Source organism: Leucopleurus acutus, assembly GCF_964270905.1.
Source record: "Leucopleurus acutus genome assembly, chromosome: 21".
NCBI classification, from domain to species: Eukaryota; Metazoa; Chordata; class Mammalia; order Artiodactyla; family Delphinidae; genus Leucopleurus; species Leucopleurus acutus.
In genome coordinates, this window is record NC_139163.1 from 4,710,939 (window position 1) to 4,783,027 (window position 72,089).

At 39.7% G+C, this 72,089-nt stretch overlaps 1 protein-coding gene across 1 annotated transcript; it reads right to left on the bottom strand.

Annotated features, from left to right (window-relative positions):
- Window positions 1–4,192: 4,192 nt before the first annotated feature.
- On the bottom strand, window positions 4,193–45,621 carry NEIL3 (nei like DNA glycosylase 3; the record flags this gene model as incomplete). The annotated part of the gene is made up of 10 exons (XM_082863759.1): window positions 4,193–4,375; window positions 5,766–5,940; window positions 12,067–12,484; window positions 13,924–14,093; window positions 23,863–24,029; window positions 25,610–25,684; window positions 28,441–28,654; window positions 28,962–29,096; window positions 36,383–36,510; window positions 45,466–45,621. 10 exons carry the CDS (start codon window positions 45,619–45,621, stop codon window positions 4,193–4,195), a joined length of 1,821 nt encoding a protein of 606 aa, XP_082719885.1.
- Between the last annotated feature and the right edge of the window lie 26,468 nt (window positions 45,622–72,089).

The window sequence follows — 72,089 nt, forward strand, 5'->3', positions numbered from 1 at the left end:
AAAAAAGTACTCAAAGAAATAGTGGTTGAAAACTTCCCAAGTCTGGTAATAGATATCACATATAGACACTTAACTTTTTACAATTAGAGTTAATATAGAACCACTTCACACAAAATGTAGAAAACTTGCAATTGTATAGCTCCTTTGACCTCTTTATGCTACAGTTCTCACATCTACATGCATTATAAATCTCACAAGACTATGTTATAACTTTTTTTTGCTTTGTACAGTCCCATGTATTATAATGAAACTAAGAGGCAAAAATAATATTTTATATTTATTTAGATATTTGCCATTTAAGAGTTTCTGTATTGCTTCTTGAAGATTTGAACTTCCATTTGGTATCATCTCCATTTAGCATTTACTTCCGTGAGCATGGTTATAACGGCTGCTTTAAGATCCTGGGTAGATTCCAACATCGTGGTCATCTTGGAGCTGGTCTTGGGTGTTAGTCTTTTCTCTGAATCTGGGTCACATTACTCGGGATCTTCTTATGTTGCATAATTCCCGAGGGAACCCTGAACATGTGAGTATGATATGGTGGAGACTCTGGATTTGGTATATTCCTCTGGACAGGAATATGATCCTGTCTAGAGGAACGTTGATCCTTTTGTCTAGGGCAAGTGGGTTCAAAGTGCAAATTCTCTTGGTTCAGTTCTTTTATCTATCCAGTTCTTTTAGCTGCTCTGTGTTGTCTGCCCAACGCCAGTGTGTGTGGTCCAGGGGTCATTCAAGGTCATGGGCAGTTTAGACGCAGAACTTGGGCCCCCATCTTGGAATCTCTTCTGAGATTTCCCTCTTCCTGGTGGCTGTGGTTGGCCAGACTGTCTGCTGGCTCTTCAGCCCAGAAAGACTCTGGGTTGAAACCGACTTTGTGCTGCCCTCAGGATAAAAAACCTGGGAAATTGCCTCCAGGTAATTCTTCCACATTTTACACACCTCCAGAATCTGCCTGCTTTTGTTCACTCTCCATTATTGTTTTTTTGTCCAGAATCTGAAGCTGGGTTCAGTTGGAGCTTACTCCACGATGGAAGCAGAAACCTCCTTAAGATTTTGATGGGAAGTTTCCTTAAAACTCAAAATTATGTTTGGAAGAATGACATTTTTTAAACATTCATTCTTTCCAGTCAAGATCCTGCTTTGTCTATCCATCTGATTCTTTGATGTTTGTCAGTAAAATTTTCTTTGTTTCTTAGTAGATAAGTCTCTAAACTTATATTGAAATCTATTGTGTTTCACTTGCCTATATTTCTTTGTAATTAATTTGCTAATTTTTGGAGACTGGAATTTATGGAAGCTTGATTTGCAGTAGGCCTTTTCCCTTGTTGTACAATTAATTTGTAGTTGTCTTCTGAATACACACTATGTGTACTTCACATCATGTCACTAAGACCATCAATGGTCCAGTCTCATTCCCGGTTTGCTCTGTAGTTATTACCCTGTTGAGCAATTTAGGTGAAGATCACTGATCTTAGGTTGGTTCTAATTGTGTCTCTTCAGTGTAGAGTTCAAACACAGGACGATGAAATATGCTCTGTCCCTGCTGGTAATTTCGTATGCTGTTAACTTCTAGAGCTCTGCATGAGTCATTTAGTTTTAGAAGGGGGAAGGGTTCCAGCCATCTTCCATGCTGTCCTTTTTTTTTTTTTTTTAAATAGATTGAACCAGCTCTGAGTGGAATTTTCCACCAACATGCAGAAATGCATTGATTAATGTTTTTCTTTTCTTTGGGGAAATAATAATACTTGAACTAAATTTTTTTAAAAAGGAGAGGAGTTAAAACTAGAAATAAAAAAATAATATCACATTAAGCTTTTGAAATGAACTTACTTTTAAAAATTAATTAATAGGTATTAAAATCAAGATCAAAAACGTTTAAACCAACTTCTCTTTCAAAGATATAGAGATGACTTCTTTTCTTAAATGTTACTTTTATATTCTGAATTCCCACAGCTTTTCACAAAAATGCATTTGAAGTTATACAAGTGTTTGGCATACCTCTAGCATCTAGAGGAACTTGATGTTTTTATTTATCTGTTTGTTTATTTAATTTATTATTTTTGGCTGCGTTGGGTCTTTGTTGCTGCGCGTGGGCTTTCTCTAGTTGCGGCGAGCGGGGGCTATTCTTCATTGCGGTGCGCGGGCTTCTCATTGCGGTGGCTTCTCTTGTTGCGGAGCACAGGCTCTAGGTGTGCAGGCTTCGGTAGTTGTGGTGCGTGAGCTCAGTAGTTGTGGCTCGTGGGCTCTAGAGAGCAGGCTCAGTAGTTGTGGCACACGGGCTTAGTTGCTCTGTGGCATGTGAGATCTTCCTGGACCAGGGCTCGAACCTGTGTCCCCTGCATTGGCAGGCAGATTCTTAACCACTGTGCCACCAGGGAAGCCCGAGAGGAACTTGATGTTTGTTGAATAGAAAAAAAGAAGAAAATATGATTTTCTATAACGAAGATCCCATTTCTTACATTTCATTTAAGAAAACAAGAAGTTCCTTTAATCATATGTTATGAATAGTGGTGATACCTGAGAAATTATTCAGTTCAGACAGAATACCTTATTATTTTATTGTACTGCATACTCTACTCCTAAAAAAAAATCACTGCTTCCCCAAAGAAGATACAAGAGACTAAGAGCATACTAAGAATACTTTATTGTCATAACTAAATGCATTAAATATACATTCTAAATGGAATATATTGTATATTTGATAAAACACATATAGCATTCATCAAGGCAAAAACAAACACTGAATGAAAAGATGGCACACACATAAAAGGAAGAGTTCTCAAATACTGCAATAACTTCAGCATCCTGGAATAATGTTTATTCCTGGCCCATTTTCTGCCCATTGGAAAAAACTGCACTGTTTTTCCTTCCCCTTTCCTTCCTTCCTCTCTTCAGTGTAGAGTTCAAACACAGGACGATGAAATATGCTCTGTCCCTGCTGGTAATTTCGTATGCTGTTAACTTCTAGAGCTCTGCATGAGTCATTTAGTTTTAGAAGGGGGAAGGGTTCCAGCCATCTTCCATGCTGTCCTTTTTTTTTTTTTTTTAAATAGATTGAACCAGCTCTGAGTGGAATTTTCCACCAACATGCAGAAATGCATTGATTAATGTTTTTCTTTTCTTTGGGGAAATAATAATACTTGAACTAAATTTTTTTAAAAAGGAGAGGAGTTAAAACTAGAAATAAAAAAATAGTATCACATTAAGCTTTTGAAATGAACTTACTTTTAAAAATTAATTAATAGGTATTAAAATCAAGATCAAAAACGTTTAAACCAACTTCTCTTTCAAAGATATAGAGATGACTTCTTTTCTTAAATGTTACTTTTATATTCTGAATTCCCACAGCTTTTCACAAAAATGCATTTGAAGTTATACAAGTGTTTGGCATACCTCTAGCATCTAGAGGAACTTGATGTTTTTATTTATCTGTTTGTTTATTTAATTTATTATTTTTGGCTGCGTTGGGTCTTTGTTGCTGCGCGTGGGCTTTCTCTAGTTGCGGCGAGCGGGGGCTATTCTTCATTGCGGTGCGCGGGCTTCTCATTGCGGTGGCTTCTCTTGTTGCGGAGCACAGGCTCTAGGTGTGCAGGCTTCGGTAGTTGTGGTGCGTGAGCTCAGTAGTTGTGGCTCGTGGGCTCTAGAGAGCAGGCTCAGTAGTTGTGGCACACGGGCTTAGTTGCTCTGTGGCATGTGAGATCTTCCTGGACCAGGGCTCGAACCTGTGTCCCCTGCATTGGCAGGCAGATTCTTAACCACTGTGCCACCAGGGAAGCCCGAGAGGAACTTGATGTTTGTTGAATAGAAAAAAAGAAGAAAATATGATTTTCTATAACGAAGATCCCATTTCTTACATTTCATTTAAGAAAACAAGAAGTTCCTTTAATCATATGTTATGAATAGTGGTGATACCTGAGAAATTATTCAGTTCAGACAGAATACCTTATTATTTTATTGTACTGCATACTCTACTCCTAAAAAAAAATCACTGCTTCCCCAAAGAAGATACAAGAGACTAAGAGCATACTAAGAATACTTTATTGTCATAACTAAATGCATTAAATATACATTCTAAATGGAATATATTGTATATTTGATAAAACACATATAGCATTCATCAAGGCAAAAACAAACACTGAATGAAAAGATGGCACACACATAAAAGGAAGAGTTCTCAAATACTGCAATAACTTCAGCATCCTGGAATAATGTTTATTCCTGGCCCATTTTCTGCCCATTGGAAAAAACTGCACTGTTTTTCCTTCCCAAGAGGGCACACAAAAAAATTCTTTCCATTATTAGGTCCAATCTTCAACACTGTTCTCATGATGGAGCGTTTGCCATGGTTGCAGAATGGGAAGGACAAATCTGCCCACTGTGGGGGGAAAAACAGATTGTGAAGTTTAGATGGAAGGTAGAATGACAGACAGGCTCAGCCTCGACGCATTTGATTAGTACTGTACTGTCTTCACTGCTGTTCCTATTAATTTGACATTGTAAGATACACGTAAGTCATTAGTCGTTGCCCCTAAAAAACCTTATATCCTATAAGAAACATCTCTAACAAATTCGCTTGAATCACACAGAAAATTGTCATAATTCTGAGTTTCCCTCTGTCCAAAGGCATATTTACAGAAGTTCCTTCACTTTATTGAAAATCTCTCTGTAAAGCAAATCACCAGTGTTCCTGATATAGCTGTTTAAGCTATTAAGGTCAAAGATTTGTTATGATTTTAATATTAACCTTCCTTAGTCTCCTAGGAAAAGAAAGCATCCAATACAGAATTACCAGGACTAATTCACGCAAATTCCATTGTATTATTCTTATCCTTATTAATTTTGGCCTCAAGAGAGCTACCCAGAAGGTTATGATATTGTTAATATTGCTAATAATATTTTCTCCATTACATCTATACAAGCTTTGAGGGGAGGAGATCAGGAAGTTGAGTAGGACGGAGCCACATCTTGGGCAGGGGTTATGCTCTAAGATCATGATCAAATTTTCCCTGGGGAATTCCTTAGGAAGGTATCACACTGAAGACAGATCATTTCTCTCTCAGCAAGCCCAATCAGAAAACTTTGCTCCAGTGCCGAAACAGATCCATACTTTCTTTTTCTAGTTAGGCACCAGATGAAGCAGCTGGGAAAAATATGTATCTTTAAACCTTAGGATCACAGTCAGAAGTGAGAGGCTCTCGTTCTGTGGAAGGCAGAAAGACTGACCAAAAGCGCCCAGATTCCTGTCTTGTATCTCACACTCATTTGCAGTGACAAACTCATAGATCAAAAGGTTGGGGAATCACCTACGTCTAAACTGTTATTGTGCCATCACTTGTTTTGGTTAAGCCTGTGTGGTAGGATTTGCTACGTTTACTGTAAATCCAGGGCATGTAAATTATTTCCCTGGGTTCTTCTATCCAGTGCATAAAACAAAGGTTTGGATGTCACACTGAAGTCAGGAAGAGCAAATATCTATCTTGGATTATCAGTCACCTAGTGACTCAATACCTCTCTCTTTGTAAGCCAAGGGGGTTACAAGTATGATATACTCTAATAATGGAATAGCTGTCATTTGATTAATTTTTCTTTTGGGGATGAACCTCTTTGAATTTTCAGTTATTCAACATTCAGGTTTTAGACTAAATGTCAGTCAGCAGGGCTTTTAAATTTAAAGGTAAAACCAGAAACGGACTGCTATTTGTTACATTTTAATAACTGAAGTATTCAAGGACACTATCATTAAGCTTGATAGGTCGTACACGTACTTCGAAAAATCCACATTGTGCTTCTCTCGGTAGAGGACAAGCATAAAAGTGCCTGCCCTTGTTTTCTCCATCCTTCCTCACCACTTGGAGAACGCAGGGGCGGTCATGTTTACTGCAGCGGGGACTGCAGGCATTTAATGAACGAGGACCACCTGGCGTGTTACTCTGAAGCTCCCTGTAATGACAAGTTGTTACACAATAACTGCAGCATGATCGTGCTAAAAGGGGTCATTCACACCACCTCACCCCGCATCGGAATCCTGCCTGTACAAAGAGACAGTACCAGAAAGCGACCACCGTCAACTTCCCGCAATTACTGGGTTGGCCAAAAAGTTCGTTTGCTTTTAAGTAAAAATAAAAGACATCTTTCATTTTCACCGAGAATTTTATTGAACAATGTATTCACTAACTGAACGATCTTTTTGGCCAACCCAATACATACACTCCTACATCTTTTTTTTTTAATAGTTTTTTTAAAATTAATTAATTTATTTTTGGCTGTGTTGGGTCTTTGTTTCTGTGCGAGGGCTTTCTCTAGTTACGGCAAGCGGGGGCCACTCTTCATCGCGGTGCGCAGGCCTCTCACTATCACGGCCTCTCTTGTTGTGTAGCACAGGCTCCAGATGCGCAGGCTCAGTAGTTGTGGCTCACGGGCCCAGTTGCTCCGCGGCATGTGGGATCTTCCCAGACCAGGGCTCGAACCCGTGTCCCCTGCATTGGCAGGCAGATTCTCAACCACTGCACCATCAGGGAAGCCCCTACATCTTTTTAATTCTTGGTTTTCCCAGGTAATTTCCTTCCAAAGCTACCTATTTATGTAAATTAAATTTAAATTAGGCATATCATTTAAACTTCTCAAGAATAGAAACAGCTGAATTGCACATCCAATCTTCTTAGTTTTCATTTGTGACATCTGGTTCTTTTCTTACCCAACATGACAGGGTGGCTACTTTTATTTCCCTTAAAATATTCTCAAGTCCAGCTGTCCCCCGACTCACAAAGGAACTAGAGTCACAATCTTCTCCAATTATTTTCTCATCAGTAGCAAACTCTCATCAATGGTTCTGACAAGGCCAAAGAGATCTGCTGTCCAATTTAAAGACAATTTTCTATGCTCTTCTTTGACCAAGTCTACCTTAATAGTTGCAATCATATTTCACCAAGTAACAGGCTGCCTGGCAGAGCAGAAATGTGTATTTTGTAAAGCTAGCGAGGAAGCTTTAGTCTCCCCCCATGATTAGATCAAGAGTGTCTGGAGGTTACCCCTGAATACAGTGTATAAAGGCCAGAAGCCAGGCTTCCACTGTAGCTGTCTAGGTAGAATTTTTTCTTTGAAAAGGAGCTTCATGATTATTTTTAATTTTTTTATATTTTGCATATTTTAATAATGCTTTTATAAAAGTCTTCTTAATAAACCAACTGAAGAGAAAAAGAGCTCTTATTAAAACCAGAAGTCCTTCCCCTTAATAGCCCCATTTTTAACTTTTTAATGATAAAGTTCTTCCTTTCTTTTTTTGTTAACTTCTAAAGAACAAAATACCATTCTTAAATGATTTTTTAAAAATACTTATAAATCAGAGGTTGGTTCCCTTTTCCTTGCTTCCTAAACCACATTCTTCCCATACTTGTTCCTATAATGATGCCTTGAGGCGTCATATCTAATCAAAATGTTCAGAGTGTGAGATATTTTTTCCAGTTTTATTGACATAGAATTGACATACAAGGGATCTTTTATTTGTGGTGAAATTGGTTTACACTAGTTTATAAAATAGATGCTTAAATATATTTCTTTAAAGGGATGGACTCAAACATCCTGAAGTTCCTGAAGCTGCTTGGGCAGCAGGCGTGTGCAAGATGAAAGCAGCTGTGGGCACTGCTAAGGACACTGTTATCATTAAATATTTCTCCAGCAGCTATTTTGTTGGTAGCATTTTCAGGGTAGGGAATAGTGGCTTATATTTTAGCGTCATGGGGGATGCTAACCAGAAATAGGGAGGGTGAGGGGCAACAGACTTCTCTTTTCCAAACCCCCTTCACTTCAACAGCCCCTCTCCCCAAAAGGGGCAATATTAAAATGTTAACTTCAAGAGAAGCTGAACATCTGGGTGGTTGTAGAGAAGTTGAGTGATTTCAAAATTGAAGCAAGTGGGTCATAAACAGTGCTTAAAAAAAACTTAGAGGAGGAACACAGAAGGTTAAGAATCTTAAAGGAAAGAAAGAAACTGGTGCTTTCGTAAAAAAAAAAAAAAAGTACACACATGCGAACAGTTTTATATATTGGAAGGCTGTCTGAGGTAACAATTAGTTAAACATTTTCAAACCCACTTGCTTCAACCTAGAAATCTCCAGAGTTTCGCAAATCCAGGGAGATGTTTAGATTTTCCTACTAGTAAAGCTTTCCTGGAGAGGAGCACGGTGGAAGTCAGGATTAAGGTAGAAAGGAAAGATCCCAGTGTTTCCTATAGCTTCCTCATTTCTGTCTTCAATTCTGTTTCTTCCTTGGTATAAAGTTAAAGGAGAAAATAGCCACATGCTATCTTATCCCGGCCCTTAGAGTGGGGTCCATCTGACCAGAAGCATCAGCATCACCTGGCAGCTCCTTACAAGTACAGAATTATCCTCCCCTACTCCAGATCGCTGGCAGAATCAGAATCTGCATGTTAACAGGACTCCCAGGTGATTCATACACACATTAAGTACTGAAGCACTGAGTTAATGTAACCAAGACACTGATGCCATCTGTGAACACATCAGCTCTAAAGATGTACAGGGAATCTTAATTTTATGATAGCAAACATTACCCAGGGTAATTAAATGTTCTGATTAATTGAGGACATCTTGGTTCCTCTTTGTTTCAATCATTACTTTAAAAACTTTTGAAAATGTAGCAGAGCATTTTCTTGAGTAAACTTAGCATATGGGATAGCTTAACTTATTTTGATAACTAGGACCATCATTTTGAATACTAATACTGGATTATAAACGGTCAATATAATAGATCAGGGTTGGAAAATCTTTTGCAGAAGGGACATACGTTTAGGCTTGTGGGCCTTATGGTCTCTGTTGCAAAATACTCAAATCTGCTGTTTTAGCATGAAAAGCAGCCAGAGGGAATATGTAAACCAATGGGAATGGGATGTGTCCCAATAAAACTTTATTTATAAAAACAGGGGGTGGGCTGACTTTGGCCCTTCTGGCTGTAGTTTGCTGAGGTAGAGGTCGTCATTAGAACCAAGAGTAGTGCTTAATGTATAATAGGTTCTTAATAAATACTTATTAATAAATAAACACTGAACATGTTCAATAAGCATTGTTCAAGTAACACTGAACAGAGATCAGATAAAAACTATTATCAAGAAGGAAGACATTACCAAGCACAGGTTTGTAATTTTTAAAATGGGTATTTTTTCAGTGATCAATTTATCATGGTTTAACTTATTTTACAGATAGGGTGATTCATTATAATAAAAACACTGAACTGGTCAGGCTCACTGAATGTAGATTTTGTAGCTCAGCAGTATTTCAAGGATTGTAACAAACAAACAGAGGTTAAATGACTCGTCCTGGATGGTCCCAGGTGGTTCTGACATCCTTGGGGACTGAAAACACCAAAAGGTGAACCAGAAGCATGAACGAGAGGTGAATGCTTCACTGGTGATTAGAGGTAGAATCTGGCAACCCTGATGGCGGCAGACCCGAGAAAACGTTAGTGATTTTCATTTCACTCATTTCACTCATCTACGTGAGCCTTTGCATCAGCTCAGGAAAAGCTTCAACCCAAAACACGTTATGCTTCTTTGAAGTGGTTATCACTGTGTTTTGTTCTGCGTTTACAATAGTTGGATCAAAGACTTAAAAACTGTCTAACAGTCATTCTTAACTGCTTAAAAATTGGTTCAACGATCTAATTTATAATCCAGTAGCTGGATAAAATTCAAGTCTATCTAAAGACCAATCTGAAAATATGCCCCATCAACATGGCATGTATCATGTGGTGATGAGAGCAGTAATTAAGAGAACAAAAGGCAAATTAATTACCATACAATTATTAAAGAAACAATGAACTGGCTATAAATTCTCTGAGTGGACCACCTGCTTTAATCCTATTATGTTGTGAGCTTCTGCTCGGCATCTTGTCCACAAGATGAACACTGTAGCTGCCAGACAAGGAGAAAAATGAAATAAATGACAGTAATTTGCAATTTATTCCTTGTAAAGTAGCTGGGTGCAGAAGGGCTGCTGGGTGAATGTATTTCATCACTTGACATTTATTCTGCTAGTTGATGTTGATTGATTTTGGAGTCTCGTTCCTGGGGTTCTTATATTCAACACATACGCACGCTGCAGTGTTTCTAAGTAAAGCTGTGTGCTGTGATTAATCATATGACCCTATTACTAATGGCTTATGAAGAAATCTTTAAAACTTAAGGTTACATTAATGTTTTTTTAAATCCATAATTCATTAGTTAAATTGTCTGAGATTTTCTACAAAGCACTAAGGAAATAAAAATATGCCAAGATACTTCATTTGAGTACAACAAAAGCCACAATATTTTTAAATGATCACATCTGCTTCTTTCCACTTAAGCTACACAACAGAAAAGGCTGTTCAAAAATGATTTTCCTACAGCATAGCCTCCCAACTCAGACACTCTTAACTAGCTCCTTCATGAACTTCCGTCATGACACATTAATTAGTGTTCAGTGAAAAGGTGGTGTACTGATCAAGTCAGTTAAAAGTTTGCCCGCCATAGCCTAACTCAAATGTCTATATTTTTTGAGTATTATGGACGAAAGTCAAACCAGTTATTATACATGATTATGAACAACAACAACAACAAAAAATCAGCCAAGGATAAACGATCAAGATTAACTGATGGTAAAATTAGAGTCAGTACAAGAAACTCGAGATTAAAGCACCTATTGACCAAAAAACATCTCAGAATTCTGTTATTAAAGTATTCCCAGAGGTTGGTCTAGGTTTGTGCAATGGTGGTCCTTCATCTCACTGCCCAAAGAATCTTTCCATCAGGAAAGACATAGCTCATCAGATGAAAAGCTGGAGATCAGAACGCCCCTGAGATCATTTTAGATCCCGTCCACAGCAACTCTTCCTCTCCTCATCCCCCACTGGCAAGAAAAGGCACAGGGGAAGAAAACTCACCTTCACTCTGTTTAAAATACTCTTCCCTGGGCTTCCCTGATGGCGCAGTGGTTGAGAGTCCGCCTGCCGATGCAGGGGACACGGGTTCGTGCCCCGGTCTGGGAAGATACCACATGCCTCGGAGCGGCTGGGCCCGTGAGCCGTGGCCTCTGAGCCTGCGCGTCCGGAGCCTGTGGTCCGCAACGGGAGAGGCCACAACAGTGAGAGGCCCGCGAACCGCAAAAAAAAAAAAAAAAAAAATACTCTTCCCTTCATTTAAAGGTGCTGGATATACAGTGTCCGCTTTCTGAAGGAAAAGAAAATTGTGGAGAGATCTCTCTCCCTGAGGAGGCATAATATCAGGTGTGAGAGGAGCCCCAGATAAAGAAATTAAACAAGGTTGGGGAAGAACATTTCCAGGATCTGCCAATAATCATTAAGGCACAAGGATGACATTGTTTATTAAAATGTCTCTGTCTCTGGTGACAGCAACTGGGGGGTCTTCTCCTGAACATGGAGCTGGTAGTCTCATAAAACATATCTGATCTGGTAGGGTTCATTAACTGGAATTACAACTTTTTAATTTCAGGTTCAAAAGTAGTACTCACGCTCTTTGAGCCTTTTTGGTTGAAACAAATACCACACTCCCTGCCCCCTGGCTGTTTGAAATACAGTCACTTTCTTTGGCAGAAATGTCACTAAAAATATCTCAGATCCCTCGCTTTAGAACAGAAGACATTTACTAAGTGTTATGAATGATAGTTTCCCTTCTAGAAGAACTATCTTTCATCGGAAGAAAAGCTTAAACAAAACTGCTAACAGTGGAGACTGCTAACCGGTAAGATTATGGGGGATTTAATCATTATTCTTTATACTTTCCAATATTTTCCAAACACTCTGTATTAAGCATGTATATGGTTACAGCCAGAAAAAAGCAAAACACAATTTTCTACAGATGGAGGAAATTCTGTTTTTCATTCCCTTCCCTTCTCTAATATTATAAGCTAGAGGAGGCAAGGGAGGCAAATTACTGTAATAGTCTTTCAGGTTTTGACTGACATTTCCAAGATCAATTCAGCTTCCTCAGCAATGGATGATCTTTCTGCATTCTTAAAACTTACGCAAATACCTTAAAGAGCAAGGTTAGAAGCATCATACCTGTTAGAAAATCCAGGGTTGCCACTTTTGAGATCCCGTGATGAGCAGTGGGTTGTTTTTAATCTTTTATATGCTGGACTAAATAATTTAGAGGGAGAGCAGACCATAGATGATATGTTTACTTTGTTAGATAGTTGAGTTCTATAGTTTGTTCTCTCCTTGGAGGGGTGCACTGTATCACTAAAGCAAACGTTAGTAGGAGGGTTTGGAAATTCCCCATCTAGTATCTGGTTTTGGCTTTCTTCTCTTTCCAAAGCACTGGATTTATTGCTGAAATCCGTCAAAACAAGGGTTGTAGTTCCAAATGCAGTTTTCCTGTTGATCTTCACTTCCGTCCTTGGTTTTCCAAAGCTATTACAAGGGTATTTCACTAAACTGTTAAAGGCGATAGGATTCTCTTCATTCTTGGGTACCGAATCTGGAAGGAGAGACCAGTAATTCTGCATTATTCCTATAAATACACTGACTGTTTGAAACATCTTTTCATTTGATTAAAACATTTAGTTCATTTATTACAGTGACCTCATGTATAGAACTAATAATACAAAGTTAGCTTGAGCAATTCAGAGTTAACCACCTTTAGATTAGGAAATAAAGTACCATATGAAGTGCAAAATTTCCAGGGACTCAGAGATGGGTTTAATAAAGATTTCTACTTGTTATGCTTTATGTTATGTTTAAGCATTTAAAGGTTACTGAGCTATCAATTTTGTTGCTATTAGACCAAATATTAAAGCAGTGTAAATAAGAGGTGACACCCCACAAAGCTTTCGATCAGCAGTTAGAGCCTATATCTAGATTATCAGGAATGTTTCTGTGAATGACAAGACCAAGTGAAAGGCCTATTAAAATTAAGTAAAGATGAATTACAAAGACTTACATTTATTAAATATGTTTCAAAAAAGCATCCTAGGATCTTGGAATCTGTAATTTATTCTAAAGTGCAGTTATCTGCCTTTCATACTCAGAAAAAAATAACAAGAAAATAATTAAGATGTGTAAAGGCATTTCAGAATGTCAGAATAAATGTGGAAACCTAAGACTGGGGTTTTCTGAGGGCTCTCTGTTGAACGATACTGCAGAGGGAGGGACAGAAATAGGAGACACAGTCCCTTCTGCTACTAGCAAAGGTGTATATGGGGTGATGCCTGCATTTCTGGCCCAGCGAACACAACACAACATGACAGCTCACACGATGGGGGGTCCAGAAGAATGAACTTTCTCCCCTAATTGAAGAAAGAAAGAACACTTTGAGAACACAGAAGAAGCTGCATCAGGGAGATGGCTCTTAATCACAGGTTTCCTCTGAGCTTCTACATCCTCTGCACGCACGAAATTGTGAGCTACGATGAGTTATTCTGAAGGATTTCAATGAAATCAGTACAATTGTCTGAGTAAAGATTTTAATAACAAGGGGTAGGAGGCTAAAGAAGAGAAAAAACTCAGCATTTTCCTATTCCACCTGCAATGATATTCTTACAGAAATCCTCCCTTTCAATTTATGAAACACTTGGACTGAATAACAAACTCAAAAGTTGCTGAAATCTGCATAATACAAAGCTTTATTGAATAATTCATTAGAAACAGTAGAGAACAGATGTGATCATCTCAGTTTTTTGAGATACAACGGCACATACTCTTTTAGCACAAGCGTGTTTCCCCCCCGTTAAAAAAAAAAGTGCTCAACAGAATGTCAGCATCGTTTACATGCAAAGGCTGGCAATTCCTTTAAACCTTTCAGAAAGAGAGCATTTTACTTCGTTATGAAATATCAAGACGGAACAAGACATGTACCTGACTTTGTATAATTAACCCTCTTTGAAATGGAAGGCACTCAGAATCAAAATTCAGTCTTACCCGTAGGCCTTGAAGTCAGGCAAGCATCACATGCTTCAGAAGACGGCTTATTTATTAGCGTACAGACCTCACATGTCCACTGCTCTTCAGACTTCCGGGCCACAGAGTCCATAAGATGACCCCCTCTGCTGGATGGCCAACTGACTGTAGTATTTCTAGCTGGCAGCCTGCTACAAGAGAACTTCTAAAGTTAATCATTAACACTTTCGTTATTGTCTTGTTCTTATACATTCTGGATATCTTAGAAACAATTACAGAACCATTAATACCCAAATGCTACATGTTTACTATTGCTTAGAAGTTCTCTTTCTCTCGGAATAAAATGCTTTTACTTGGGCCCTGCTGATTGCTTTTAAAGACAGAAATAACAAGTTTTAGAGTCAAAGAGTTGTGTGTGTGTGTGTGTGTGTGTTTTAAACTAACTAAAAATATTTGACATAACCACTAGGGAGCATTTCTCAACTAGTTTTTTGTTTTTGTTTTTTTTGCGGTACGCAGGCCTCTCACTGTTGTGGCCTCTCCCGTTGCAGAGCACAGGCTCCGGACGCGCAGGCTCAGCAGCCATGGCTCACGGGCCCAGCCGCTCCGTGGCATGTGGGATCTTCCCGGACCGGGGCGCGAACCCGTGTCCCCTGCATTGACAGGCGGACTCTCAACCACTGCACCACCAGGGAAGCCCTCAACTAGTTTTTTAAGTAAGTGGGACTCTTCCCAAAGCAAAACTAAAATATCTTTATTCAAATTAGGGAGGAAATGAGTCATGTAGAAATTAGAGCACCGAATGTAAGGTGAGAAAAGTTTTACATTTACTTCGTGTGCCACTGGAATTTCTCAATATCTGCTGGGCACTAAATCAACTGATCTATAATCTGTAACGATGGAATTCCTAAATGACTCCGTACTGTTACAGGAAATGCCTTTCTAAAGCTCTGATACAGTCCTGCTCTTTAGAACATGGCTCTGGGGCTACAGAGCACATCACGCGGTTTAGCAGCCAATGCAGTGTCATGGATTCCTTTCATGATTCCAAACATTAATACTGAAAAAAAGTTCTTTCAGTAAAGGCTTTGTACCTTACGTTTCAGAACATGAGTTCTTTGACTTTCAAAGGTAGCCTTGTCTTCTGTAACATTTTGCTCCTACGCATAATTATAACAGGTTTAAAATTCAGACTTGTCTGGTAAAATCATAAATAGCATAAGAAAATCTGAAAGTAAGACACATCTCATTATGGTTATTTTTATCTTTACTTACCTTGACTTTTAATGCCATTCAATATTTATCCCTGTAGATCAACTATACTTTAATAAAATAAATTTTTAAAAATATTTCTTATTCCTATGGAACACCAGACCTTCTATAGAATTTACTTCACCTAATCCCTGCCCTCTACTAACTTACTCTGAGGCAGCATCATACATTTATTCATAATTAAGTAAACACAATTTAAATAACCTTCAGATTTTCAATGTGCTCCAACTTTTAACCATTTTCATCTTCTATCCTATAAATTCCATTAACCATGAGGGGATATTTATTGTTACATAAAAAAGCTCTGGAAGCATTCTCTCCTTACTGCTCCGTTTCTTAATCGCCTACTAATAAATTCTTTCCAATCTCCAGTTGGACGTGTAACAGGAATTCCAACCTTAACCTGTCTGTAGTGGGCTGAATGATGGCTTCCTAAAGACAGCAGGTCACAAAAGCAGGAACCTGTAACTGTTACTTTATGAAGAGGATCTTTGCAGATGTAATTAAGGATCTTGACATGGCGAGATGATTCTGGATTATCAGGGTGATCTCTGAATGCAAACACAAGTATCCTTATGAGAGAGAGGCAGAGGGAGATATGATACACACAGAAGGGGAGAAGGTAACGTGACCACACAGGCAGAGACGTGAGGAGTTGTGTAGCCACAAATGAACACTGCCAGCCACCGGAAGCTTGAAAAGGCACGGAATGGATTCTCCCCTAGAGCCTCCAGGAGCACAGACCGGCCCACAGCTTGACTTTGGCCCGATGAAACCGATGCTGGGCTTCTGGCATCCAGAACCGTGAGAGAAGAAATTTCTGTTGCTTTAAGCTGTCAGGTTAGTGGCAACTTGTTATGGCAGCCATGGGAAACTAGTACAAATAAGTCAGGACCTCCTGCCCCCATCCGCAACTCTGCTAGTTTGTCACATCTCAGCAAATGGCATCACCATCACTCAGTTGATCAGGCCAGAAACCTGTGAGCCGTCCTTAACCCTTCTTACCCTCACAACTGGTCCACCAGCAAGTCCTGCAGGCTCTGCTGCAGAGGCAAATCTACTAGAAGCTCACGAAGCCTCCACGGCTTGCTGTGCTGTCCTCTGTGGATCAGTGGCAGGGTGCAGAGTGGGGGCAGTCACTCCAGCTGCACGGATGTTGAGGACACTGTCGCTGGTGTCAGTCCTGGGGCTCTCTCTGGGCAAGGCCCACGTGCTGCCAGCACCAGCTCATACCTGCTCGGTGCCCGGGGACGGTGTGCCGGCCTGGCACAGGGAGCAGGTGCACTGTCTAAACTTCCAGGACAAGCGATTCTGCTCCATTCCTCTTAGGGGATGTTATGACCTGGGCTGCGAGTGCACTCAACACATGCGCCACCCACCACTGACCCACAGACAGCCTGGTAGAGGCGCAGGGCAGAGACAGCTGAGGGAGAGAGACCCAAAGGCTGGTGGTTCTCAGAGAAAGGTCCTTGGGCTCACAGCGCCAGCACCACGTGGGAACTCAGTAGTCATAGAGTCCAGGCCTCTCCCCAGACCTGTGAATCGCACACTCAGGGTAAAGCCCAGCAATCTGTCCAAATTCTACTTCAGCTGAGTCAATTGCCACAGTCTACTCTGATCCCTTAGTCAGGGAGCCACAGTACTTCCTGGAAGCCCCCCAGAATGTGTTTCTCCTGCTGAAACCAGAGAGAATCTGCTATCATGAGACTTGAAATGAGGGTGAAGCAGGAAGCAGCTTAGACCTGCCTGTATTCTTTCCACTTGTTCCATCTGTGGGCAGCCCAGGCAAGGTCACCTTTGGGAGTTCCAGTCCCTGAGACGTGGGTTTTTATAGTTTTTCCACTGATGCTATGAAATTACCCCAACATGTATTTTGGCTCCATGACCCATAAACTCCCATTTTAATTTATGATAATTTGCATTGGGTATCTTTCACTGTAGTCAAAATTTGAGTCCTTTGTAAACTATGTTTTTAAACATGACAACTATGTAGTCAAACTCTCTTCCCCAAACAGGGCTATCCTGTCAAGATTAACCCACCACAGATTTTCTTCACGTCTCCCAAATGCCCTATAATTGCTCTATCCCCCTGAAAAATCTCTGCCAGGTCAGCTCGGCCTTAAGAACTGGTTTGCAAACAACACTAAATTCTCATTAACTAGCAACCAACTCTCAACACATTTCCAAACTAGATGGCTTCTAGAGACGTAAATACGTCTTCGTATAGGAACAAAACACCCTCCTCTCCTGCAGCTCCCTGAGTGCACAGGGCGTTTCCCCATGCACCTTGTCAGGGGCTGTTTTCTCTCTCAGGAAATCCCTTTCCTGCCTCTTGTCTGTGATGAGTTCCTATTTCTTCCCACGCTAAGCTCAAACTTCACCTCCTCAGAGAGATTTCTTTGCTCTTCCCAGGTGGATTTCAAGGTTTCCTCATCCATACTATAGCTCCGCTGCCGTTAGCACAAATGTGCCCTTTTGCAGCATTTCCATCACGGGCTTCTAATGATCTATTGACTCCCCGCGTTAGACCCTGAGCACTTCGAGTGACTGTATTCTATGTTCTCTTTGTTTTCCCAGTACCTGGCATATAGCAGACCCTAAGAAAGAAAGTAAACAGTACAGAAATGAAAAGGTGAAACAGAAATTATAAAGACTCCAGTAAAAAACAAAGAAAAATGCAGTTTCCCCTTAAGGAAACAATACTCACACATGTAAATTATGCTAGCTAGTAATATAAAGGAGAGCCAACAATAACTGGTATAGGTATTCAAAGTATGGTGTGATCAACGAAAACTGGAAAATCTGGGGAGGGCTTCGGGAAGGGGTGAAGTAAACTTTTAGTGACTGAAGGAACACAAGAATTTAGATCATTACTACTGGGCTTCTCATATTTCAATTTTATTTGAAATGACTTTAAAGTGAAACAATTTAGTCAATATAAAAAGTGCTCAAATGCTTATCCAGAAAATGAATTGAATATACTTAATTACAGAAATCTCTAAGACTGGGGTCAATATTACTGGTTTTCAAATGTCTTATTTTGTATACACTTATTTTGCAATGAGTCTTGAGCTGGATGCCTAGACAGAACAGAACTAGGTCAGGAGGGAGGAGGGAATGCAGGGCCCAGGACATTTCCAGTACAGCATGGCCTCCCTAACTCGTAGTAACTCCCAAGTCTCTTTCAGGGAACCCTTGAGGCTCTGAATCCTAGTTTCAAAAACCCTTTGGAATTGACAGTGATCTTATTTTTATGATAAATAACATGTTTACTTGATAATCTGGAAGAATTTTTTAAAAATTCAAAAGCTATCAATTCACAGAAAACAAATACATATGGAACATTAATCACTTATTCAGTAGACAAATATATATTGAACGCACTCTATCTTCCAGATCCAGTGTTATACACTTTTGATCAAATAAATGTACACCTATAACATTAAAAATAAGAAACCCATAAATCTGTGTAATATAACATTATTTAAACATATTTCGGATCTCTATGATAGTAAAATGGGATGAGGAAGCTGAGAAAAAGGGGATATGGTGTGGTTTAGAGTAAAGTAATCAATAACGAAAGGTGATGAACAAAATGAAACACAGGAACAAGGAGAAAAAAAGAAAGATAGCTGCAAATATATTTATGAAGACATAATGGGGGTCTGGACCATGTCATCTCCGTCCCAGGGCCCTGAGCTCTCCACAGACAAGATGGCGCCTCCCTCCTCCTTTGCTCTTTGCTATATACTTTTTCAGTGAACTGATCTTGCTTTAATACTTCAACTAAGAACACGGGTAGTAACACTCAAGCCATCATCTCCCACCCACTTCCCACCCTATGTGGACTATCTAGTCCACACATCCAAAACTTAATTTATCTCTTCCATTCTACCCGTCTTTCCCACGTCTATAAAGTGAAAATTTTCTGGTTTGGGGCCTGGAACTCTTTGCTTTATCCTCCATAGCAAACCTCTCACAACACTTGCTGGCATTAAAATTTTTTTAAAGTACCTATTTTTCTCTCCATTTCCAGTGTCTTGACCTCAGGACTGGAAACCGTCTCTCGCCCATTACACTACACAAGTTTCACGTCTGTTTCTTCAGTTCCCATCCTAATTATGCTATAATCAATTAAAAAGTCCTTCATCTACTGATTCAGGTAAGACATTAGCCATCTCCAGAACTACTACTGATTCCTACTAGTTGATCCCATCCTACCTGTAAAACTAACTTTTGCTATTTAACAAGCTTGGAGACTTCGTTTGGCTCTGCCACTGTTATCATCAATGATTCAAGGTTTGTGGCAATGCTCCTTCTTTCCAAGTAAATAATGTCTATTTGCTCATTTATTTAGCCAAAATTCTTTTTTTTTAAACATCTTTATTGGACTATAATTGCTTTACAAACTTGTGTTAGTTTCTGCTGTATAACAAAGTGAATCAGCTATACGCATACATATATCCCCATACCCCCTCCCTCTGGCATCTCCCTCCCACCCTCCCTATCCCACCCTTCTAGGTGGTCACAAAGCACCGAGCTGATCTCTCCGTGCTATGCGGCTGCTTCCGACTAGCCATCCATTTTACATTTGGTGCTGTATATATGTCAATGTTACTCTCTCACTTAGTCCCAGCTTACCCTTCCCCATCCCCATGTCAAGTCCATTCTCTACGTCTGCATCTTTATTCCTGTCCTGACCCTAGGTTCATCAGAAGCATTTTTTTTTTTTTTAGATTCCATATATATGTGTTAGCATACAGTATTTGTCTTTCTCTTTCTGACTTACTTCACCCTGTATGACAGACTCTAGGTCCATCCACCTCACTACAAATAACTCCATTTCGTTTCTTTTTATGGCCAAGTAATATTCCATTGTATATATGTGCCACATCTTCTTTATCCATTCATCTGTTGATGGACATTTAGGTTACTTCCATGTCCTGGCTATTGTAAATAGAGCTGCAATGAACTTCGTGGTACATGACTCTTTTTTTTTTTTTTTTTGTGGTATGCGGGCCTCTCACTGTTGTGGCGTCTCCCGTCGCAGAGCACAGGCTCCGGACGCACAGGCTCAGCAGCCATGGCTCATGGGCCCAGCCGCTCCGCGGCATGTGGGATCTTCCCGGACTGGGGCATGAACCCGTGTCCCCTGCATCGGCAGGCAGACTCAACCACTGCGCCTCCAGGGAAGCCCATGACTCTTTTTGATTATGATTTTCTCAGGGTATATGCCCAGTAGTGGGATTGCTGGGTCATATGGTAGTTCTACTTTTAGTTAAGGAACCTCCATACTGTTCTCCATAGTGGCTGTGTGAATTTACATTCCCACCAACAGTGCAAGAGGGCTTCCTTTTCTCCACACCGTCTCCAGCATTTATGGTTTGTAGATGTTTTGATGATGGCCATTCTGACTGGTGTGAGGTGACACCTCACTGTAGTTTTGATTTGCATCTAATGATTAGCGATGTTGAGCATCTTTTCATGTATTTGTTGGCAATCTGTATGCCTTCTTTGGAGAAATGTCTATGTAGGTCTTCTGCCCATTTTTGGATTGGGTTCTTTGTTTTTCTGATATGGAGCTGCATGAGCTGCTTGTATATTTTGGAGATTAATCCTTTGTCTGCTACTTCGTTTGCACATATTTTCTCTCATTCTGAGGGTTGCCTTTTCATCTTGTTTATGATTTCCTTTGCTGTGCAAAAGCTTTTAAGTTTCATTGGGTCCCATTTGTTTATTTTTATTTCCATTTCTCTAGGAGGTGGGTCAAAAAGGATCTTGCTGTGATGTCATAGACTGTTCTACCTATGTTTTCCTCTAAGAGTTTTATAGTGTCTGGCCTTACATTTAGGTCTTTAATCCATTTTGAGTTTATTTTTGTGTATGGTGTTAGGGAGTGTTCTAATTTCATTCTTTTACATGTAGCTGTCCAGTTTTCCCAGCACCACTTATTGAAAAGGCTGTCTTTTCTCCATTGTATATTCTTGCCTCCTTTATCAAACATAAGGTGACCATATGTGCGTGGGTTTACCTCTGGGCTTTCTATCCTGTTCCATTGATCTATATTTCTGTTTTTGTGCAAGTACCATACTGTCTTGATTACTGTAGCTTTGTAGTATAGTCTGAAGTCAGGAAGCCTGATTCCTCCATCTCTGTTTTTCTTTCTCAAGATTGCTTTGGCTATTTGGGGTCTTTCGTGTTTCCATGCAAATTGTGAAATTTTTTGTTCTAGTTCTGTGAAAAATGCCACTGGTAGTTTGACAGGGGGTGCATTGAATCAGTAGATTGCTTTGGGTAGTATAGTCATTTTCACAATGCTGATTCTTCCAATCCAAGAACATGGTATATCTCTCCATCTATTTGTATCATCTTTAATTTCTTTCGTCAGTGTCTTATAGATTTCTGCATACAGGTCTTTTGTCTCCTTAGGTACGTTTATTCCTAGGTATTTTATTCTTTTTGTTGCAGTGGTAAATGGGAGTGTTTCCTTAATTTCTCTTTCAGATTTTTCATCATTAGTGTATAGGAATGCAAGAGATTTCTGTGCATTAATTTTGTATCCTGCTACTCTACCAAATTCATTGATTAGCTCTAATAGTTTGTATGTTATTTGCTGCTTTTCCCTTGCTGCTTTCAATATTTTTTCTTCGTATTTAATTTTTGATAGTTTCATTAATATGTGTCTTGGTGTGTTTCTCTTTGCGTTTATCCTGTATGGTACTCTCTGTGTTTCCTGGACTTGATTGACTATTTCCTTTCCCATGTTAGGGAAGTTTTCGACTGTAATCTCTTCAAATATTTTCTCAGCCCCCTTTTTTTCTCTTCTTCTTCTGGGACCGCTATAATTTGAACATTGGTGTGTTTAGTGTTGTCCCAGAGGTCTCTGAGACTGTCCTGAATTCTTTTCATTATGTTTTCTTTTCTGCTTTCTGGAAGTTATTTCCACCGTTTTATCTTCCAGCTCATTTATCTGTTCTTCTGCCTCAGTTATTCTGCTATTGGTTCCTTCTAGAGTATTTTTGATTTCAGTAAGTGCGTTGTTCATCACTGTTTGTTTGCTCTTTATTTCTTCTAGACCCTCGGTAACTGTTTCTTGTAATTTCTCCAATTTGTTTCCCAGATTTCGGATCATCTTTACTAGCATTACTCTGAACTCTTTTTCAGATAGGTTGCCTATTTCGTCTTCACTTATTTGGTCTTGTAGGTTTTTACCTTGCTCCTTCATCTGTAACATATTTTTCCATGGTTTCATCTTTTTTTTTGGTTTGTTTCCTCTTTTTGATAGGTGGTGCTGTATTCCTGTCTTACTGGTTGTTTGGCCTGAGACGTCCAGCATTGGAGTTTGCAGGTAGTTGGACAGATCCAGGTCTTGGTGCTGAGATGAGGACCTCCGGGAGGCCGTACTCCGATTAATATTCCCTGGGGTCTGAGGTTCTCTGTTAGTCCAGTGGTTTGGACTCAGAACTTCCACCACAGCAGCTTGGTCCTGACCTCTGGCCTGAGAACCAACATCTCGCAAGCTTCATGGTGTGGTTAAAAAAAAAAAAAAAAGAAAGAAAGAAGAAAAGGAGCAGTACAATATCAAAGAATAAAAAACAAAATAAAATTAGAATGATAAAAAAATACATTAAGAGAAATAAAAGTATCATTGAAACAACCGGTTGCTGGGGATTCCTCCCATCCCCTTAGGTGTCTGTGGTCTCCCACCAGTGCCTGGTAGGTGCCCTAGCTGTGAGGAGACAGAAATTCCGCATCCTCATAGTACGCCGTCTTGACCCCATCCCCCTATCTCTTTAAAATAAACTTCAAATTACACTTTTTCCATGAGATTTTCCCAACCTTTTGTATACCTATAAACTTCTAACATCCCCCAAACTTTTGTAGCACTTTATGTGCTTCATGTCTGTACTGATTATTTTGGCTTGTAATCACATATAGTTCAGCTCCTTTATACTGTTAATATTTCAGCCAGCCTTCCCCAAAGGGACCTATGGCCTCTTACCAGGGTAAGTACACTGTGGAAAAGGAAACTGTCAAAGCTTTGAGGACTTCTGGACACTAGTTCTGAACTGACACTAATTCCAGGAGACCCAAAAGCGCCACTGTGCTCTGCCAGTCAGAGTAGGGGCTTGTGGAGGTCAGGTGATCAATGGGATTTTAGTTCAAGTTCATCCCACAGTGGGTCCCTGAGCCCATCCTGTGGTTACTTTCCCAGCTCTGGAATGCAGAATGGGAACAGACTTACTCAGCCACTGGCTGAATCACCACACGTGCTTAGTAAGTAGTCGGTTATTTCACCGAGAAGACTGCAATTTTGTAAAGAGAGCTTGCTAATGTTTTATAATATTATTTCAAAAGCAAGAACTTAGGAAAATACTTGCATTTTTCCAATTATTGACAAAACTACACCTCCTGGTAATCACTTTACAAATGAGATGAAAGTCAAAGCCTGGATGTTAACATCAAAGTTAGAGATTTTCTACTGAATTCAGAAGAGGCTCGTAAGTCATCTTCAGCTCATTCTGGGTTTTGGATGATATTATTTACTATTTCCTTCCAAGTGTTCAAATACTTGTGAGTTATGTTCTGTTCTTAATAGCCTGATAGCTATTCAACTATGTTCTCTTACTAATAGCGTTTTTATTAGAGAATTAGGGCAAACAGTAAACTTTAAATTAGATTTCTCACCATATGTCGACATGTTGAGCATTTTCCTTCTGACAGTAAGGACAGAAATATGTCATTCTCTTATTCTCCCCTAAGCGACACACAGTTATTTTGCAGCAGCACTGACCACAATTAGGACGCTTGTAAACCTTATAGTGGTTAGAGACAGCAGATCCTGCTTTGTGGCACTAAAAACAAACAAACAAACATTACAATGTTATCTACAAAATAGTATTGAAAGATATATTCTTGAAAGTCATTTCTAAAAATAATTTGTTAAAAATGTACATATGTTTATACATATGTCCTCATAATCTTTTCTTTCATTTGAGAAAAAGGTATTGACAAAATTCAGCAACATTTGTCAAATAAGATTTGTGTGAAATAATTAAGTCATTATTGTATAACTTATTAGTATTCAAAATTGTTCTTTGCATGGCTTTACCCTCCTATCTAAATGGAATATAAAAGTTCTATAATTTAAAATGTCTTTCATGCCTTTAAGGTTTTTATAATTAAACATAATTATGTGGTTATAAGAAAAAGACTAGATTAGCTTTAAATCTGATTATTTTTAGAACACCGAAGCTGCTCACTTTGTTTCAACAGTCAAAAAATTTATTCCTAGGGAGAAACACTTAACAAGATCATCTTCTTTGTTGACCTGAAAAGGGACAGTTTTTTTGTTTTTAATCTTACAGACTCACTGAAAAAGAAAAATTTAAATGCCATCTTAGCAGCGAACATGTTCTGTTTTGGCATAAGTTCTATTTCAAAAGACACTGATACTCTCTGTCACAGTTTTATTCTACTCACATACAGTTAAAGCTCCTACAAAGAGAATGTTAGGGATTTACATCAGCAGTGTGAAAATTTAAAAGCCCAGAAATATGGTGGATCATATTAGAAGCTGAAAATTACAGGAACAACTCATATTAATTTAAGCAAAGTACTGAAATGCCCATCTTAATCTGAGCAGAAAATGGGTAGGTATCTGTAATCATCATTCCCTAGAAGAATAAGTGAGCATATGTAATATTAAAATAGCCATCGATACTCAGGACAGGTATGTAAAGCAAGAGGCTCATTAACACTTTAGGCCAATTAATGAAGAAGCCTACAATACCTGACTTTCTAACAGTAGTAAAAACAAACATTTTGAATACAGGAAATGGACTGTAGAGAAAAAAAGACATATTTATGATACTTCGTTTAAAGGCAAAATGTGTTTACTTAACTCTATATATGCATATATATGTATATATACAACTTTCAAAATTCACAGTTTAGTGAGGACTTATTCTCAAAACAGTCTCTGTAGTAGATAGAGAAGTATTATTATCCCGTTTTACAGATAAAGAAACTAAATCTAAATTAAGTTACCTAAATAACATTAACCACACTGATAGGTAAGTGGCAAAATCTGACTGAACTGAAGTCTGTATTTATCTCAAAGTATTGAATCTCTCTCTAGGCTACCCATATGTTACTTTTATACATCCAAAATTAGAACAAGAGTCTAAGTAAGTAAAATGCTAACATAGCTGTCCCCCAACTTAGTGTAAAGATAATTTAATATAATTAGAGTTAGACAAGTTTGGACCGACCTGTGACCTAATTTCAAGGTGTTAATTATGCCCATAACATGTCACTCTCCCCTATTGCACCTCTATGCTCTTACCACTAGATGGCTACATACAGCCTTGACATTTCTGGTGCAAAGGGAAATAACTGACATTTTACATAGTTGAAAATTTTTTGCTCTTACCCTGTAAAAAAGAAGGCTGAAATCACGTATCATTTTCACAAGGTGATGTGTCTGTTCATCTGTTAACTGACAAACCTTAAAATAGAAAAACAACTCAGGAGAGTTTCATAATTTGTTCATTATTGTAGAAAAACAATACCACTTGCCAGTTCTACCTAAGAGAACTTGAAATAGATTTGAAATATATGCATCTCTTCTAAAACTCATATATCTATTCAGTGTTATTAACAGTGTATATTTTTAAGTGATGGTACTACAGATAAAAAATACCATCCATTCTCGAACTTATTTACAAAACAGAAATAGACCCACAGACATAGAAAACAACTTATGGTTACCAAAGGGGCTAGCCAGGGGTGGGGTGGGGTGGGAGATAAATTAGGACTTTGGGATTAATGGATACACACGACTATATAGAAAATAGATAAACAACAAGGACCTAACTGTATAGCATGGGGAACTATACTCAGTATCTTTATTTTTTTTTAAGATTTATATTTTTTTGTTGTGGACCATTTTTATAGTCTTCATTGAATTTTTTACAATATTGCTTCTGTTTGATGTTTTGGTTTTTTGGCCACGAGGCATGTGGGATCTTAGCTCCCTGACCAGGGATCGAACCCGCACCCCCTGCATTGGAAGGCAAAGTCTTAACCACTGGACCGCCAGGGAAGTCCCCTCAGTATCTTTTAATAACCTATAATGGAAAAGATTCGGAAAAAGAATACATATATGTATATAACTGAATCACTCTGCTGTACTGTTGAAACTAACACAACATTGCCAATTAACTATACCTCAATTTTAGAAAAATTCAAAAAAGAAAAATACCATCTTACAAACTTTAATTCTAAATTCAAATATTTATTGAATACCTATTCTGTACTGGACATCTTCAAAGTCCCAGCATTGCCTATCAGCCACCTTGAAAAGTCTTGCAGGAGAAAAAAGGAAGGAAAAAAAAAAAAAGACCAGAAAGAAGGGACAAACAGGTACAGGAGTAGATGTTCTCCAAGGTCACTATCAAGCTTTAAAAAGATATGAATTTATAGACATGCTTTAATATTAAAGTACATGTTAACACATGGAAGATCTCAGAAACAGACCTTGCTGAAGAATTTTTTTGTGACACAGCCTAGCATAAACCTCAGGGTCACCCTTTGCAGAATTCGTTATCATTTGGCACATGTAGTTTCAATAGTAATTCCAGAAGAAATTCTAAAGACTCACCTTTGTTGTGTGTATATGAATACATATGTATATCTTTATATAACAGAAACAAATTTATCAGTGCCTATAAAATCTAAAATCATCTAATCAACATAATCCTTCTAAAAGTATTTTTTCATTTATTTAAAGTTTAAAACATATGTACTTCTCAAATTCATTTATTTCTTACCACATCTTACGTACTACGTTCAGTCACATCTTAAAAGGCTAGATTATATTTTTTCAATCATTGTGCGTGTGCTTTTAGGGGGCTAATAGCTAAGCTTCAGAAAGATTAATTTTTAACCCCCTCACGCTTTACGGCCGGCTGGACGTACTGATAAAAAGTAAATTGTCAGTTTATCAAAGATAACAACAATGTTCTGGTTAACAACATTCTGGGTACTTTTTTCAAAAACATTTTCCATAGAGTTCTAGATGATTTTAAAAAGCTCATAAGCTCATTAGTGTTAAAATTCTGTCTCATTATTCCCATATTACAGAAATTTGACAAGCAGGTTCCAAGTGTCAAAAAACAGAACCAAATCTACAACAATTATTAACTGGTTTCTTTGAAAACTTATTTCCTACTGATCTGAATTGTACAAAAACTCTCTGGGAAGCAATTACACAAAATAAACAGGTACCTTTGGAATCACGTAAAAGATGGTTTAGTTAATAGAGACTATTTGGGTCTGGATAAAAGCCCTAATGTAGCTTTCTTCCCTGGAAACTAAAATATATGTATCCTTCCACCTGGTTTTGAGTTCTAACTGCTCTGACCTTCTTACAACTTGGTCCTATTAATCACCGTTCCTTTTTTTTTTTACAATTTTAACCTCTCCCTCTCGGCCAGTTTGTTTTTTCTCCCCAACATATAAATAAGTTCATGTCACTCCAGTTGAAGAACAAGAAAAAAAAAAACCCTAAAAATCCAGTTCTTGTCCCAACTTCTCCATCTAGCAGTCTAATATTTTCCCTTTGTTCCAATCTAAGCTATTTTAACAATCACTCTAAGTTTTGTTTCCATTTCCTCACCAATCACTTATTCCTTATTCTCTGCTACCTGACTTCCATTCTTACCATTCCACCAAAACAGCATTTTCTAATGTCATGAACAGGTACAAACAGGAATATATGAGTGTGTGTAGAGTGTGAATTTAATATGCCAGATAGTAAAAGAAAGTTGTGAGCTTCGCTCTTTCATACATTCAACAAATATTTCTTTAATGCCTTCCAAATGCCAGACACTGTATTCTAGATACTTGGATACATCAACGAACTAAACAGACACCTTCCTCCTAAGGGACTGTGTTCTAGCAGAAGTCAGATCCTAAACAATGTATATAACAAGTAAGTATCAGGTGATCAGTGGTGTGGAGAAAAATAAAAAGCAAGCAAGTTATGGAAACCTGGGAGGAAGAAGCGGGTGGCAGGGATGCACACAGCAATTTTTAAAAGAGAGGCCAGGGTTGGCCTCACGGAGAAGCTGGCGTGAGCGAAGACCCCGGAAGTCTGTCTGGGGAGAATGTGTTACTGCCATGCCGATTTAAGTAATCCACGTTGGTCCCTTTACAGTATTTAAAAAGACAGAAATCATTTAAAAACTACTTAACACCTACTTTAACAGCGGGATGGAGACCACTGTCAAAGAGAGCTTCATTTTTGATGATGTTTCCCACGCCGGGTAACACCTTCTGATCCATTAACACGTCACATAGCATCCGTCCTCTCTGCTTTTTCACTTCACTTTCTGCTCTTGAGAAACTAAAGTTAGGTGAACATACATCTAATTCTTCCATCATTCTTATTCTCTGTTGGCTTTCTGCTGAGTTTCTATAGAAAGGAATAGAAAACACATTAATCATGTGCCTGGTTACAATTCACAAAGTGTCATTTAAAATGATCTTTGATATAAACATAAACACTTTATGTTAACCAGCTTATAAGAGTTACATAGCCAAACAATGACGACCCTAACAAAACATGTTATTTGAAGAATCTTTTAAAATGACGTTTTATCAGTTATAAACTACTTTTAAAATTTTTGTTTATTTATTTTCACATGTGACATTCCCAAACCCAACTGCAGAGCCAACTTTGCAGTTTTGCAGCTGAAGCAATTTTTAATTCAATCTTTTACCTGATTTCTACTGATGAGTCAAAGAAACAAATCAGATCTTTGGTGAGCTGTACTTCAAAAACAGGAGAAAGTCCATTTTTATTTTTAGACTTAACTGGATTAATCACGAGGAAGCCTTTCATTCCAAAATGAATCCTAGAACAAAAGCAAACCCATCTTTGAGCGGCAGTAAGTATATCATGCATGAAATTTTTGTTCCTTCACTTTTTGGAATATAAGCAAACAAATGTTAGTCACAATAGACACTTCAAGGGCACAAAGTGATAGCTAATGTCGTATTTTTGTTAATGGCTTTGTATCCTTATAAAACTAGATATGGCAATCATTTTTTCAACTCACAAAGAAAATAAGTTCCTAGAGAAATAATAAGGCCCTGACAGTAAGCCCAAGAAAACACACCCCTGTTCTCTTTTCTTGTCAGATGAGGTACCTTTTATTCACACCACAGTCTACTGTCTCTCAGCTTTTTCTCTGATTCAAAGGCTTGGGGTGAGATAAGGCTAAATTTAAATTGCCTATAGTTGGTGTTTTTATGAATTCTACAAAGCCACCAACATTCACATTCCTTACTTCTAGCTACAGTATATTGGAAATGTTTACCTATTCCAAAATGAGATCTATAGTTTAAGACACTTACTCTTTTCTACCCCCCTGCTTTGGGATAACACAGTGAAACAGATTTTTGCAAAATCTTTCATATTAAAAGAAAAGAGAACAAGTCAAAATGCTATTGTCTTCAATTCTTTTAGTTTCCTTCTACCTTTGTATGTATTGGGAAGAGGGAATTTGTAAATATTTACGGTTACCTTGAAAGCCACAGTGCAGTGATGAAAAATTCATAGCCTTTCAGTTTTTACAGGATTGATTAGTATGTCCAGTTTTAAAAAAAGAAAAAAAGAAAGTGGTTTTACGAGACTTCTGATGATGAAGATCAGAAATGACTCTCAAGATGAAATAGTTTTCTGCCTTTCAAACCCTTCTCCTTATAGCTTTGTTGAGTTAATAAATATGGCTCTTTGGGCAGCAAACGTTACTGCTCTGTGCTTCTAATTCCAAAGCACCATGTTACAGTACTGTACAAGGTTAACCAGTCTAACTTTAAAGATGTGGGTTTTAAACGCTGTGCGCCCTACTGTCAATCATAAGTGCATTTTACATGCCCCACAGTTCTTGACAGGAAACATGTGTGCCTGTAAGTACTCCATAACTTGGCCTACGGAGGTTCAACGCCAGTGAAAGGTGTACAACTGTCATGCCCAGAAGCCATCATACCTAAAATCTTTTCAGCTGCATGGCTCCTAAAGTGGATTCTCAATCACTTTCTGTAATGAAACTGCATCTACATATAAAATCTCAAAGGTTAAGACCCAGTTCAAATGCAGGAGTAGCCCCAGTAAGAACCCCAAATCAAAGAAGTATGCCTTTTTTGGTCTTATAAATCTATTCGGGGGAAATGTGCATAAAAATAAATTTTATTTTTATGAATTTTTATGAAATAGAAAAATGTTATGATGACTGAGCCCCAATAAACCAATGAATTTTGTGTTTATTATTAAGTACCCTTTATCTTAAACTAAGAAAAACATATCAGTACCATGAAAATTTTCAAGGCACAGTAAATACCTGTACTGTTATATTTCTATCTCTTGATCCTCTCAAGCTCCACCCACTCCCAACCCAACTGGCTACCTGAGACCATTCACTCTGCATAACATGACGGCCTACCCACCACGGGCTTTAGGCCCAGCCGGGAGTGGCCTCTGTCCTTTCCTCTGATCCCATGCCTTTTACACAGCTGATTCAGGAATGGAAACCTGGATCAAGCTGGATTCATCAGCATTTTCCTGAGGAATTTATCTGGGACACAGAGAGATCAGCTTCTTGTTAGGATTGGGAGATCTATCATAGGAGCTGTCTAGGGTAATGTGTCCTGACATGGGCACCAGAAAAGCCAAGAGAGGCCTGTCTGCAGAGACACAGACGACAGGAGATTTCAGCGGGGAACAGAATCAGGAAATGCAGAGAGTCCTCATAGCGTTTAGTCTTCGCTTCCAGTTCTACCTGAAGCCTGACTGCATTATCTTCCGGTATCAAAAGACACCCATATTCTTATAATAAATAATTACTAAGCTTGTTTAAGTTGGGCTTCTGTCGCTTGCAACCAAAATTCTAATATAAAAATTATGTTCAAACTAAAAATTGAAGTGATAGTAAGAAAATTCCTCTAGTTAGAAATAACTGTCTAAAACAAATCAATAAATAAGACCCAATACTATTTTAACCACCAGCCACATTCTTCCTGTTATCACTAGCAGAATAATCTGAACCTCCTTAACCAAACATAAATAGCATCAACGACAGTACTGTCACAGGTTCAGATTAATGACAACTACACATGCAGATGAGGCAACTGCTTATGAAGATTATCAAGTGGTCAAAATCGTCATATGGATACTAGCGTGTAAAACAGTTGAATATAAAGATTGTAAAACTTATGCTGGGAATTCAAAGAAAGAGGTTATAAAAAGAAAGATATGGTCTTAACCATGTTGAAAAGGAAGAAGGGAGTTCTGCTTCTACTTAGGATATAGAAGCTAAAAGTGAATATGGATCCTACCCTAATAAGGAGAGAAAAATCACAGTATTTACGAAATCCTAAATTTTCTTGAGCAGGCAGCCAGGTGAAATAAATTCCAAAGAGTGACAAGCCCCTCTGTGGAAAGACAGACACACAAGTTATTCCATCTGGGAAAGAGTACGGGAGAAAGAAACAGCTACTGTAGAAATGGATAAGAAGAAAACAGGTAATATTTTCAACAAACTTTTAAATAGTGTGGCTAGTATGACGGTTTAGAATCTCTGGAGCCCCAGACACAAGGAGAGTGTGCCCTCACTTGTAAGCTCTTTCCCACAGGCATCCACAAGTTAGCTGCCCACAAGTAAGATGTGAGTCATGGCAGGGGACCTGAAAGAGCCACCCTTGGTGACGTGGGACCCGCCTGCATGAAACCCTGTCTGCTTGCTTCTTGAACATGCCTCTCACATGAAGCAGAGGTCTTAGAAAGTTTTAAGACGCTCTAGCCAATAGAGAAGTACAAACAAAAAGCTGAGTAGTAACAGGAGTAACAGGAAACTACCTGCAGGCAGAGGAGTAAGAGGAAACTACCTGCAGGCAGAGGAAGTCTTGTGCCAGGTAACAAGGATAAGCAAGCAGTCTGCCACTGGGGAGGGAAGGAAACCCTTCTGCCTCTGCACTGCTGTTCAGAACGAGCCCAAGCAAAAGCCATCTGCCTCTAGGCATGAGGCAGGGAATCAACCTTGGTGCAGACTCCTGCAGTGATACTCCAGGCACCAGTCCCATGGGAGAGAGCGAGGAAACTCTCTGACCTAAGGCCACCCACACAGCGAAGGAAGCACGGCTGCCTTAGGGAGGAGAGGGGCAGCAGCTCTGAGAAAACTGCAGCCCTGAGGCCCACATGCTCAGGGCCTGCCCAAAATTAAAGCTGGTCTGGAAGAAACAAGAACCTCTGTTTCCCCATCACGAACCTCTCACTGAGTAACAGGCAACAGCAGTCTGCCACCGGAGGGCTGGGGGACCTGAGTGTGGAGAGACTCCCTAGGGACAGGAATATGCAGGGAAGGTAGTCAGTAGGTCGCTGACTAAAAAAATGATGATACATCCATAGAGTAGAACACTTTGTGCACATTAAAAATAATAATGTACATTTTGATGTTGACCAATGCAATACGTGTGTTATGTAAAAGGGAAAAATATAAATTAAAATTCCTGTTTATATAAAAATCATAACATGCAATATCATATTATAATTCATGCATATGTAATATAAACTATATATGGTATATATACAATTTATATTTTATCTATGATATTTACAAAAACTGTTGAGTGTTTTCTTTTTAACAGTAGTAATTATGGGTGGTATTTACTTTTTCCTTTAGATATTTTGGAACTATCTTAAGGTTTTACAGTTGGCTTATATATTACTTTAAAATATGGGAAAAACTGCAATAAAATGATGTGTACTGTGAAAAGAAGCAATAAAAGGAAAGCGGCAGAACTAGTGACCCTGTAGGCTGTCGGGTGCAGAAGGGAACGTAAATGACTGCGGTAAGGATTTCCATATTTTCTCCAGTTACGCATGAAAGCATTATGGTAATTGAAATACAAGATAAAAGCTACTATTTAAGAAATTTAAAATATGTATTTTTCCACCTGTAGATTACTTTAATGGTCAGTTTTCTTACATTGCAAGTGACAGAGACCCAACTCAAAAAGCTTAGGCATTAAGGGATATTTGGTCGCTTATGGAGTCAGGAAGGCTGAAGAATCACACTGCAGGAAAGGCAAGAATGTGGCTGGATCTTAGCAACAGAGGGAATTAGGGGCTCAAATGCCTCTGGGATTCTCTCTGCTTTATGGAGGCTGGCTGTATTTTCCATCACCTTGTCTTTCTGGACAAGCCAATGGCCACCTACAAGTCTTAAGGCCTCACAGCCCCAGCTTTCCTCCATCACCGAGAGCCTAATCTGCCTCGGCTCCAGCTGAGAAAGTTCACAAAAGAACTTGGGCTGACCCAACCGACTACGTGGGAGAGAAAGTTAAGTAAGATTATGCTAAATTCAACTTGAATTCTTTGGTTATTGTGACCAGATGATCAGTTTCCAGAGGAAATGCTGTCCCCAAAAGATAAGTGGGCATGTTGGACAAACAGTAGGTATTCACTACTCTGAAGTATAAAATTTCATTTGGAGTCCTTATTACACTCCAACTTTTCCTAACATGTTATGTGACAGATTACAAAACTATGTTTAAGCTCTAAAACCCTCTTATAAGTAGCATATGTATCATGGATTCCTTAAAGACCTTTCAGCAAACCAGAAAGAACTGTCACATTATCTCTTGCATTTCTCTTTAGAGGATCATTATCACTCAAGCTCCAATAAATTACAAAATTGATTATGTATAATGCTTCACTAAAATGGCAAAGCCTCCAAAATATTTCAGATACAGTTTCTGGTCTCTGAGTATGCATGTAATTGCAAACAATGGGAGTCACATAAACCATAAGTTGGAAACACCAAAGTGTTTTAGAAAAGATATTCATTTAAAAAAAATATATATATATATATAAGTTCACGATATAAGCTGAGTTCATTCTGACTGAAAATAGCAGCTTGTAGGATGGGCATGTCTGGGTGAACAGAGTTACAAATATATGCACACATAGTACCCGCAATACATGCACTCATGGTTAATAGAGATTCTATTTGGTAGTGGGATTGTGAAGGTATAAATTTATTCTTGTTTGTTCATTGTTTCTCAGTTTGCTCTAATGAGTATTTGATACATATTTAACAAAAAATTAAACATGACTCTTTTTTGTTGTTGACAGATGAAGAGCTTCTGTAAAGTGTTCAGAAAGTGTATAGGTATTAATCACACCTAACACCACATCTGCGCTCCTAAAATAAACGTATACCAAATCATTTTTATTGTTTTCTGGCACTATTCTGAGCACTTTGATACATCTTTTAGCAACAGAAACAGTCACTGTCTAATTTGTATCTTTCTGAAGTGTGGACTTTACATGGCAGATTCTCTTCCAGAGGGCTAGGCCTGTATTCTACTTTCATTAACAAATGAATCCCAGGAAGATTCATGGCCTGGCCTATAAGATGTACTAAATCCATGGGCAATTTTAGTTGTGAGAAGCTGCCTATTGAGGGAAAACTGTGATCATTAAGCATGTTTCCTACTATCGGCTTTCTAAAGAGCAGACCAGCCTGGTGGGGAGGAAACAGAGGTCAGAAATGAAGACTACATTTCTATCTCACGCTCACAGACCTGCAGCCTTACACAGGACCCCATTTCTCTGACACTGTCATCCATCCTCCCAAGAAGCACAGGTTAGGAGAGCATTTTCGTAACTTACGTTAAATTGTGAAAGGGAATACAGGTGATTTTAGGTTAACTTCATATTCAAACAGCTGATCTGCCAATGACCTTGAACTGTTACATCACATAGCAGTCAAGGCCGTAGGAATCACACTGGTCTCCATCCATGTACTGAGACACATACTCGCCAGGGTTGGTACTAGTTACTTAGTTTGAGGAAACAGCTGCCCTTGTTTAGAACTTCATGGAACACTTGCTGACAGCTCTGCACTGAGAAATGATTCCCCCCTTATCAGTCTGGTGGAGAACACTTGATAAAAACCTCCCTCTCGTGCTATAGAAATAAATCTGCACCTCACAACAGAGAATCAATAACATATCAATGTTTTCAACTATCTTACATGGATCCCATTGTGTCCTACTCTGTTTGGAGCAAAGAATTTTCAATTACATCAATCAATCTATTACCACAATAATGTAGCCTGCAGTAGATCACTGCTGACTGAACCGGGAGGCGGGTGCTGATGTTATCAATTCCAGGCTGAGAAAAACCATGAAGGGACAACTCTGTCCAGGGACAGCAGCTGCTGACAAGGAAGAGACCACGTCAAAGGAAAAGCAATCACGGAAAGTCTGAAGTACTCTAAACATGCAATAGATGAGATGCAATAAATAACAATCACAGAGTCATATTATCTCTTTGCAACCATTATTCACCTTCACTTAGAAGCATGGGGTCTGGTAACAGAACTTTTAAGCAGGTGAACACTGTGTAATATCTTAAGGAAACATTAATAAAGATTCAAATTTACAGTTTGCAACAGATTAGGCTAAACTCCGAGAAGACAGATTTGACAGACATATTATTCCACAGGCCTTTTTTTGTATGTTTTGCAAAAATTAGATAGGTGATTACATACATTTTGACATTTTTATCATTAAGTCAACCAATGTGTTAGCAATGAATTTCCATAAGCACTGTGAGACAGCAGAGAACCGGTTACTTCTGTGGAAAGTTTTGAAATCTATAAATAAGTTTCCCTTTCCGTACAAGGCTTCAGAGAAAGAAGGAAGAGAGAAAAATGTAAAAATCTAGAGAGACATTCAAACCAAATGAGGAGCTGTCATAAATATAAAGAGAATAATGTCGCTAAATGCAATAAATATTTGGTGGAAATTAGAGGGAAAAGAGCACCCCGGGGAGTTTGAGGAGGGGCAAAACAGAGCTGTAACGCTCTAATACCCCTTGGGAAGCCCTGCCAGACTGTCATCTTTTTTTAAAAGAAATAAATTGACTAACCCTCCAAGGAACGATGACATCACAATTTATTCTTCTTCTGCTTATTGCTTTCCATGATAGAATCTCAACCTCTTGAATTAGAGCTCTCTTAAAAATGGAGTACTTTCTATGTATTTAAATGTGACATGCAGCAAACTGCAAGAAAAGCCTTCTACACATCTCTAAACATAGAGAGATAAGACGTACTGTACAGATTTACCTTACCGTAAAGCTTTTGGCCCAAAGTACATAAAGAGCTCCTTCCCCAAAGTTTCCACGCCACTGTAAATGTGCCCATTAAACAGTCTCAAGAAATTCTGGCTGGAATCTTTATTATTATTCAGTGCAGCAGCCTAGGAGAAAATACATACACATATGTAAACACACACAAACTCGAAACAAAAATCATAATTTAATTCTTAAGGTTTTTATATTACTTCATGCCCAGGTACATCCAATGAGAAGAATAATCTCCAACAGGTCGAGTAACGTAATCAGCTGTTTACACACATTTTGTCAAATTACTAGGCAGTCATTTAAAAAGAGAGAGGCCAGAGCTTCCCTGGTGGTGCAGTGGTTGAGAGTCCGCCTGCCGATGCAGGGGACGCGGGTTCGTGCCCTGGACCGAGAAGATCCCACATGCCGCAGAGCGGCTGGGCCCGTGAGCCATGGCCGCTGAGCCTGCGCGTCCGGAGACTGTGCTCCGCAATGGGAGAGGCCACAACAGTGAGAGGCCCGCATACCGCAAAAATAAATAAATAAACAAACAAATAAAAGAGAGAGGCCAAATAAAATTAAGTGGGAAAAAAAGTCATTCGCACACAATCAAAATGAACTTCTTCCGGGACCATATCGCTCTGTGCATATGAAAAGCACAGAAAAATGATGTGAATGTTTTAAAGCTAAAAACTAGGGCACAGAGTCTTTCATTTCCAACGTGCTGCCAACGTCCTTGGAAGAGCATTCAGATACAAACAGCTAAAAATGGCGGATAAAATATGGAAACAAGACATTTTGACTTGTAAGCCAGTAAGGAAGAATAAGAGGTCAAAAACCAAGTAAAGGGCTTCCCTGGTGGCGCAGTGGTTGAGAGTCCGCCTGCCAATGCGGGGGACACGGATTCGTGCCCCGGTCCGGGGGGATCCCACATGCCGCAGAGCGGCTGGGCCCGTGAGCCAGGGCCGCTGAGCCTGCGCGTCCGGAGCCTGTGCTCCGCAACGGGAGAGGCCACAACAGTGAGAAGCCCGCGTACCGCAAAAAAATTAAAAAAATTAAAAACAAACAAAAAAAAAAAACAAGTAAAAGTGAGAGAGAACCCCAAAGGTAAGAAGCCAGCTTCTATCAGAAAGGCATTTTACCAGACATAAGGAATGAGCGCTTCAATTTCATGGTCTTGTGGGATACGGGGTATCAGAGATAAAGCCTGGGGTCCCCCCGAGGAGGGGGATCTGATTTGAGGTCTGCTCCTCTCTCCCTCCCCAACTGCAATGTTCAGAATAAAGGAAAAAGAAACCCACTACTCCTTCCCCCATCAGCAAGCAAAACCAAACAACATAGTGTCAGAATTACAACATATGAACTGAACATTATCAAGAAGATCAAGGAAATTATAAACATAAAATCTCAGTTCTTCTGTGGGTGAAGGAAAGGAATGGGCTGAGTTTAGATATCCCTTGAGAAGCCCTGCCAACCTATCATTTTTTTAAAAGAAATCAATTGACTAGCCTTCCAAGTAACAATGACATAATGACATAGAAAATGATGACACAGATAATGCTCTTTTTCTTAAGCTGGGCAGTATATATACTGGTATGATAAAACGATAAAACAGTTTTAGATACTGTCTGTAAGCAAATCACAACTTTCCCTCCACTTATGTTAGGATGTTACCATTCAGTGATTCTCAGACTTTTGGTTTACAGACATGTCATCCTATATATTTAAGATGATATGTTCATTCTATTCTTTATTTGACTAAATTGGTCCTTGTTAAAAAAAAAAAAAAGACACAACTGTAGTATTTAGCTCAAAGGGATAAAGGGATAAGAGATGTTGAAAAGAAGAAAAAAAGATTGCAAATTGCTAGGGACTAAATTGTGTCCCCTCCAACACTCTTTACGTTGAAATTCTTACCCCCATTGTGATGGTATTTGAAAATAGGGCCTTTAAGAGGTAATTAAGGTTTAATCAGGTCATAAGGGTGGGACCCTGATCCAATAGGATTAGTATCTTTATAAGAAGAGACACCAGAGGACACACTGTCTTCCTCCAGTATACTCAGAGGAAAGGCCATGTGAAAAGTGGTATCAGCAAACCAGGAAGAGAGCTTCACCAGAAACAACTGGCTGGAACCCTTGTCTTAAACTTCTAGCCTCCAGAACTGTAAGGAAATTAATTTCTGTTGTCTAAGCCACCCAGTCTGTGGTATTTTGTTATAGCAGCCCAAGCAGATGAAGGCATGAACAGACACTATTCTTCCACTAAATCCATTCACAGTTGTAATGGCTACAGCCAATGCCAAGCTTTCCCAAACTGCCTGAAGTTCAGAGAACTGGCTTTACATCTCTCCTTTGCAAAACAAGAACTGTGGAATCAATCACAGACTTAGAGTGACCAATGAACGAATGCACAGGAGTAACTAATAGTGACAGCCTTGCAGTTCTGCACGAACCAAAAAACAAACAAACAAACAAAAACCCCCCAAAACCCATGGGAGATTCTAGCATCAGGAACTATGGACACATGTCACCATGTCCTCAGAACATCTGCCTCTGATTCCTCTTCTCTTTCTTGGATGAACTCTAGTGCCAATTCACTGGACCACCAGGGAAGTCCCAGAATTCGTTATTTAATACTTGATGAGGTGCTTGGGTTTAAAATGACATGTTAGTATAACCTCTTCCTTACTCACATGTACTGTGTGTCCCTCTCTCTGGTACTGGAATTTCCCCACTGGAAAGAGGAATCATCTTGAGATTTTCAAAGTGCCAAACCCAGCACAGTGTTTTCACCAACCACTATGATGGGACTTAACAAACTAAATGATGATCTGTCTGTGACTTGTGTTTCTCCCTTATTTGTCCATAAGCTCCTGGGGAAAAGTAACTCTGGTGTTTAATATCCCTGGGAGCCTCACACAATGCCTGGAATTCAGGAAACATCTGTGGGATTAATCAGATCCCTCCTTCTTCCCCTCTTAAAACTGAGTGTGGCTTTAAAACACAGGGTTGCTGTCTTCCCCACCCATCAACCCCATCTTGCTTTACCTTGCCCAAGGTTTCTTGGCAAAAACTTCTACTCTACCACCTGTTTTATCTCCTTTGAAAATTATTAACACCCTCGTCTCTTATTTTCTAATTATCTTCAATGGAGTGAGGCTTAAATATAGGAGGACCAAATTCTCATGACTACCAAAAGCTAGATGGATGTAAAATACTATATTTACCAGTTTCCCATAAAGTAAAAAGAACTTTATGGGAAGGTTTAGGAAGAGATTAATGTATTTTCAGCGGCCAGTCCCAGCCTGTCCCGGTTTTTATTTAAGATGCTTACTTAGCATTTAAATGGCTGCTTTGAAAACATCTATTCCAATACCTTATTTGGGTTTTGAGGTGATACAAAAAGATCTTTTTATCCAGTTGTCTATCACGTGAGCACCTGACCAAATCCTCTGATTCCCAGTACACTATCATTTCTAAAATAATCAGCTTTAGATAATATACTCAGGGCAAAATAAAAAATTCAACTTATAATCGCCCATCTCAAGCACCTGCATATATTTTTAACTGTTTTTTAAAAACTCCATTTAGGGGAAATTCTGGTGTACCAGTGATGGTTTGTTCCATTTATTTTGAGAGCGCCTGTGTACAAACTGGGAAAGGCTTCTGCAATAAACCAAAGATTTACAAGATATTCACTTGCCCTACTGTGGAATCTGGGGTTATCACCTCTTTGTATAAGCTTCAGCTGTCCAGACAAATTCAAAAATTAATTTCCACAAGCCTATTATTTTTGCTGTAACTATACACAATGGCCCAATATATATGTGGCTTTCTCATTTGGGCCCTTATAATCCTATTACAGTATTATTTGAACATTTCATTCTTTTTTTTTTTCCTGAAATAGAGAGGAAAATCTCCTTTGCCACAATTTTAAGTATGATTAAGAAGGGTTCACGTTCCCATTTTCAAGTAGCTTAATAATATGAAATCGTCAAAACAACATATATCTTCGGAGACAGCACATGATTTATTGTGCTGATTACCATTTATCCTGCCTATCCATGGGTGAACAAGGAAGATGAACTTTTCAGAACAGAATAAGACTTTTCCATAGATAAATGTTTCAGCTCTAGTGCGGTTACATATTTTCCCCAGAGAGGAAGAAAATAATACCATATTTACATACATAGTCTGTCCTCCTTTTTGTCTCCCACATGCTTTACTTTCCTAATACAACGACACTTTCAGTAATCAGAAGTCACTTCTCTACCAATTTAGACCACCAAAGAACCTAGTTTTAAAATGGTCTCTAAGCCCCCAAATAGAGGTCTTTAGGTCCTTTCATCAAAATACATTCTACCATTTTGTAAGAGGAGAGGCTATAAGCGCTTACTCAGAGGCTAAATGCTTTATACACAATATGAGGGCACCAAAAGATTACACCCCTTCATAAGGCAATAGGTCATGCCTCTGATAAATGGGTCTGGTGAGAAAGCCCTGATGTGGGAGAAAAAGGAACAAACAATTACCAGGACGTTTACTTTACATCGCTAGGCACTAAGCTAAGAGTTTTATATGTCCTCTAATCTAATCCTGACCAAATAAGCAAAGATGTAAGTCATAAGCACCTCCAGCTGAGGAAGTAACAAAGGAGCTGGAATTCAAAATCATGTCCTTTTCTCTACATCACCCCCAATACTTCGTTGTTTGGTGAAAGCTCCAGTGGCCATGGAAAGTCATCTCCCTGAGTTTCCTCATCCGTGTGTTATCTGTTCTCTGCTGACCCTTGTTCCACGACTCTATATAATGCTGAGTGCTGATAATAATGATCCTGAGTCATTAAGGTGAAACCATTATCAGTACCCACTGAAGAAGGTAAGCAAGTACTCTAATGCAATGTTAAAACCCCTTTTTGGATGTAAACAGATAAGCTTCATTTGGCTGGAAAACGAATCTCTGTAGATTAGCTCCTTCCTTTACATACTGGCAATAAAAATGAGCTATGATTCTTTCCCCCCACTATGAAGAAGGGAAAGGAGGGAGGAAAACGTTTACTATGTGGCTTCATGATTTTCTTGTAATAGGAATTTCCATTTAACATACATAACAAAACACATACTCATAAAGAAAGATTCTGAACTGCTTTTATTTTTAAATCCTTCATCAAAACTACTTTGGCACTATTCAGAACTTTGCTCTTCTCCATCCATTCAACTGTTTATGAGACGCCTACTCTGCTCCAGGCACAGTGAAGGGCAGATCAAGAAGGGTAGGAAGAGGGCTTCCCTGGTGGCACAGTGGTTGAGAGTCCACCACGGGTTCGTGCCCCGGTCCGGGAAGATCCCACATGCCGCGGAGCGGCTGGGCCCGTGAGCCATAGGCGCTGAGACTGCGCGTCTGGAGCCTGTGCTCCGCAACGGGAGAGGCCACAACAGTGAGAGGCCCGCGTACCACAAAAAAAAAAAAAGAAGGGTAGGAAGAGCTAGCTACATGTATCGAACCTTAAGGAGTGACGAAGCAGCCAGAGGATCATGTTTCAAATGAAATGAATACAAGTAAACTGTTTCCTATCCTGTTTTGTGAAAGGAGATCGAAAACTTATGCAGATTACATACCAATTTCACTACAATACTGTATCCACCCAACAATTAAAATCGGAGGATTGACTCTTCACAGCTCATTAACCAGACATGTTCATTTATATTCCAATGTTGCTTTGTACCATAAGGTTCCAAAGCTCCAACAGAGTTTTATGCAATGTGCTTACAGAGTTGCATAATTTTATGCTGACAAGACAGTGGATCAAAACTCAGAGAAATGATACAGCGCGTGCAGGACTAGCGAATGCCGGGACCTTCTATGGCTGTAGCCTTTCTTCTTCTCAATGAGGATCGCTTGTCACCGGGAGACGTGCCTTAAAACGTGTTCTCTATGGACTTGTCAAACTGCAGCAAAGAGGAAGGCTATATGCCACAGTAACTGGTTCATTATGGCGGTAGCTACGGAGGTGTTTTTTTTGGTACAATGATTATCTGGAGTTTGAATCATTTATTTTAAATAGATAATTAATATTTCTTTAACTCTCCTTTGTATTTTTCCTGTTTACTGCAATATAAAGAAGATTGTATGCTGTTATTTTTCAACTGCTGTCTTGTGAAAACTAATGACTTCAAGCCAGTAGCGGACACCTTTAAATAGCTTTAACTCTGGCATAAAGGCCTAGAAAACACGGGATCATTACCTGTTACAGTAATGATCACTCCAGAGATCTGTGACAACCTACCATGTTCTGATGCAATTTACTACGGATCGAACAACCCTCGAAAATGCAAAGAACCCTTCATGTTGATAAAGACTATTATTTTTTTAGATCAAAGGCCCAGAAAGTGAAGCCATGGCAAAATATTTAGAATATTCCCAATAACCACAAAGGGATTATTCATTCCATATTGATTTTCAAAGCCAGTTCCCACAGAACCAGGTTCCTGAGATCTCAATCATAAAGACCTTTTTCTAGCTTTTAATACCTCTTTATGTCAAGGTATTAAGCATAACAGCTTTATGTTCAAGGCTTTTTACTTAAGGGGTATATAGCTCATTTAGTAACGCTGCCAAGTGATATTAATTGCCCTAACATTGACTAAGCATGTGTATTATATTATCAGGCTGCACTGTGAACATGGGAATGGTAGCCATTAGGATTATCAAATTAGGTAAGAGAATCAACCAAACTGAACAAGACTAAAAATGGTGGCAGACACAGACAAAAACCTAAGGTCTCACTTCGCTGGTTAATAAGTAATCACCACTATATGCTGAGCAATATGGTGTTCCTGACAATGAATCAGCCATTTTCCTACTGAACCGTTTATAACTGAGGGGATCTATGGTTAGGAGTGTAGGCTTTGGAGTCTGAAAGCAGGGAGGTCAAACCCTGGTTCACCCCTTCCTAGTCATGTGATCTGGGGCAACTTAATTATTTAAACTCACTCTGAGCTTCACATTCCTCCTCTGTAGAAGCAGGTTAATCCTTTATCATTGGGTTATTATTTCTTGTAACGAAATGAAATGCAACAGTTCTTCAAAAGCACTTTATGCCTTGCTACTAAAGAGAATCACAAACTGAAGGGAATGTTCATGCTGTTTGGGCCTAAATACCAATGAGGTGATGTCTAGTTAAAACATTAAGTGGGATTCTCACAGAAGGAAGTTTATCTAACTCATCTTTGTATCCTCGGGAGCAAGCTTAAGACCTAATTCAAAATATATTATTGTTGAATGACGTCAGTGATGATATCTGTAACATGTCATGCCATAGTTACCAAGCCCTACTGCCTTTACTTCCGAAATAGCGACTCTGTTCCCTTCTCTTCATCTCTGCCCCCAGCACCCTCCTCCAAGGTCCAGGCAGGCCTCCCGGGATTCCTACAGTCCTCGTGTAACTGAGGAAGCGGCATCTACCCTGCCTTTCCTCCACTCTTCTTACCTTTGCAAGGTAGAGTGATCTTTTCAAAGTGTCAATGGATCTTATCACCTTTCAAAGACCCCCATTACTCCCTACCCAGGTCTACAAAAATCCCCAGCATCTGGCTCTGAGTCACCAATCCCAATCCTGTCTTATTTCAAACCACCTTCCTTCTGTCTCATCCTCTCTTTTCCAGCCACACCAGGTTTCTTTCGATCCCTCACGTATGCGCAGCTCTCTTCCTTTGCTATTCTTCTGCCTGAAGCGTTCCGCCTGCCAACCTTCAGTTCAGGTCTCCTCACCCTTCATACCTCAGCTTAACTGTTACTTTCCCAGCAAAGCTTTCCCTGAACTTCCTGTAAGTTCTTATGGAACCGTGTATCTCTTCTTTAGAGAAGTTATCAATTTATATTTCTTTCTGTTCTCACTTCATGAATGTCTGTGTATCTACCCAACTAAAGAATAGACTCCACAAGATGGTGTTCGTTTTTGTTCCTCCCTGGTTCCTTGAGTATTCAAAATTTTGTCGAATGAGTGATTTTTCTAAACATTAATATTCTTAAGAGACCACTCAAGATCCATCTCTGTGGTACCCTGAAATGATTTTGAGAGAAACGCTACGATAAAAGAATAGATGCAGAGTACTAAGTGACATATAAAGTCAAAAATAAATAAAATACACTGGCAACTGGAAGGAGATGCAAAACTAACTCTTTTTCCAAGTTTGAAAATTTATTTTCTCAGACTTAGAACCTCATTTCTTTCAAGTTGTAAGCAGATGCTAATTTCATAGCAGGCAACTTTTTCTTCCAGGACCAAAGGCTATGATGAAGCTTTGCAGGAGAAACTGAAGTACGGCACAATACTGCATGCATCCATGAAATACAATCATCCGTACATCTAAAAGGCTTTTAAGGCACGATGGCTTAATCAGAATATTTTTAGTTCTGAATTCTAAATTCTTACCAAATGAATACCACACCATCTGGAATGCACGCCTGAGTGGCAAGAAGCTGTGCTACAATTTCCTTTAAAAAGCAATAAATCCACTTAAGGGAACCAAAATGGGTTTCACTGCCCCTTCCTTAGACGGCAATACTAAGTTGAGTGGGAAGGTTGGTGCTAAATCTTCTATGTGAAATTTCAGAATTATATATTAGTTGTGATACATTTTCAATTGCAGAATATTAGGCAAGCGAGAAGCTAGAATTTTATCCTACAAAGCTTATTGTCTTAAAAATGTGAAGAAAAAACACGTCAGGGGGTGCGGAGATCTGATAACATTAACAGCAGAAAATGCAGCTCTACACAGAACGAACCACCTTTCGCTGGGCTGTAAAGAAGTTAAGCGACCTGGAATAAAACACCTTCCATCACTCCCCGCCCGGGCCTCTCCACGGCAGCCTTAGCCCAGCAGCCCAGCGGCCCAGCAGCTCTCAACTGCGCAGGCGCAATAGCCGGCCTTCTCCCTCCGGTGAAGTCAAGGTCAGCTTTCGGGAACGCGGGGCCCCAGGGAGCCTGAGCCAGAGCAAAGAGATGACTCTTTGGACCCTGGAAACCCGATGGGGTTTTTATTCCACTTCGCCTTGCTGGTCCCCTCGCAAGATATAGGAGCGGCTTACCTGTGAGGAGCCCGCAGCCCCAGAGGCCGAGGACGGCGAGCCGGGCCCCCCCGGGCTCTGCAGCGCTCGGCCCCGCATGTCCGTCACTGCCTGGCCCGGGCGCACTCGCGCCCGAATCTTCTCTCCATTGAGAGTACAGCCCGGTCCTTCCACCATCTCCCGGGCCGCCCTGTGCCCCACTATGCTGCACGGCCCTGCTGAGAAAACTGCCGCACAACTTCACGTCTGCGCGAGCGCGTACCTCGGCCCCGAGGAGATTCAAATCTCCCGCGCGCCCGGCCCCGCCCCGGAAGCCCCGCCCCCGTCCGCGGGCAGGGCTCCCGGGCGCGGGCGCAGTGGCTCAGCGCCCCGGGCCCGGACGGGGATTGCAGAGAACGAAACGTGAGCGCTGGCGCAGCCCATCTGCCACCCACCGGGGCTGAGTCGTAAAAGCGGAGGCAGTTGGAACCTCAGAAGCTCCAACTTGTTCTTTGCTTTGAGGTTTTGCCTTTGTCTCTGAGCTGCTCTGTACACCCATATTTTGTACCTTATCCTCTTATTCTGTCCTAAAATCCAAGGTTGCCTGGCAGGACTTTGCTTGCCCTCTTTGGACGTGGGTGGACGCAGAGGGAGTCAGGGGAGGGTTTAGAGCAAGCAGCTTTTGCTTTTTCTCTTATAGGTTTAGCATGTCTTAGAAAACGTGGCCTTATATGCCAAATATATTTTAGTGTGTATATTAAAATATAGCGAGACCCTACCCAAATTCATGCAACAATTCTATTTTGGGATGAACGCTATTTGAAATTGCTTTGTAAAAGTCAGGGCTCTATATAAATCAGAGGGTAATGCATAGCTTTTCAAATTTACACAAGGATGTGTGCATGTAAATACATAAAGACAAGGACTCCATACAATTTTTTTAAAAAATGAAAAAATCGAATCATTTTTGAAAATTAAAACACAGCACATTAGAACACAGTGTCAATTTATAAGTGATTTAATAAGCATACCACTGCTGTCGTTAAACCAGAAAAATATATGTAGTAGAGACTTGAATTAGAATATATTACTAAAGACTTGAATTCAAAAATTTGGAAAGTAATAAGTCTTTCTGTAGGGAGAGATTAGTGGTCAAAAGTTAGCTGGATCAGGTTCAGAATTCTTTGTACTTCCTTGCTTAATTTTTGTTTTTTTTAATAAATTTATTTCTTTTTGGCTGTGTTGGGTCTTCATTGCTGCATGTGGGCTTTCTCTAGTTGCAGTGAGGTGTTCAGGTTTCTCACTGCGGTGGCTTTCTTGTTGCACAGCAAGGACTCTAGGCACATGGGCCTCAGCAGTTGTGGCTCGCGGGCTCTAGAGCGCAGCCTCAGTAGTTGTGGCCCACGGGCTTAGCTGCTCCAAGGCATGTGGGATCTTCCCGGCCCAGGGCTCGAACCCGTTTCCTCTGCATGGGCAGACGGGTTCTTAACCACTGCGCCACCAGGGAAGCCCTTGTTTAATTGTTGTTTACTCTTTAGGTCAAGTTACTAAATAATCAAGGAAGAATCCTATTCCCTACAACCCAGATTCAGTCATAATCTCTGCCCTTTGATGGAAAACAATTCTCACACACCTTATTCACGTTTACCTTTTTATTCATTATTTTTTGCTACCTAACAAATTGTCCCATTTGTTATTTCAAAGTTTCTGCAGGTCAAAAAGTTGGCAGGGGCCTGGCTCAGTGGCGCTTGCTCAGGGCTTGTCAAGCAATTACAGCCAAGCCATTGGCCAGGGCTGCAGTCATTTAAGGTTTGATTGTAGCTGGGAGATCCACTTCTGAGATGGCTCTCTTGCATAGCTGTTGGCAGAAGGCTTTGGTTTCTCATTTTATGGGTCTCTCCATAGGGTTGCTTGGCTGTTTTCCTGACATGGCAGGTGACATCCCCACCGTGTGTGATCCAAGCCGGAAGGCAAGGAGGAAGCTGTACTGTAATGGCCTTTACTACCTAGTCTCTGAAGTGGCACGCCCACACCTTCACTCCTTCAGTTCATTAGAATCCAGTCATTCGGTACAGCCCACAACGGGTAAAGGAGGGGAATTAAGCTTTATCCCTGGAAGGGAGGAGTACCAAATACCTTGTGAACATATTTTAATGCCATCACAATCTTCATTCATCTGATTGATTCATCATGAACTTATTCTCTTTAGCTGTTGTGTACTGGGGCACATTTGGATCAAATAAAATCTTTAACTTGAATTAGGTTTACCATTCTCCAGAGAGCTGAGTAAGAGCTGGGGAGTAACACTGAAGACACTGAGAGACGTCATTGATGTGCCCCTGCAAGGCCAAGCCAGATTTTGTTTATCTGTGACGAGACTCTGAGTCTTTGGATACTTCTCTTTTTTATCCTTCCTTACATGCAATTAAGGGTGAAATCGCATGCACTCTGCATCTGCAGTGTTTATAAACAGTCATCTCACCATCGCAAGCAAACCTTCCCTGGCATAGACTCGATTTCTTCTTAAGCATTATTTATTACTTGATGACTTTATAAAAGTCATTCATTTTCTCTAAAACACATTTTTTTCTTATGTAAAATAAAATATACGTTTCTTATAAACCTCCACATGATTTGTTTTTTGTTTTAATTCCCAAATAGCATAACATATATGAAAGCACTTTGAAAACACACACTACAAATTCAAGGAATTAAGATGAATTCGATTTGCTCTGCCCAGAATGTGCTCTGTACTTTGTTTCTTTGCTCATGCTGTTACTCTCACCTTTTTGTATCCTTGTCTTCATCCCAGTTTACTGAAATTCTCCCAATTTTTAAGTCCTAATTGAATGCATACCCTCTAAGAAACCTTCCGGGTACACTTTACAAATGAAGGAACGGAGAGGGTCACGGAGAGGTTAGGTAACATGCTCAAGGTCACAGAGATGGGATTCAACCAGGCAAGCCAAGGTCTTAGCCAAATGCTTTCACCAACATCACTTACATGACACTAGCCCTCAATCAAATATTTTTAGGAACGACTTATGAAATGGTGGTTTAGAGGAAAAGCACCTTTTAGTCAGCCTTATATGGGGACTAAAGGCAATCTCAAAACCTTCCTTCAGCATATTAAGTTTTAACATATTCTGGATAATGAAACTTTGTTTTTACCCTTCTCCTTACAAGGTCTGTGTGCAGATTTTTAGTTGGAATGATAAAAATGTAGCACAGGGGAAATTTCGTTAATTTCTGTGTTTTACATAAATAACTTGAATATATTTAACAGGTAGAGAGATAACATCCATCCTCTCTGAACACCCTCTTAATTTTAGCTCTGAATAGAGGAAACAGTCATTAGTGAACATTACGTGCAGGTGTTTTCAGTGGTATTTACTAAAGAGTCTCCAGTTTATACCCATTAAGAGAAACTTCTAACGTTAGATTACAAGAAGAATAAAATGCACAGCAGCAGAAACCATTTTTGACGCTTTCATTGTTTGAAGCATATACCAAATGCTGGGACTTTGCAAAGCAGTGCATTTTGTTCCATTGCGAAGGCTGGAAGCGCCAGGTGACAGTTTTCTGCTTGCAAAGCCAAAATCTAAATTGCAGAATCAACCATGGGCTTCTGGGTAACTCACGAAACCGCCCTGACATACCTAGCCTTTTCACAGTGATGTGAAATCTAGGACTGGGTGCTTTGGTTTTGCCAGATTCTCCATGGAAGGGATTTTTCTAATTTATTTCTTAATTTAAGCATATTTAGTAAGCAAAGGTAGTTTCTGAGCATGAACTTAATTTTGGGGAAAATAATAACTAAATAGTTATTAAACACTCATAAAAGAGCCCAGATAATCTCTTTGTGAGGGGTTCTCTCCATGAGAGAGGACAGGAGAATTAATTCATTTTCTATTTTGAAATAGAAAAGCAGGTTATTTTTCGTCAATATCTTGGAGCAATATTCTTCATCGGTCTCAGGCACTGGAGAGCGTATTCAAGTTGAGGCATGAAATCCGCCATTTATTCATTCATTCAAAAAGCAATGTGATTATTGGGCACCTAATTTGTTGCAGGAAGAGTGCTGGATCCATGGGTACAGATATAAGTCAGAGATCTAAACAGCTCACCAACTAGTGCAGCGAGAAGAGGAAATAAACACCAGCGTGCTGACAGGTAACCTCAGGGTGCTCCCGGCAGACACAGGGAGGAGACCTCGGTTTTCCGACATCTCTGCTAAATTTTGAGGAGACATAAATAAAAGTTTGTTGCATAAAGGATAGGAGAAGGGGATTTTTAGGCAGATAGGGGGAAACCTATTTTACAACGCCAGGAGGTGTGAGAGAACCTCATATCTGGGGGGACCACAAGAGTATCTGGAGGACAAGAGGATAGGGAGTGAAGGCAGATGGGGCTGAGAGAAGTCAGCAAAGCCAGATGATGGAAAACCTGAATGGTATGCTAAGAAGTATGGGTCTTCTGTTGAAAGTAATAGAGGAACAAATAGAGAATTCTATGCAGGAGATGGACATGCTTAGCTTTGCTTTATTAAATGATCCCCAGTATGGTGTGAAGCAGTGGGTCTCAACCGGTGACATTTGGTCCCAACTAGGGGGAGAGGTACTACCGGCATCTCATGGGTCGAGGGCAGGGATGCTACTAAATATCTAACAGCGCGCAGGGCAAGCCACCACAGCAGATCGTTAATTACCCAGTCGAGAAAGCGTTACCAGTACCAAGGCTGAGAAAGCCCGGTGCGGCAGGCTGAATAAGGCTCCCCCCAACCCTAACGTGTTCATGACCTAATCCGTGGAATTTGTGAACACGTTTCCTTAAAGGGCAAAAGGGATTTGACAGATGTGATTGAATTATGGATTGTGAAATGAGGAGATGATCCTGAATTCTCTGAGTGCACCCAGTGTAATCACAAGGGTCTGATAAGAGGCGGCACGAGGGTCAAAGACAGAAAAGGTAATGTGAGGACAGACCCAGTCAGTGAAGGAGATGGATGATGCTTTTGAAGACGGAGGAGGGAACAAGGAACGCAGGCGACCTCCAAAAGGAGCAGCCCTGTTGACACCTTGACTCCAGGCCCGTAAGACTGCTGTGGGACTTTTGCCCTTCAGAAAAGTTAGAGAATAAATTTGTGTTATTGTAAGCTGCTAAACGTGAACTACTTAGAGCAGCAATAGGAAATTAGTGTCTCTGTCTCGGAGAACAGGACAGATGGGAAGTGAATCTTGATGCAGAATAAACAGTAAGCAGGTGTCAACATTGCCAGGCACTTATCTGAGCACTGGAGACACAACAGTGATTGAGGCAGGAAAAAGAATTCTACTCTCCTGAAACCTATAGTTTTTTTTTTGTTCTTTTTTTGGTATGTGCGAGTTCTTATTATAGTCCAGGAAATAATGTCTGTATAATGCTAACTTCCTTTCCCAGTCCATCATACATCAGCTAACTTTCTCTAAAACTTGAGTTTTACTTTTGACTTATTCGAATTTATCAGTATTTTACGTTACGATTTGTGCTTCCCCTCTCTAGTCCAAGGTATTTTAATGTCATAAAAATACCTTCCTACATTTTTCTATTAACTTTGTTTATAGTTTTATTATGATAGATTATTATTCCTAATTACCACTCACTTCTTCATATCACTATTATTAACCCATTCCTACCACGTGTCCCTATAAAGGAATAGACTTCACCACACCATTGTCAGGACAGGCCACTGGACTACCTTTGGCTGACTGAATGCAAGTTCTTTTATCTGATCATAAACTTGTGAGGGAGAAATAAAATGACTATTGTTGGAAGCCACTGAGACCTTGGCATGGTTCGTTGTACAGCTTACCCTCGGGAAATTTGACTAAAACACTTATGTTTACATTTAGGCCCTTTATCTATGATGCCATCATTGTTACATGCAGTTATCCTTTGTACATAAGTCTGTTTGGTCTTCCTATTCTGTTTCATTGATCTATCTGTTCGGGTACCAATTCAACACTATTTTTAGTCCTGTGATATTATAATGTGTCTGAATATTTCATGAGTTTCCACTTTTAGTCTTCCTTCTCAAAATTATATTAGCTTTTGTATGAATGTGTAAACTTCATTATATTTAAAATCAGTTTCATGTTCTCTTGCAAATTCTGAGATACTGATTATATATATACATTTAGTTTACAGATAAATGGGAAACCGTTAATAGCTTTACAATGTTAACATGCCTTCTTTTATTAAGGTCTCATTCGATTAACTTTAGAAATCTTATAAATGTCTCTGTGAAGACGCTGTGTTTTCTTCGTTGGTCTAATTCCTAGGATTTCACAGTTTGGGTTGATATTTTGGTGGCATATTATCTTCTCTTATATTTTTAGTTGGTTTTTACTATGTAAGGTGCTGGACTCCAGTACACCCAATTGAGGAAGAGAAGAAAATATTAGCACTTCTATAAATACTTATTTTTTATTTTAACATTTTAATTTTTAGGCAAATAGTACCTAATGTATTAATACATTAGTTCTATAATAATAATTATTATTATTATAATAGCTAATTTTTATGAGACACCAACTTTGTGCTATTCAAATGCTTTCCAAGTATTAATTCACTTAATCCTCACAATATCCTAAGTGGTAATTTTTTTCTTCTCATTTTATAGGCAAGAAAAATGAGGCAGAGAGTGGTTATGTAACTTGTCTAAGTTCACACAGGTGTAAATGACTGAATCAACATTTGAACCCAAGGCAATCTTGCTGTCAATCTCTACACTATGTTGTTTGTAAAGTACATAATTGCAGGTTATAAATAAACACTGGGATCATACTGGGCTCATAAAATGAGTCAGTTTGCTTTTTGAAGATAAGAATTATACATTTTTTAAAGTTTATTTATCAACTTTTAGAGGAACCAATATTTTGCGACCAGTGGTGTCGAAAAACGCTATTAATCTTTAAAGTTTATCTTGTATCTGGCAATTTCACTTAACTTTTATTAGATACACTAATTTGTTCATTCTGTTGGGTTTTCTACATAATCTTATCATTTACAAATGACAGTTTTATGTCTTCCTTTCCAATTCTTATCATTGCTAATTATTTTCCTCGTCTCATTGTGTTGGTTAGAGCCTTCAGTACTATACTGAATAGCAGTGGTGATAAAATATATCCTTGCTTTGTTGAGTTCAAAATTTCTTCAATAAACACTATCTAGCTGAGTCTTTTCAATGAAGACTTTTATTAAGTTAAAGACGTCATATTTGCTCCCAGTTTTCTTAGTTTCTTTTGTTTTCTCATTAAATAAGTGTAAAATTTATGAAATGCTTTTTCTGTATCTACTGAGGTGATAAATGTTTTTTTTTTTAGTCCACTGTCATGATGAATTACATTGATAAAGTTTTGATCGGTAAGCCATTGTACCATTCCTGAGATAATTCCTACAAATTCACTGTATTGTTCTTAACAAACAATGTTTACTTGGCTAATATTTTATTTAGTATTTTCTTATCTGTGTTTAGAAGTAGACTATTTTCCTTTTTCGTTTGTATTGTCCTTATATAGTTTTAATATCAAGATATTAAGCTCATAAAGTGACTTGTGCAGTTTTTATTTTTTTCTGGAGAAGCTTTTATATGATAAAATTATCTGCCTTTTAAAGTTTCACTTAACCTCTAAAGGACCTTATTTCAACTAACTCCGAGGTATTTAGTTACCTAAGAAGAAAAAGAAGGATACCAAAAACTGTACTATGGCATTTTCTAGAGATATCTTATTTAGTCAGTTAAATATGTTGTGCAATGCATCATAAGATAAGTGAACTTTAAAGCTTCATAGTAGAATTTTGAAATATGTAGTATTTGGCAATTTTGGAAAAGATTAAGAACATTAGCGCTTTCGTACATTTGCTTCATGGCACTGTCATTTGGTTGCCAACCATTTTTGCAGGGTGTTTCCTATCAGATTACTAATGAAAAGAATTAAAATAACTACGTCAACATAAACTAAGTTTTATTGAGCAAACTGAAAGACGGAAAGGAATCAGGTCGCAGAAGATAATTACTATAAACATTAGATTTCTGGTGCGGGAACCACATTTGTTCTAGTGAGAAGTTACATCAAGGATATCCTTCTTCAAAAATGTGGCATTGCACAGGAAATTATACTCAGTATTTTGTAATAACTATGAGAGAAAAGAATCTGAAAAAGAATATATATATATATATAACTGAGTCACTCTGCTGTACACCTGAAACTAACACAACATTGTAAATCAATTATACTCCAACTAAAAAAAAGAAAGAAAAAATCATCATGTTGTACACTTGAAATATAATTTTAAGATGCGGATTGCCACTTGAGGCAAAAAAAAAGGCAACTATTATTTGCCTTGATTGGGTCAGAATGTGGGGAAGGGTTTAGTAAGGCGCCCTCCTTAAAGGAGTAAAAGCTGAGCGCAGAAATCTTAACAGCTTTCAGGTCTTAGGCAGGGACTTGGTCATTTCAGACCAAGGATGAAGACTGCAAGAGGTTTGCAATCTTCCTAATTGCAGATTCATTGTTGTTATTTCAAATGACTGCCAGTTTCATGTAATGAGTTACTGGAAAACTCTTAAGACCCTAGCAGGCTGTGTGCTCTTTTAGGAACGGCAAGGCATTTGGAGAAGTGGAAGCAAAACAGAGAGGGAGGTGACAGCAAACAAGACAAGCAGAGACTGAGCCACTACAAAGAAGAGCACAGGAAATTGTCTTGAGTCTGAGAAAAGACCTGGAGTTTAAAACAGAAATGCTTGCATTCTGTCATTAAGCCACGCTATCTATACTTTGTGGACATTCCAAGTTTGGCTGGATTGCACTGGGGCCTGATGTGAAGTTAGGTAGCTGTGATAGCTGTGAAATGACAGCAACAGATGGACCTCGCTAGCATGAAGCAACCAAAGGTGTGCACAGTTTGAGGAACAATCCTCAATCCTGAGCTTGACAGACCATATAGAAGCAGGTTACATCATTAACTAAAGGTCAGATATAAATACAGTGAGCTTGTTTGAGACAGTTGGGCATGCTCTAGCCTTCTCAATCACATTTATCTACCTGGGAGATAACCCGTCAGCTATATGTGTATCCATCTCTACCTTTGTAACAGAACAAACAAAAATCTCAAGAGATGGTTGAGTCCAATCTATTGTATTTGATGTCTTATTGAGAACACAATGGGCATAATATAGTAAAATAGATTTATATTCCTAGCAGAACAGAAGGGCCCAGTTCAGCAGACAAATATAAGATCGCTTCTTGCCAAAGTGATAGCATATATAATTTAGCATATATAATTTTAATCAGCTACCCAAGTCAACAGAAAAACTTAGTCTTAAGTAATTTGTAGATGTCTTGAAACCCATTAAAAAAACAAGAACAATATTTTGACATCGTTCTTATTATGCAGACAGGGCTCAAAGTTTATCTGTTAAACCTCAAGAAGGATTCTTTGGCATTTCTGATCTAATTATTATTGGCTTGGACCCCATTTGGACTAGTGATTAATTCACAACAGGCTCTATTTTCCATTATTAATCTCTCAAGACTTGAAAAGTTTATCAGACCCAAAGCTATTAGATATTTCAAATTCTGTACTTTTTGCTTACTTGCTATATATTGACTCCTAGTTTTTTTTCTGTTCCACTATTTTCATTCGTGAAGCAACTGGAAAATGCGAGTGTGTGTGTGTGTGTGTGTGTGTGTCCCTGTGCACACACAAGTAGAAGTTTCATAATGTTTCAGGGATAAGCACACTCACCTTCACAAAATATTCAGATTTAAGTTAGCAGAGCTGAGAAACAATGCATTCTCTTCCTCTGCTAACTCTCAAGCAGGGCGTCCAGGGCCATATCCTAAATGCTGACTGGAACTGCTCTCTGTCTCAGATGTGGAAGTTTACATCAGTAGATATTCATGTGAAAGCTTGATTGTGAACGGGTTGATTAATTCCCCAGCACACGCATGTGGGAATTCGCTTCTGAGGTTCAGTGCTAATGCGGAAGGGATTCACACTGCACTTTGGGAATTCAAAACTCCCCAAGAGAAAAGGGTTAAGCCTGACGTCACCTCAGAGTGAAAAGGCCAAGGCAGTTACAGAAACACATTTGCAGAGATACCAGATAAGAAAATAATTTTGTACAAACTTCACCTTGTAATGTCTTTCAAACTGTGCAGGAAGTCGAATTGTTTTACAGAAGGGCAGTCAACAATCTTCCTCTGTATAGCCTGGACTTAGTGTTTCATTTTAGAAAAAGGAGTGACATTTCAAAGAGAAAACCACTGCTTGGAGGACTTCTGATTACCAAAATGATGCCAAATGGGTGAAAGTCTGCACTGAGTTCTTTGCATGATAACGTAGAAAGTTTTGAAGTTTATTTTTTAAAGAAATTGTTCTAGAAGAGTAGAAAGTTGTGAAAGTATAACTCAGGCAGAAGTTTGAATTTGGCTTCTGATAGAGTAATCAGTCTCTTAATACTTTATCTTTTTAAAGTTCAGCTGCATATAACACAAACACAATTATGGCAGCTTAACCAAATAGGGGTTTCTTGTTCTTATACAGTGAGCCTGGACATAGGCAGGCCAGGTGGTGTAGCAGCCTTGTAATATCATCAACATCCTGGATTTCTTTTGTCTTTCCGTTCCTTCACTCGCACGGTTACTTCACGGTTGCGAGATACCTCTGACCCCCCTTCTGTACTCCAAGCAGGAAGAATAAGAAAGCTATGAAGAGGAAGGCTGGCACCTGTGTCAGGAAAGCAAAACTACACAGGAATTCCTGGTTAGGTTCCAGCTAATCTCACCGACGAAGCCATGCCATACCGTCAGCCTTTGCTGTAATGGAGTCTGAGAAACGGTAGGGTCGGTTTGTTTTGGTTTCTTTGTTTGTGTGTTTTTTGGCTGCATTGCCAATAAAAGCTGAAAACAAGGGTTCTTTTAGTAAAAACAAAGGGGAGCGTGGCTCCCGGGTAGGCAACAGCATGCTGAGCCCCTGTGCGGCATATTGACCAGGTGCCCGTTCTGAGCCGGCACTGCCGTGACGTTCCCACTGCTGTTTTGTACACCGTGCCCTCCTGTCCTTATTTTGCTTGAGTGTAAGTAGATTTTGTTCAACACAGCCCTGGTGCACAGAGCTGAAGTTCTCGGGGAAAAACGACACTCCGAGAGCTTGCTGCTCCAGAGCCCATGGCTCCACAGGCTCGCAAACGACAGCTATGATGACCGCCCACGACCCGTCCACGTGGAGAGGCTGCCCAGGTGCGTCAGGCTGCCAGCCCGGATGCGAAGTCAAAAGCAAGAGTCATACAGAGTGAAGTAAGTCAGAAAGAGAAAGACAAATACCGTATGCTAACACATATATGTGGAATCTAAGAAAAAAAATGTCATGAAGAACCTAGGGGTAAGGCAGCAATAAAGACACAGACCTACTGGAGAACGGACTTGAGGATATGGGGAGGGGGAAGGGTGAGCTGTGACAGGGCGATAGAGAGGCATGGACATATACACACTAACAAACGTAGTAAGGTAGATAGCTAGTGGGAAGCAGCCGCATGGCACAGGGAGATCGGCTCCGTGCTTTGGGACCGCCCGGAGGGGTGGGATAGGGAGGGTGGGAGGGAGGGAGATGCAAGAGGGAAGAGATATGGGAACATATGTATATGTATAACTGATTCACTTTGTTATAAAGCAGAAACTAACACACCACTGTAAAGCAATTATACCCCAATAAAGATGTTAAAAAAAAAAGGAAAGAAAAGCAAGTCTGGCGTCATTCTTCAAGTGGGGCGGCGCTGAGACCTGAAACTTCAGGGCTAAACCGTGTGGATAACAAAAAGCCCAAAGCAAACACTGGCAGAAGCAATAGGACAAACCTAAGGGAGACTTTTAACATCCCTTGCCGAGGGCACACAGCAAAATCTCCCAGAGAGACTCTAGGCTGGGAAAGAAGCACATTCAATAAACTTAAAAGGCTTGAGTTTTAAAGCATGTTAGCTGACAGTAACAGACTCAAATTAGAAATCAATAACACATCTAGATAAGCCTAGACGTTTGGAAATTAAAGAACTCCCTTCTAAGTATCAAAGAAGTCAAGGGGAAAAAGTCACAAAGAAAATGAAAACTTGATTTGAGAAAAACTATAATGAAAATATAGCCTATGAGATGTTACAGGATGCTGTGGGATGTTGCTAAAGCAGTACTTAAAGGGAAATTCTTAAATTAGGAAAGAAAAAAGACTTAAGATCACTCTAAATTTCCACCTTAAGAATCTAGAAAAAGACAAGCAATTTGAACCCAAATATATAAAAGGACAAAAATAATAAACATAAGAGTGGAGATCAAGTAATATAAAGCAAACAATGGAGGAAATTCACAAAACCAAAAGTAAGTCCTCTGAAAAGGTTAATAAAATATTTCTTTTGATAAAGACAAGAAAGTTAAAAAGAAAACCAAAACTATTTCTTTCAGAAATAAATGAGTTTGGTTTTTTCCATATATTATAGATATTAAAGGAATAATAAGGGAATATTTTGAACAACCATATACCAACATATATGACAATTTAGATGAGGTGGACGAATTCCTTTAAAAGCAAGTTACCAAAGCTAACAAAATAGAAAATCTGAGTAGCCCCATAATAATGGAGTTGAATCAAAGGGAACTCTACTCAGTGCTCTGTGGTGACCTAAATGGGAAGGAAATCCAAAAAAGAGGGGATATATGTATACATATAGCTGATTCACTTTGCTGTACAGTAGAAACTAACACAACATTGTAAAGCAGCTATACTCCAGTAAAAATTTAAAAAAAAAAAAAAAAGAATCTTAACCACACGTAGAACGTGAGTCTCAAATGGCTTTATTGGTGAATTCTATCAAACTTAAAAAAAGGAAATAACGCAAATCCTGCAGATAATTTCACATAAAATAGAAAAGGAGTTAATCCCCAACTTTTTCTATGAGGCTTATATCCAGCCTGGCAACTGATCTTATCCGACCTACAGGTTAATAAATTAGCCTATTCCTGTTTCATAGATTCAGAAGACTTGAGACTCTTGGGTGGGAGACAAAGGACTTTGTTACTCACAGGCACCAAAGCAACATGAGTGCCATCGTGCTTGTAGCTGCTGCCCTTGTTCTCAAGTCCCATGGAAGTGACACAAAGGACCCAAATAGATGCTGACACATGCAGGGACCTGCATTACAGGAGAGGGGTCCTGAGTCTGGAAAACACACTGACTTGTGTGTCTGCTGACGTGGAGCCTGAATGAAAGTCAGGAAAAAGGGTTTGGGTGTTAGCTCAGCTACTGATACATTCCCAGCACAAGACAAATCACCTGTGTTTTGGGATCTCAGCTTCATTATCCATAAAATCAGAGGATTTGGACCAGGTGATCTCTCAAGTCCCTTCCAACTCTATGATTTTAAGTGTCCATGTCCATGAACTAAAGAGGTTTGGAAAACAGAGGCTTAACTTATTTTATATAATGGAATTAAGAGCATGAAGTTAAAGACATGAGGAACTAACTCCTTTGGTCAACTTTTGGCCTGAAAGCATCAACCCCCCTAACCCTATGACTCATACATTACCTGGGGATCTATAACTTCCTGACAATTATATCTAAGATTTCAGATTTGCACTTCTCATAGTATTGTGTTCTTTTCTTATCCAATTAAAAAATATCTCTTGATGGTGAGAACAAATCAAGTGAATATACCTAGGTGTTTCCATGTGTGTGCAGGTACCTAGCAAACATCCAGATATATGGGCACATAACCGTACTTACATATGTACGCGGGTATATATATGTGTGTGTATGTATAAAATATACAAATGTGTGTGCATGTGTACACACTGATAAACACACACACACCTCAGAGACACTGCCTGTTTGATTCTAGACCATGGGAAAAAGACCCACACCAATTTTTTGGTTTCCCAGTCCATATAAAAGTTATGTATTTAAAAACAATTCCACCAATAACACATGCTCTACATAACATCATGTTTGGCTTTGAGCTAGAAAAAAATCTGAAAAACAGTGGCTTAAACACAGAAAGGGCTTCTTCTCACATACAAGACACTGTGTAGATAGGGAGTCCAAGGCTGCTGTAGCTGAAGCCCTGCAAGATCATCAAGTCTTCCAACTCCTGTTTCCTATTCTGCCTTCCTCAGCAATGTGGCCTTTGCACTCATGTTTGCATAATGGCTGCTGCCCCTCCAGCCATCACATTCTGATCTCAGGCAGGAAGAAAGGGAAAGATCCAGAAGCCTTTCCCATAAGGCTTTGTCTTGTCTTGAGAAGGGATCCTTTCCCCAAACATGTCTGCCTATACCTTACTGGCTATAACTAGATAACATAGCTTTCCCTATCTGCAAAGTTATTTGGGGGAAGTGAAGATATTTACATAGTAAGCTGGAAACCTTGATGATCATCTCCAACAAAACTGGAGTTCTGTTAGCAAGGAGGAAGGGGAGACTAGATCATAGTAAGCGACAAGCGGTTTCTGCCATATGCCTACTGTAGAAAAGTTAGAAAAAAACGAAGAGGCATTTCTCCATCTTTTCGTTCCATTTATTTATTCCTTTGTTTAGCCTTTCTCCTTCTGTCTCCTGATCCATACCTTATCTGAAAAATAGAGATTTTCGTGGTGTTACCTCAGAGAGTTACAGCAACGTTGAGGCTATACCCTTAAGTGATAGCTTTCTGATACAAATAACATTTCCACACACACACACACCCCCACCCCGGGAGAATTTAGTAGCCCAAAGATAGAACCTTTCAGGGGGAAAAATGTAGATGAGGGTTTGGGGCAAAAAATGGTTTCCTGACGAACTGTCAGCATTTTATTTGGGTCACAAAACAGGCCATCTCCTGTCTTTGCGGAGCCCTACACTTCTAAAATCACTGCCCTGTAACCGGCGGGCGTGTGGAGCCAGACTTGGTGGAGGCCACAGAGGCAGCAGCCTTCCCCGCCTGAGTGCCCGGCGGCTGTTTACTAATGGCTCTGGACACTGATTGCTCACCATTGTCATAATCGCCGTGGGTTATATTTTTGAGTGCCCACGGGGGGCATGGCACTGCACGGCGCAAAGTGTTTACTGTCCTGTTTCTGCTTCCGAATCCTCAGATGTTGTGCTCACACTGAGCTCAGCTCAGACTGCAAGCAACACTGTCCGCTGCTGTCAGCTACCTAAAGTTAAAGCTTTTCATACTGTGGACGTTCCCGGAAGGAATGTGATGAGACAGTGACACTACCACTTTTTAGCTAAGTTTCTTCATCATTAATGGATTTTCTCAACAAGCCTATTAGCAGGTACTATTTTCTTGATTTACGGAGCTCAGCAATGGCATCGCTGACTTCAGGGTTGGCCAGAACCTTAGGGATTTGGAGGAAAAAGAGCTAATATTTATCAGTCCTGGGGACAGTCTTACACACTACTAGGTATAAAATAGATAACTAATAAGGACCTGCTGTAGAGCACAGGGAACTCTACTCAATACTGTGTAATGGCCTATATGGGAAAAGAATCTAAAAAAGAGCGGATATAGGTATACGTATAACTGAATCACTTTGCTGTACACCTGAAACTAACACAACATTGTAAATCAACTATACACCAATAAAATTTTTTTTCAAATAAAGATAGATGCTTTATATTTAATTCTCGAATTATCTCTCTGAAGGTGTAATCAGTACACACATTTTGTAGACGAAGCAGCTGTTAGAAGAGTTTAGATGAGTTGTCCAAAGTCACACTAGCTGGTAAAAGATCAAAGCTGAACTTGAACCTGGGTCCGAATTTAATTATCTTTCAGCTACAGTACACTGTCCTTTAAGAAGTGTCATAATATTTCACCAAGAGGTCACAAAACCCAACCCTCATTACTGAATTGGGTTTAACCTAAACTGAAGGACCCTCACCTCTTATTGACATCAGTGGTTACCCCATATGAGGAAGAACAGGTGCTTTCACAAAGTAAGTGAAGGGACTTAAGTCGTCTAACGGAATTCAGGAATAAGGCATATTATTTTCTTCAAGGTATATTATGTACTATGTACATTTAACATAGCAGAACTAAAATTACACTCTATCCTTGTTTATTTTGCTTTATTTCCTCCATACATACTTACATTTTTATTCTGCTTACTGACTTTATGAGTCCTCCATCGTAGTGATAGTTTTCCTAATAGAGTTTTCCTAATAGTTTATCCTTGCTCTTAACCCTTCTTTCATTGAGTAGCAGTTCCTAGCGATGCTATATTTGATTCGTGCTTTCTTGCTTTTGTTCGAGTGCTTTCGTAATTTTCATCCTCATTCACGTCAGCCTCAGTCCCCTCCTGCATTATTTCTGAGTGGTACTAACTGCACATTTATTTCCTGAGTATGTTTTAGAATCCTCCCTCTACCCTCTGTATTTTACAATTGCAGATGGCTTTTCTGCAGCATTCGTATTTTCTCAGAGTTTCTACTTGTTAAAGCTTGAGGCTCCGCCCACTTAACGATTCAGTAAGAACCTGCAGGTCTGCGATTATGATTGCTATTGAACCTGACTGTGCCTTCTATTTCATAGGTGTCATGATTTTCCTTATTTCTAATAATTCCATCTGTAATGATTTTAAACTGTATTATAACTTTAAAAAGGAATCTTGAAGATCTTTTTTTGCATGTTTCCTTCTCTACAGATTTTGCTGTAAAGAGGCTGCTCTTTCCTGTAATCGTTCTCAGTAATGAAAAGTGTTTATATTAGAGACTAAAGCCCAAAGTTGTAGCATTAATCTTTCCTGTTTCTTATGCCACACTCTCTGGCCCTTAACCCCCATCTACCATCTGATAACATGAGATACACCATGTTTGTAGCTTTTCAAAGCATTTTTCATTAGCCTCATACTGTCTTGATATTCAGGCATTGCCTCTGACAAGCACGATTACTTAATAATGTAATATTCTGGCCCATGTACTTCCCTACGATTACAAGGTTAGGAAAAAAAAATGATTAGCTATATAATATATTCTGATAGAGACTAAAACAAAATATAATAGCAGATCTAAATATAGTTTTGAAATAAATAGACCAATTGAGGAAAGAAGGCTTGCATAAGAACCAAGAAAAGAACACAAAGAACCCTGGGACTAAATGTAAAGGAACAGTGAAACGGCAACAGCTGTCTATAAAATACATGAAAATTAAACATCAGGTTCTTGGCATATTTTACCTCACAGAATCATGATACAGTTTTTAACCCATTTGAAAGAAAACCAGCAAGCATTAGAATTACCCACAGTAAATGGCCGAGTAGATACTGAACAAGGCAGCCTGACATTCGACCTGCCCACATCAAAACGCTGGGGCAGACAAGGGTCCAGGTGTGCCAGGCTTAGCTGGGCTCAGAAGGCAGTAGCACTAGGGACCCAGCCTGGTGAGCAAAACTTTCGAGTCAAGAGAGGACACAGGAGGGGCTTAGGTTGGCTTTAAGTGCGTAAATCTGAGCACTTGAGATATTCTGGGGTAAGGCAGACCCGCTCCATTTACAGCCGATTCTGATCGTGGGAAATGCATAGCGCATGTGGTCGGAAACTGCACTATATCCCGTGCTGTTGTTTATCAGCCAGCACGTATGCGACGCATACACTAACGGAAGGCGGCAGAGAAAACAGTTCAGGAGTCAAAATAGTCAAGTGGAGACAATCAATCTGTATTAGTTTTAAAAGTTTGGAAATCCCTGCCTTGACAATAGAAAAGTTGAGTTTTTTATTTTCTGTCATTTTCTTGCGTGATTTAAGCTTATCTATTTTTGTACTATTTCTCCATTAATAAGAAGCTCTAGTCACTTCTTTTCATTGTACTACATAAGCACTCAGTGACAATTAAATTTCCTACTCATCTCACATGTTGATTCTTTAAGCCCCCTTTTAGTAACTTGTAAAAAAAAAGTCTCTCTATAGACGAGGATTTTACATGTCAAATAGTGGCCTTGTGAAGGGCTACCAATTAGACATCCATCTGTGCATAAATATTTCCCTTAAAAAATAAGTCTAGGAAGATTAGTTTATTTTGGCACTCAGGGTAAGTTTCTTTCATCAGCATATTACTGGCCCTCCCCTCTCCCACAGTTTTCTTCCTGCTGCGCCCCCAGTCATGACACCAGGTGACCAGAGGGGTAAGGACTCTCTGAAGCTAGCCTGAGCGGACACATGGCAGGAGCTGCTCTGAGAGACACCCTCAGGGCCCTCCACTCTCCTGGGGGCCCATCGCTGCGTCCCAGCGGCTCACCTCACCCACAGGTGTTGCAGCGTGCTTTGTGGACCCTTTTCATACTCTTTGCCTTACACAACGCCTCCATCCAAGGCCTCCCCGCCTCAAACCTTGGGAGCTGGTTGTTCACGGCTACCTTGCTCATGAATAGTTGTTTCTTAGGCTTTGAATAAAATATAGTCTGATATTTGTTTACTCACCCAGCCGGAGGGCTTCCTTTGGAGAGCAGAATAGTTAGGGGGGCCAAGACCCTCACTCCCCGGGGACCCCAAACCCGGCCTCCACAGACTGGTGAAGAGTGGAGGACCGCTAAGCACTCAAAAACAAGATTTGTGACAGAGCCAGGAAAGGAGAATGGAAACTCTGGAATCCAAGGAAAGGCCTTGGCGGGGGGGACACCCAGCAGTGAGTGGCCGTGTCAACCTGCCGGCATCTGTACGGCCGAGTCGGGGGCGGGGCTGGAGGGGGTTGGTCAGCAGGGTGAAGCGTTTTTAAGAAGAGACAGAAAGTTCGTAAACAGCTCTGTACCCCCTGCAATTCTGATCTGAAGTTTCCGGAAGCAAGTGAGCTAGGAGTGGGAATTCCCGTCTAGGGACAGGTAGCTAGCCGACAGCTCTGAAAGGGGAATGATGTGAAGCCAGCGTTTGCTGGAATTAGAATAGGGGTCAGTAAGATTTTGCTACAAAGGGTCAGAGGGTAAATACTTTAGGCTTTGCCCGCTATGAGGCAACACTGAAGACATTGTGCAGGAATTTATATGGCAGAAGAGAAGACAAATTTGCACAAAGATTTTATGGATGACCTTCAAAATATAATGATGACACTTAAGTTCGCTTTTAAAAATACAGGCCTACTAATGAGAAGAACGGAATTCTCTCCTGAGGGCATGGCATTTTGCTTAATTGAGGTTCAAACTTAGTTTTCACTACAGTCAGAATCAATTGCAGATTTATCTGTTAATGCTGATCCAAAATGAGATCTTAAGTATTTCATCTTCAAAAGTATCTTTTCACACTTACAGGTATATCACCAAACACATGTCAGTAGTGGAATGTATGATTTTTTAATTTTTAAAAATTTTTTGGCTGCACTGGGTCTTCGTTGCTGCACACGGGCTTTCTCAAGTTACAGTGAGCAGGGGCTGCTCTTCGTTGCGGTGCGCGGGCTTCTCACTGCGGTGGCCTCTTGTTGCAGAGCACGGGCTCTAGGCACGCGGGCTTCAGTAGTTGCGGCATGTGGGCTCAGTAGTTGTGGCTTGCGGGCTCTAGAGCGCAGCCTCAGTAGTTATGGCTTGCGGGCTTAGTTACTATGCGGCATGTGGGATCTTCCCCGACCAGGGCTCAAACCCGTGTCCCCCGCACTGGCAGGAGGATTCTTAACCACTGCGCCACCAGGGAAGTCCCGGAACATATGATTTTAGTTGAGCATATTTATCGATTGGAAGGCATACAGAATTCTATTATATTTTCTCTTGATGTTTGATTTTAGCGTGCCATTATATTACATATCAGTAATTTCCAAAGGAAGACTACATGAAAGCTCCGCCATTGCACCATTAATTGGATTTTTAAATATGGACTTTTTTTCTTGTATTTGGATTAAGGTCTGAAAAATGCTGCTAGGACTACATAATTTGAACTTGGAAGCTGTATCTACTTCTGCAAATTTGTGTGGAAATAGAGATCTTGTTTTTTTGTTTTAACTTTTAATAGAACATGACGTATATAAGGAAGCTTTATTTTGTTTCAAACAGCATTAGTCAGCGTAGAAATGACTTTGCTGCAGAATGAGTTTTGCATATAAGCACTCTTTTACCTTGTAATTTTACGTCAAATTCATTAAGAAATGTTATCCAGTCGGCACTAAAAGCTAATTTCCAACCATCCAGTGTTTCATAATAGTAGTTGAGGGTGGTACTTCCAACCACTTAAAAGTAGAAAAGCCATTCTCAGCTTGTGGGCTGAACAAATACAGGCAGCGGGCAGGATCTGGCCTGTGGGCCTTTGTTTGCCAACTTCTGATTTAGACCGTAGGGCCTCTGGAGTTGGACTCCCGATACATCCTGAGCCTTGTGACCTCTCTAAACCCTCTAAGACAGGATAAGAGTTTGCCCCCTTCCTAGATTTGTAAGGATTAAATGAAGGGAGTGCCTGAAATACTGTAAACAATTAGTAAACAGTCTTTAGTAGTAAAATGGGAAAACCACCATAATGCTATAAATGGATCAAATAATTCAACCATGTGAAATAAGACTGGGAGGGGTGGCAGGGGCGCGGGGACAAGGACGGGAGTTGCTCTTCTGGAAGTGAAGCTAATGCAACGAACGTGGGGAGCCTGCTGTGGAGAACACCTGCCCATCACCAGTCACCTGCTATCTGCGTTCTTGTTGAGGGACTTCACTGTTAGAATTACGGTAAGTACTCTATTAATACTGCCATCATGACACTCTCTGTTTTGTTCTTTATAACCACCTTACGAGCTAGGCACTGATACCACTGTATAGGCCAGGGAGTCAAGGCTGCCATCCTGGAGTTTACCCAGTTCAGCTTCTCCCAGCGTCCTCCCTCAGCTCATCCACCCTCACCAGTTCCCGGCAGTCACACCCCAGCTAATCCCACTTCTTCCTCCTCCAGAGTACCTGCCGGCAGAGAGCACGCTTCATGGGTTTTGCCCTTCCTCAGACCTTGAAGCTGCCTTTAAAGGTGTTAAAGTCCTTATATATGACCTTTTACGTGACCTGACTATGTGCCTACCCTCCTTCCACAGTGGGTGATCCTGAAACGGCAGGTCTTATTTATTTTTGTGTGAACAGAGATGACTACTGAGTAGTCATTCAGAAGAAGGTATTGAATTAAGTAATGGATGAATGAAGATCATTACATAACTGAAATAGTATTTTATTATTATTCCTCGAGGACTAAAGACAGTGAGTGCTCTTCAGGAATTTATTTCATGCATTCACTATTTTCATATTCTTTTTTATATTATTTATTTATAAACTAGAAGTAACCTTTTACAGAAAGAACACATAGATTAACATGCATTCATGTTCAGGTCCCAAGTTTGCCATTAAAAAGCTATGGGGACTTAAGCAAAAAAGCTCACTTCTCTGTTCTTTCTTTTATTTCCTCATCTGAAAGTTATCTTTAAGATCAAACTCAATTCCAAAATTTATGATACTTTTCAAAGCATAAGGTTTACTTTTGATAATAGATTCTGTATTATTTATATTTTGAAAAATAACCTATAAGATTTAAATTAGGTAGAGAAATGCAAATCAAAGCTACGAGGTACCACCCCACACCGGTCAGAACGGCCGTCATCGCAAAGTCTACAAACAACAAATGCTGGAGAGGGTGTGGAGAAAACGGAGCCCTCCTACACTGCTGGTGGGAATGTAAGCTGGTGCAGCCAATATGGAGGACAGTACGGAGGTTCCTCAGAAAACTAAAAATAGAGCTACCATACGACCCAGCAATCCTACTCCTGGGCACATAGCTGGACAAAACTATAATTCAAAAAGACACATGCACCCCTATGGTCACAGCAGCACTATTCACAATAGCCAAGACATGGAAACAACCTAAGTGTCCATCAACAGATGACTGGATGAAGAAGATGTGGTACTTGTATACAATGGAATACTACTCAGCCATAAAAAGGAATGAAATAATGCCATTTGCAGCAACACGGATGCAACTAGAGATTATCATGCTAAGTGAAGTCAGTCAGAAAGAGAAAGACAAAATCCCATATGATATCACTTACATGTGGAATCTAAAATATGGCACAGACAAACCTACCTATGAAACAGAAACAGACTGACATAGAGAACAGACTTGTGGTTGCCAAGGGTGGGTGGGGGAGGGATGGAGTAGGAGTTTGGGGTTAGTAGATGTAAATTATCACATATAGAATGGATAAACAACAAAGTCCTACTGTAGAGCACAGGGAACTACATATATTCAACATCCTGGGATAAACCATAATGGAAAAGAATATAAAAAAGAATGTATATATGTGTATAACTGACTCACTTTGCTGTACAGCAGAAATTAACACAACATTATAAATCAACTATACTTCAATAAAAAAGATTTAAATCAGAACTTAAAAATATCTCAGCTCTACATGGCTTTAGGAGATAAACAGTGTCCTTTTATTGTTTGATAGAAATATGTAAAAAAACATATTTGGCATAGGAATACTAAGTTTTGTTAAACTGTTTCCTTGAGTTGTTTTTTTTTTTTTTAAATATATCCCATCAGCATCCTAACTTGAGGCATCCTTGAAATTCAGCATTGGGCTCTTTAAACCACATTCAAAAATCACTGCCCATAAGACCAGTGTCTTACCTGGGGCTTTTCACCGATGTAGTCAGCAGCCAAAACTGAAAGGACCCATCTGACTCTGGCAGGAGGAACCAAGGTAATTGCTCTCTCACTTCCCAGAAATGTGCTTTATCTGAGGGACCTCTTGCAATGAAAGAAAACTCTAATCTGGTGTGTATACGTGTTTTTCTTTTAATCAGCCCAGTGTTGAGTAATGCTTTTTGTTATTGATTACCAGGAAAGGGATTGGTCATTGCTATCCTCCTCCAACACATTGCAACTTTCTTCTTAGGAGAGTCACCAACTTGTGCAGATCGCTTTACCATGTTCCAAGATCTTCTCCCGCCATAAGGCAGGACTGCGGCTGTCGTCCTGTGTGTTCCCAGCCACTAGCTTAGAGCCTGACACATAATCCCCGACTCAAATAAATATCCTCCGAACGAGAGAACGAATGAAAGCATCGTCACGTTTGACACTCATGACATTATCCCCATTAGACAGATGAGGGAAGAATGGAAAAGGCAGGGTAACTGAGGACTAGATCAGGGTCACAGAGATGACACGTGATAGCACTGAGCCTTAAACCTGACCTTCTGACTTGGGAGCCATTATCTTTTCAGTGACTCCAGGCTGCTTTTCTTGGCAAATCATTAAAGCTGTACGAGTTTTTAAACCAGACCTACCAAGTCACGTTATTTTTCAGTAGATTGTGTTATGAACACTTCAAACTTTTGTCTCTAGCACTTTTATGGTGTTTGGAATCATAAAACAGCCTTAAACTTCCTCAGCACGAGAGCACCAGGAAGGCCGGTTGCGAAACTTTGCCACAAACTTTTAATGGGCGTCTGCGGAGCATTAGGGTCCCCATAAACATTCCGGGGCACTCCCCAGGAGCTCTGTGGGATACTGCTTCCCAAAGCTGTCCAGAAGTTCCGTGAGGTTAGGAACATTTTTGTGTCACTTAGGCAAGTATGGCATCTGCAGGCTCTAATTTCCCAGGTCCAAGGAAAGAAAATATTGGTGATGGAAACTTTCTCCAGGGGCCTCTGTAGAAAGCAAGCTCACTGATCGCAAATAAACCATTTCTAAGACAGCAACAATTCTGTTGACTACGGTTAAAGACAGAACGTGCGGTTCCCGAATGCAATTTCACTTTTCCAAAGAACAATTTTACTTTTTTTTGGAAATGCCTGGGTGATTATTTTTTGCTGTTTGGTTTTGTTTTGCTTAAAAGGGCTGCTTGGTGTGCTTCCTTAGTCAACATGACAAAGGAAAAGAACAAGCAACCCAAGTATCCCCTGAGGGCCTCAAGGGATTGAGGACACACCGGCTTAAATACAAACAGGTACTCCCAGGGTTGCTGGTAAGGACTTTTCAAATCAGGCTAAAATACTCTTCCAACTCTGACCCAGTCAGATTGATTCAGATTAAATGTTTTCTTTTTTCCTTGAGAATGTCTGTTTTCCACAGTGTTTTTAAGAAATCCCCTTAAAAATACTGAGACCTCAGTAATAAGGTGTTAATCTCTTACATTAAGAATTGGATTAAATTTCCTTACAGTGGCCATTCTTGGGTTTTATTATGTTTGGCATACGAATTTTTTTCTTTTGACAACACTATGATTAAAATTACTGACTCTCTGCTTTCTAAATTTGTGCTATTAGGCCTATGTATGTGTATTTATTTATTTTCAGACAAGAAATTAATAAGAATTTGGCACCAGGACCAGCAATGGCGTCAATATTTTAGGACATTTATATACAGTTTTGGCTATGTAGGGAAGGAAAATAATTTTCCTTTACCCTTCTGAGTTCTTAGCTGAAACCCCTGTAATAAAAGACAGATTAACCAGAATAAAACACACAGGAATTTAATTAACATGCAGACCTCAGTGTATACATGGGAGATGCCCAGGGAAAAATGAGTGACTCCCCAAGTGGCTTAGAACTCAGGCTTAAATACCATCTTAACAGGGAAAAGGGAGGGGAACTGTGCCCTCTGAGGGGACAGGAAATCATTTTCAGGAAGATGAATGGGCCCTTAGAAGAGCAGATGGGAAGTGTGCTAGTTTGCGACAAAGTGTGTCTAGGTGTGGTGACCACTTCTAGTTTCCTCTCCTGTGACAAGAGTCCATCTTCCCTGGTTGATGAAACTCCCAGGCAGGGGGTTTATGACAACTGGTTCCTTTTGGGGGATCTGTCTACAGGCAGATAAGGGGGTTCAGGGAAAGCATCTCCCTGCATTGCTGTTTTCCAAGTGCCTACAGCTCCCAGTAATCAATACACCAAAGTGGGGACTTTGGGGTGTCCTGTTCTGTGACCCTGCATCAGCTCTACACCTCTCCTATATTCCTTGTAGGTAAGACATAACGTGGTTCAAATATGTGTAATCCCTTAGAAACGATATGATTTTCCCAGTTTAATTAAAAGTTTATAAGTAACGTTGTGACTACTTTTATCTGTAAAATTATACTCTAAAGTTGCAAAAAAATCTTTTCAGGATAATCATTTTGGGAAAATGAAGGATGGGCTTAAATTTGGGGTTTGTTCACTGTGAGCATCCTACCAGATTATGAGCTTTTCTATATCATCATGGCTGTATCCTCAACACTTAGTCGGATGACTGATTATGTTACACACTCAATAAAGCTTTGTTGACTGGAAGATCATTAAACTATACACACCATGTGTTGCCCCAGGGGTCAGCACACTAGGGTCCAATCTGGCCCATGGCCTGTTTTGACATGTCCTGCAAGCTAAGAAGGTTTTTATATTTTTAAAGGGTTTTTAAAATAGCAAGGAAGAATATGTGACACAGGCTACGCGGCGCACAAAGTCTAAAATATTTACCACCTGGCCCTTCACAGAAGAACATTTGCCGCGTTTAAAATCTTTATTCTTAAATATACACCTATTTTTTAGACATACTTTAGCCAGAACTCAGACCTATTTGCGGAGTAAGGTTATCCGGGGTGGGAGACCCTAGTATTGCCTATTCAAAGTCATCCTCCTCTCTTATTAACAGAACTCCTGTTGTGTACTCACCTCTCGGGATGAAATGCAGTAGGTCAAAGCCAGTCTGGCCAATCCCAGTCGTCTCTACCAGGGATTTGTCTGGGGTAGACGTGTGACTCAGTCCTGGAAGATGAAACAGAAGGGGAAATGTTCAGGGAGACATCTGGGAAGGATCTTACTCTTGTTTTGGAAGCAAACAGAGAGAAAGAAATACACATGTTTGCTCCCACTTTGTTCTGTCTTTCTTGGGACATAGTTACGCGCCGATGTGTTTCGGATCCTTACCTGTCATCTTTTAACCATGAATGAAAGATCAAATGATTCACAGTGATGCTGGCCTCACACTGTGTCACTGTTGGGCTCCTTGACCTCAGCACCACCCACCTCCAGTTTCCTTGTTATTTGGTAAAACAGCACAGCTTTTCAGTTTAGGCCATTAATTGCGTGTTCTCATACTTGCTGCGAAAATATCCGGATTCATTCAGGTTGTAAATCTGTTCTATTAATGAGCTAGAGTGAATTATTAAAAGTTTGCTTGGAATGAGGAGCTCTCTCAAATGACTTAGAATCGTGAGTGACATGATAGTATAAGAGGGACTATAGACAGGGATTAATATAACCTGGTACTGCATTATCTTGGACATAACCATTTGGGCTTAAATTTGTATAAGAAGTAGCCACTTGGAGAGCAGAGTGAATTCGACCATGAAATCAATTTAATTTTCCTATCTGATTAAGAAGTGTGTGTGTGTGGTGTATGTGCATGCATGTTCTGTAGGAACATGGAATGCATGGATTACACCTAACTAGAGATTGTTCAGAACATACCAGACTAGGAATTGAGGAAAACACCTTTGACCTCTCAATAGAGACGTTACAAATCCATGCTCTAAAGTTCAGGCTTCTGAATTTCATTAAGAACCCCAAGTTCCTCCCTCAAAGCTTGTTTCCAGAATGAATAAAAACGCAATGCTAGGAGTCAAGATGGCGGACCAGGAGGACGCGGCATTTGCGGCTCCGCACAGCTAGGGCACCT